The sequence below is a fragment of the Primulina eburnea genome, chromosome 12 (assembly GCF_022965805.1).
Source record: "Primulina eburnea isolate SZY01 chromosome 12, ASM2296580v1, whole genome shotgun sequence".
Lineage (NCBI taxonomy): Eukaryota > Viridiplantae > Streptophyta > Magnoliopsida > Lamiales > Gesneriaceae > Primulina > Primulina eburnea.
The window spans coordinates 3,745,416-3,810,976 of NC_133112.1; the positions used below are offsets into that span (position 1 = coordinate 3,745,416).

At 35.8% G+C, this 65,561-nt stretch overlaps 9 protein-coding genes across 14 annotated transcripts; 3 read left to right on the forward strand and 6 right to left on the reverse strand.

Annotated features, from left to right (window-relative positions):
• Positions 1-3,200: 3,200 nt before the first annotated feature.
• Positions 3,201-11,449, forward strand: LOC140806529 (uncharacterized). Of its 2 annotated transcripts, none has more exons than XM_073163084.1 (16): positions 3,201-3,513; positions 3,987-4,486; positions 4,806-5,046; positions 5,541-5,818; positions 5,986-6,144; positions 6,327-7,097; positions 7,193-7,284; positions 7,718-7,780; positions 7,869-7,957; positions 8,044-8,118; positions 8,390-9,037; positions 9,266-9,340; positions 9,503-9,573; positions 9,680-9,737; positions 10,176-10,389; positions 10,551-11,449. In XM_073163084.1, the coding sequence occupies exons 2-16, from the start codon at positions 4,074-4,076 to the stop codon at positions 11,201-11,203; spliced, it is 3,900 nt and encodes a 1,299-aa protein (XP_073019185.1). In that variant the 5' UTR covers positions 3,201-3,513; positions 3,987-4,073; the 3' UTR covers positions 11,204-11,449. The 2 variants fall into 2 exon arrangements, with proteins under 2 accessions (XP_073019185.1, XP_073019184.1); XM_073163083.1 differs by having other exon boundaries at positions 3,201-3,396.
• Positions 11,450-11,942: 493 nt separating this feature from the next.
• Positions 11,943-14,974, reverse strand: LOC140807542 (uncharacterized). 3 transcript variants are annotated; one of them, XR_012112715.1, is made up of 4 exons: positions 14,809-14,974; positions 14,324-14,456; positions 12,515-12,686; positions 11,943-12,362 (listed from the first exon to the last, which is right to left on the reverse strand). XR_012112715.1 is itself a non-coding variant. In XM_073164441.1 (4 exons), exons 2-4 carry the CDS (start codon positions 13,027-13,029, stop codon positions 12,303-12,305), a joined length of 243 nt encoding a protein of 80 aa, XP_073020542.1. In that variant the 5' UTR covers positions 13,030-13,113; positions 14,809-14,974; the 3' UTR covers positions 11,943-12,302. The 3 variants fall into 3 exon arrangements, 2 of the variants coding, with proteins under 2 accessions (XP_073020542.1, XP_073020541.1); XM_073164441.1 differs by lacking the exon at positions 14,324-14,456 and adding an exon at positions 13,019-13,113; XM_073164440.1 differs by lacking the exon at positions 14,324-14,456.
• A 4,983-nt stretch (positions 14,975-19,957) lies between these two features.
• On the forward strand, positions 19,958-22,348 carry LOC140808115 (uncharacterized). Its single transcript, XM_073165142.1, has 2 exons — positions 19,958-20,839; positions 21,951-22,348. The coding sequence occupies exons 1-2, from the start codon at positions 20,296-20,298 to the stop codon at positions 22,133-22,135; spliced, it is 729 nt and encodes a 242-aa protein (XP_073021243.1). The 5' UTR covers positions 19,958-20,295; the 3' UTR covers positions 22,136-22,348.
• A 307-nt stretch (positions 22,349-22,655) lies between these two features.
• On the reverse strand, positions 22,656-24,730 carry LOC140808284 (iron-sulfur assembly protein IscA-like 1, mitochondrial). The gene is made up of 3 exons (XM_073165364.1): positions 24,490-24,730; positions 23,639-23,756; positions 22,656-23,078 (listed from the first exon to the last, which is right to left on the reverse strand). The coding sequence occupies exons 1-3, from the start codon at positions 24,677-24,679 to the stop codon at positions 22,970-22,972; spliced, it is 417 nt and encodes a 138-aa protein (XP_073021465.1). The 5' UTR covers positions 24,680-24,730; the 3' UTR covers positions 22,656-22,969.
• A 1,539-nt stretch (positions 24,731-26,269) lies between these two features.
• On the reverse strand, positions 26,270-29,445 carry LOC140807643 (vesicle-associated membrane protein 727-like). 2 transcript variants are annotated; one of them, XM_073164586.1, is made up of 6 exons: positions 29,289-29,445; positions 28,584-28,828; positions 28,294-28,492; positions 28,076-28,196; positions 26,680-26,742; positions 26,270-26,604 (listed from the first exon to the last, which is right to left on the reverse strand). In XM_073164586.1, the coding sequence occupies exons 2-6, from the start codon at positions 28,771-28,773 to the stop codon at positions 26,476-26,478; spliced, it is 702 nt and encodes a 233-aa protein (XP_073020687.1). In that variant the 5' UTR covers positions 28,774-28,828; positions 29,289-29,445; the 3' UTR covers positions 26,270-26,475. The 2 variants fall into 2 exon arrangements, with proteins under 2 accessions (XP_073020687.1, XP_073020688.1); XM_073164587.1 differs by lacking the exon at positions 29,289-29,445 and having other exon boundaries at positions 28,584-28,861.
• A 3,709-nt stretch (positions 29,446-33,154) lies between these two features.
• On the reverse strand, positions 33,155-35,861 carry LOC140807856 (uncharacterized protein At2g38710-like). Its single transcript, XM_073164816.1, has 5 exons — positions 35,604-35,861; positions 34,821-34,940; positions 34,024-34,138; positions 33,761-33,854; positions 33,155-33,573 (listed from the first exon to the last, which is right to left on the reverse strand). The coding sequence occupies exons 1-5, from the start codon at positions 35,705-35,707 to the stop codon at positions 33,365-33,367; spliced, it is 642 nt and encodes a 213-aa protein (XP_073020917.1). The 5' UTR covers positions 35,708-35,861; the 3' UTR covers positions 33,155-33,364.
• A 2,417-nt stretch (positions 35,862-38,278) lies between these two features.
• Positions 38,279-40,111, reverse strand: LOC140807665 (transcription factor DIVARICATA-like). The gene is made up of 2 exons (XM_073164615.1): positions 39,680-40,111; positions 38,279-38,725 (listed from the first exon to the last, which is right to left on the reverse strand). The coding sequence occupies exons 1-2, from the start codon at positions 40,045-40,047 to the stop codon at positions 38,455-38,457; spliced, it is 639 nt and encodes a 212-aa protein (XP_073020716.1). The 5' UTR covers positions 40,048-40,111; the 3' UTR covers positions 38,279-38,454.
• Positions 40,112-41,808: 1,697 nt separating this feature from the next.
• Positions 41,809-44,071, reverse strand: LOC140807664 (transcription factor DIVARICATA-like). The gene is made up of 2 exons (XM_073164614.1): positions 43,515-44,071; positions 41,809-42,316 (listed from the first exon to the last, which is right to left on the reverse strand). The coding sequence occupies exons 1-2, from the start codon at positions 43,889-43,891 to the stop codon at positions 42,046-42,048; spliced, it is 648 nt and encodes a 215-aa protein (XP_073020715.1). The 5' UTR covers positions 43,892-44,071; the 3' UTR covers positions 41,809-42,045.
• Positions 44,072-48,743: 4,672 nt separating this feature from the next.
• Positions 48,744-54,508, forward strand: LOC140807265 (serine--tRNA ligase-like). Of its 2 annotated transcripts, none has more exons than XM_073164048.1 (10): positions 48,744-48,890; positions 49,516-49,679; positions 49,786-49,856; positions 50,428-50,589; positions 50,678-50,783; positions 51,171-51,364; positions 52,948-53,051; positions 53,198-53,381; positions 53,577-53,756; positions 54,004-54,508. In XM_073164048.1, the coding sequence occupies exons 2-10, from the start codon at positions 49,547-49,549 to the stop codon at positions 54,205-54,207; spliced, it is 1,338 nt and encodes a 445-aa protein (XP_073020149.1). In that variant the 5' UTR covers positions 48,744-48,890; positions 49,516-49,546; the 3' UTR covers positions 54,208-54,508. The 2 variants fall into 2 exon arrangements, with proteins under 2 accessions (XP_073020149.1, XP_073020150.1); XM_073164049.1 differs by having other exon boundaries at positions 48,748-48,890; positions 49,528-49,679.
• The last annotated feature ends 11,053 nt before the right edge of the window (positions 54,509-65,561 follow it).

Here is a 65,561-nt window from a genome sequence, read left to right on the forward strand (position 1 = left end):
ATCAAGAACAGTGTGATCTAGGAAAAAGACAGATGTTACAAATATGGACAAATAAGTGAACTATCAAGAAGTAAAATGTCGTCCCAAACACGAACTCATCTTGAAACATGGACGTACACCTACAAAGAGAACTATCAGAAAAGCTTACATTCAAGCTAATGAAAGTTTTAAGGATTGTAATGCTGAACATGTGGATCAATATGTCACATGTCGACCAACTGTCCAGAAAATAATAGAAAAAGAATAAAATGCTTTGAACCGACTCCGGATATTGAAGAACGGTTTATTACCAAGATTTTGTTCAAATATACCGATTTGATGATATTGTATCGGCCGAAAGTATATATGAAGAAGAAGTCTCGAGTCAGGAAAAATATGATGGAACAGAAACAGAAGATGAAGTGTTTTGATACGAAACATATGAAGATTTGTCTAGTTTCTTTAGCTAGGTAACTATATCACATAACATGATCCAAAAGATCATGAGGGGAAATTATAGTCTTCAGAGATATCAATTATATTATGCATGACCGTAGAAAAGTTTTTAGGCAATCATGGTCTAAGAAACAGAAATCATCGTCTAATATCTATGGTTTCGAGAAAAGAAATAAAAATCTCAATGAAACTTGTGGGAAACTGAATGAAGATGCAATCACTTACTTTTGAATAAATAAATGAGGAAGTACAAAAAATCAAAATAGAATTAGCAAAAACTATGCCATGGATTCACTTCAATGCAATTCATATAATGATAAAAGCTACTTTCAAATAAGAGTAGATTCACCCATCAACATTGATATACGAGATAAACAAATGAGTAATCTTCAAGATTCAATACTAGAACTATTTCAGGTAATCTGTATGCAGGAAAAATGTAGGGGTAATTTATACGCTCTGTCTAATATACATCATTCATAATTATTTATTATAAATGAGTTTGTTGAAATGCCAAAAATATTTGAAAAAATTGATCAGACAATTTATCCAGAGAAAATTGAGTTTCCTTTAATATAAGAAACATATATCCAGATCTGAGACAAACCAATTATATAATGAAATCAAAGTCTTTGAATGAAATCAAGAAGACTGTCTTTCTAAAGAGATAGAATCACAAGTCATAGGTTGAGAAAAACACATGTCCAGAAAGCCTAAATGTAGTGACCCGTTCCAGAATCACCTACTAATGAAGAACTAAGCATGCAAATAACTTAATTAATAATAATCAGAGATAACAGCGAAAAACTGACACCAAACGATAGTTATACAACCCAATAGAAAATCCAGAACAACTCAACTTATACTGAAATATACGGTACAACCATAACGAAATAGAATAGTACTGAAAACTAAACCAACCAGATACTCACTGTCCTCCTCCTGCTCTTCCTGAGCTGTCCAACCTGAGGCCTGTCCCGTGGGAATGGGGTGTCCAAGATAAACAAAACCGAGGACGTGAGCGATAAGAACGCCCAGTACAAAAGCATGAGTATACAAGCCTATATGAAATGCACATGCTATGATATGATACCAGGGTAGTCAAGAAACAGGAGTAACAAAGGATCTCAAAATGCTCAGTCTAGAGGCGCCAAGTGGATAGTGCCGCGCGGTACTACCTCTGGGTCACTGCATCCACTGCAAGAACAGACGTGGACCTAAAATGTCCCGGATCACCGAAGCCCTCCCGACCCGTCGGCCACTGTGTACTCTCGGTGTCCATGCGTCCACAAGACAAGACAGGGCTGAGCGGCCCCACAAGATATAGCTTATCTCGAAAGAGATACAGCTCAACAGTAAAGGCTATCTCGAAGGAGATACGGCTCAACATGAAATGCAACATGCAGTAATAAACGTGACATAATAGCATGCATCATATGACATATATCAATGCACCACATAATCATGCAACACATATAAGGATGTATACTCGACCAGGATATCTCGGATAGTACTTTCGTACCTCTATCACAGCAAGCCTAGCCTTACGCAACACCGCTAATCAGGTCTAGAACAAGCCTACGCATCAAAAGCATACCCAATGAACAATACTACCATGCTCGACTAGCAAAACCAGTACTACCAAAGGTTTAGGGTTTACCTTCGTCCGTCGACAGCCCTTTGATGTCGATTGCCTCGTAACTCAGGCGTCGCTACACTACCAATCCTGGCAGCTCTTGGCTATCGCTCGACCGACAACTAACCCTAGAAACCTTCCAAACCTCTCAACTATGAGACACAACTTCAAGAACTTGCCCTCCAAAATGAGGACTTCCGAGCACTATTTATAGGCTATGTTCGGATCCACCGAACCCACTTCGGAACGTCCGAACTCCTACGTGTCCATCAGCTCTTGACACCTCACGATCGGATCCACCGAACCTACACTTCGGAACGTCCGATCTCCCACGTGTCCATCGGCTCTTGACACCTCATGATCGGATCCATCGAACCTACACTTCGGAACGTCCGAACTCCCACTTGTCCATCGGCTCTTGACACCTCATGATCGGATCCACCGAACTCACTTCGGATCGTCCGAACTCTTCGGTGCTACCGAACCATCTTCGGTCCGTCCGATCATGACCATGGTCAAAATTACACATTAAACCTTCTTAATCACCATTAATCCGTTAATTACCCAATTTGGAATTCGGGCTACTACACTAACAGATACTAAATAGTTTTTCAATAATAATAAAGCTTAGATGTCTAGAGGAACGGAGAGAAATAGAAATAACATTTGATATCACAAGGCATAAAAATCAATTTTCTTATAATACTATATACAATTTTATAAAACTCTATAATATTTGTTTTTATTTAAAAAATAACGTGAAACTCTGTGCTATTTGTTTTCGGAGAATAATTTTCATAGAAACCTGATTTAATTGTTTTTTGTTGGTGTCACTTTTTTGATATTACGATAAAAAGAACAACCTCGGTGTTTTTTAATCTTTATTATTGCACGTAAACAAGTACATATTTTGTCATTATTTGATACACACAACACAAATATCGGGCACCAAAAATATTTAAGACATGATACACTCAACGCAAATAGCGAGCACCAAAAAAATTGTCAGAAAACCCCCTAAACTTTTGCTTCTTGCGTGTTTCCACCCCTTCAACGTGTTTCTAAAATCGTACGTGTCCCCCACCATTTTGCGATATAGAACAACTTACTCCTGTAATTTTTCTATTTTCCATTCAACGGCGCAAGTGTCGTCAGACAAGAAACAAGCAGAAGAAAATAGCAAGGCTACAGTACGCGCTTTTGCAGTCTCTCTCTAGAATTTACGATCTTCCTGTCTTCTCTCTCTTCGATCCCACCACGATAGAGGAATGCAGCTTCATTTCTTGGCAATTCTCGTAGTCGGCGTGATTGAATTGTGCTATGAGGTGCGTGATAAGTTAAAATTTCCGAGGAAAGGGGGATTTATGGATAAACCCTAGTTTTTTGCTTTGCTTGGTGTAAGGTTTTTGAGTTTTTGAATGAACTGTGGAAGTGTTTGACGGGTGTGATTTGCTTTATTTATATCTTTAATTTGAGTTTTATCTGCTTAATTTGATGAATTCTCGTCTTTCTTCATGCTTCATTTTACTTGGAAATGTTGTGTTGTTACTAGTATTTTATTGTTTTTGTATGATCTTTAATTGTGTCTGTGATTAATCAAGTTCTCTTATGAGGAGCCTGTTCAGCTCGTTTTGTTCATAGATATTCCTAATGAATGATGGTTGTCATGTGTCTTGTTGTTAAGGCGTGAAGCCTGGGGAAAATTCAGATGATAAGAGGATTTGTTTTTTTGCACCATATGCGGGAAATATTGTTGTTATTTTGTTAAAGGATTTTTTCCCACTCTGTTAGTATGTACTTCTACTGCAACTTTTTTTAAAAAAATATTACATATCATTAGATTTGATGGATAGATGGGTTAAGATTTATTTGAAACTGGCTGCTTTGATTTTTGCTGATATTGCTTGTTTGCTAGGTCTTGTGAGTTTGTAGCCGCTTAAACAGCAGACAAGTATCGCTGCAGAGAAAGGATTCTACAGATGTGGAAGATAACATTCTAATAATGGCTGGACATGCTAGATATGAATTGACATCAGCAAGCCCCGACTCCAGTTTTTCAGGGAACTACCAAAATGGTCAGAGAAGTTACTCGGGTTCCACTCTGGATAGGTCTTCAAGCTTCAGGGAAGGTGCAGAGAGTAGGATGTTTGGTTTTGGGAAGGCAACTCCTAGAGGGAGTGCTACCTCATCAGACATGCCTACACTATCTCAATGCCTGTTGTTGGATCCAGTTGTCATGGGAGATAAAAAATATGCAAATTCTGTTGAGTTAAGGAGGGTTCTTGGTTTTTCTGTTGGGAGCAGTTCCGAAGACAATTCTTTTGGTGCTACTTATCCGAAGAATTTATCTCCATTGGCTGTGGAGGAATTAAAACGACTGAGAACAAGTGTTGCAGACTCATGTGTTAAAGCCAGGTTATTGTTAGCATAATATTCCTTATCATTACAATGGATGAAGACGGATTTTTGGGTCAACGTCGTCAATGTCCATATCCTTTTTGTTGTCATATAGATGAAATGCCGTCAAATGGCAATATTTAAAACATGTGTATTTATATCTGTTCTGTCACTGTCCTGGATTTTAAGTAATTGTACATTTTTTTGCAAGAACATCAAATAAAATTTGCTGCAAGGGGTATGCTTGAAATGCATTCAATTTTACAAACTCAGACAGTTGCTTTGGTCATTATTTTCGTTATTTTTAAACTGAAATATTTTCTTTTATCTTGAGTAGTGGTAGAGCAAAGAGGTTGGATGAGCATCTGAATAAATTACACAAATATTTTGATGCTACGAACTCTAAGAAGCAGCAGCGGCCTGAGCTGATGACAAATGAACGATCAAGCTGTTCGACTTTGAAGATTGGATCCCAGATGCATCGAAATTCGTCAGAACTTGGAAATCAGAAATTAGATGATCGGCCTAAGAATGTTGTTCTTAATAAGCGCATGCGCTCATCAGTTACAGAAACCCGGGTGTGTAATAACCGTGCATACTAGTTCTTCCAGAATTTTCTAGTTTGAAGATATGTTTTTTTAACACAACACTTCAACTTGACGAATCTACTTGGCATTGCCTATTTGTCACAGAGCATATTTATCAGAGGTTAAAAACAACTTGTTTGGTGGGAAGAGTATGTCACTATATTAAATTGTTTAAACGTCTCATCTCAGAAGCTTATGCCTTTCTTCCTCTTGAGATGTACAAACTTCTAACCATAGCAATGTAAATTTTGTTTCAGTTTTTGCCTGGATTTGTGGCAGACTTTTTTGTGGGAAAACCAGCCAAAAAAAGAACAAAAAAAGAAACAAATCCAAGCAGAAAGTATTATCATGTTTTCTTCTGACATTGTTGTGCCTCATAATGTTTTTCTTATGTTTCAGCTGTCATGAATTATTTTACCGTGGACATAACTTTTTCCTGTTTTATTTAATTTGTCGAAATAGTGTAAGACTTTCCCCTTTTTCAGGCTGAATCCCGAAATAATGGAGTACCACGATCATCTTTGGTGGCAAAAGAAAGAGAGCTTGTTAAATATAATAATGCAGATCCTGATATGGCTGAAGAAAAAATAAGGAGATTGCCTACTAGTGGAGAAGGCTGGGAGAAAAGAATGAAAAGGAAACGTTCAGTTGGTGCTGTATTTTCGAGATCCATTGACAGTGATGGGGAAGTGAAACGACCAATGCATCATAAGCTTACAAGTGACTCCAGTCTGCAGGCCTCTGATTCTAATATTGGTTTCAGGTCAGTAATTGCTGGTGTGCTTATCCTGCTTGTTATTGGGCAAGCCCTGGTTTTCTCCTGTGAAATGCATATTTCTGACTTGAGGCATGACGTGCTTTAAAGAGTTCCTTTTGTATCTATTATTCGGTTTAGTGTCTCAAGTTTTTATCCTGGAAACTTGTTTCCAGGTCTGGGGCATCCAGTGGCAGTAAGAAAGTGGATTCTACGTCTCCTACTGGCTCAAATGCACGGGCGACAATTAAAAACGATCAAGAAAAATCTGCATTCTCAAAGGATTTTTCTATTGCACAAAATAAGGAGCGAACCTTTGGAAAAGGGAATTTAAAGTATGCTTGTTTCATTTTTCTAATAATTTGGAAATTATTTGGCGTACCTGTTTGTATAGCTGGTTTGTCTCTAGGAAATCCCTTATTTTTCTATCACTTGATTAGTGGATGGGTTTGGTGTTGTTTCTTTTCCTTGAACTAGATGTTTCACACTGGTATGTCTGCTGGATCATTCTTGTTAGGTTGAATAATCGTGAGGACAACACCACTAATTGCCCCAGTCCAATAGTTAAAGGAAAGGCTTCTAGGGCGCCACGAAGTGGCTCCATGATTTCAGCTAACTCTGCTTCTAACATACCTCGTGTTCCTGGAACTTTGGAGAGTTGGGAACAACCCCAGGGTTTAAGCAAGGCCCCTTCAGTTGTTGGGGTTCACAATCGCAAGCGTGCTATTCCTGCAGGATCATCTTCTCCACCTATTACTCAATGGGGTGGTCAGAGACCAAATAAGATTTCTCGAACGAGGAGGACAAATCTTATGCCTGTGAACCATGATGAAGTGCAGATACCGTTTGAAGCATGTTCTCCTCCAAGTTTTGGTCCTCGTTTAGGCACTGCAGCAACCAATGCTTCTCTTCTCTCCAAGAGTGTGTCAAATGGAAACCAAAATTCTAAAGCTAAACCTGAAAGTGTTCAGTCCCCTTCCAGATTGTCTGACAGTGAAGAATCTGGTGCTGTTGAAAACAGAAATAAAGAGAGAGGTGTTGGAAATGGAGGCATGGAGGAAAAGGCTGCTAATGCTGGTGTGAATGTGACGCCTTCTGTAATTCCTATGGAAAAGAACCAAAACATTGTCAAAAAAGAAATTGGTGATGGTGTGCGGAGGCAAGAGCTTAGTGGAAGGGTCTCACCTTTTTCTAGGGATAGGATTTCACCCCTGAGAGAGAAGGTGGATAATGTGATGCCAGTCAAGCCTCTGCGTAATGTGAGGTCTGGTTCTGACAAGAATGGAAGGTGCCAAATGATATTTATAGCACTAAAACTGACTTCATGTATAAGTTTTCTATTTTTTTACATCTCTCACGATGAATATTTCTGTGCTTTCACAGCAAGTCAGGTCGTCGTTTGAAGAAGCTCGCAGATCGCAGAGGCTTCCCTCGTTTTGGCCATTTAGCAAATGGGGGCTCACCTGATTGTAGTGGTATACCTTAAAAGAATTTTTTTGTATCTTGATTCAATTTTAGCATAGCTATTTTTTGCACCCTCATATTTTCAGTTTGAATCCAAATTTTGATGGGAATAAGTCCACATACCAATTACCAGTCTCCGTTTTCTCTGTTGTCCACTTTTTTTTGTTTTTCTTTCTCTGTGGCTTTGCAAGGGGCGTGCTGCTTGCTTATGTAAGCACTAATGCCCTTGATTTTTGGAGTTTTGTGATTGTTTGCTGTTCTCTGCACGGTTTTATGATTGTGGAGTCTCTAGAACAGGATTAGTCTGAAGCTACTTTAGATTTTAGCGACCGGGGTATTAAGTTTCAGCATCACTTACCTGCTTTTAGCTGACGAAAGAGGGAGAAACAATTTGATCTGTTGATTGAAATTCTGAATTCCTAGTTATAATGCATGACTTTTCAGGGGAATCTGAGGATGACCATGAGGACCTCTTAGAAGCTGCAAATTTGGCTTACAATTCTAGCTGTATGTGTTTTATTTTTTTTGGTTTCATGTTGACATTCATTTTCATGTATACTGGAAGTGATGTAACGTCAATTTTTTCTTGATGCAGTGAATGCATGTTCGAGCGAATTCTGGAAGACTGTTGAGCCTTTGTTTGCTTCTATGAGCGAAGAGGAAAAATCCTACTTAATACTGCAGGTTGTTACTTTACTGGTTTTGTAGATTATTATGTTTCTGGTCTTCGTTGATTCTGAATTTTTTTCTATTTTGTTTTGAACCACCAGGTGAAACTGGCTGAAGTGTCATGTGGATATCTGTCTCAAAACTGTTGTCATGGCAATAATCTTCCTGTGAAAGTGGTTTGTAGTTGTTATTTCTTATCTTATTTTATTTGCACATCCTCGTTCATGAATTTCTTCGGTGTTTTTCATTTTTCAATCGAATAATTCGGTGCATCCTCTTCAAAAGAAGATAAAAATTTGTGCTCTTGTTTTAGCACCTTTTTTGGCTTTAGCATATCTTTCATTCTAATAGATCATGCTAGATCTTGAAGAGAAAAGCTAGTCCGAGTCTATGTAATATTACGAACTTGCTTCATAGTGTTTAAAAAGCATATTATTCTTGTATCAGGATCGCTTTGGTCAAGAAGAGATTTATGCATCTGATGTCTTCTCTTGCGAAAGAAATAGACACATGAAGAATGAAATTGCGTCGAAGGACTCATTGGATAAGGAAGAATTTGTACAACAATTTCAGAATTCTTCTCTATTTCAGTGCCCAAGTGTGCCGAAAGAATATGAGATTTCTACTCCATTTTATCAAAGGGTACTATCAGCTTTAATTGTGGAAGTTGATATTGAAGAATCTGAAGAAACTGGATTTGGAAGACCAAGGAGTTCAGTTAATGATACATGTCTCTTCATTGGCAACGAAAGTAAACATATGGATATGCTCGAATTATGTGAGCCAATACTTGGTTCTCAAGTTCAGAAAAATGGGAATCAACGAACTGTATTTCCCTGTAACGGAAATACAGATTTCAATAGTCGCCCTTGTGCTAAAGATCATCTTTGTAATGGTGAGCTGTTTCAAAGGGACGGTGGATATTTGCATTCAGAGATTGAAGTCTCCGTTAGATTTACGAGGGGTGATTATGTCACACAAAAATTTCCTGCAAATAATTGTAATGTCTCTCCCATTGGTTGTGCATATGAGCAGATGTCCATTGATGAAAAGATTGTACGAGAATTGCAGAGCATCGGCCTCCTGGAATCCATTGTAAGTATTGTGGGGGAATGTGGTGATTGATGATTTTCATCTTTAAGTGAAAATGTCTGTGATAAGTTTTCTTTACCTTGTTCTGTTAAATTTCATTGACTTCTCTGTATGAATTGCACAATTCGAAAGAGATGCTGGAACTTTGAATTATATAATAGATTTTGTTATCCTGTGAACTGGCATTTTTTTCTTTTCTTTTTGCATTTCTTATTTATTTCTTTGTTGCAGCCTGACTTAGATGATAAAGAAGACGAGCCAATTAACCAGGATATTGTTCAGTTAGAGAGGGGACTTCATGAAAAGGTCATATTGCATCAGACCATTTTGATAAATTCCTATTTTTTGTGATTATGCTTGAGTTATTGCTTCCTCTTTTTTCTTAGTCATATGGATCATTATGTTGTGACATTCGATTTCCATTAGTTACTGAGCTTACATTTTTGCAATTTGTGCTCCATGCTTCAGAATGGAAAGAAGAAGATGTCCTTGGATAAAATATGCAAGGCAGTTCAAGAAGCCAAGAATGATGGAAGATGGTAAACTACTATGTATTGAACTCCTTTACGAGCATAAGGTGTCACTAATGAGATAAAATAATGTTTGAATCATGTAATCAGACCTACATTTTTGGTGGTTATGCAGTGAACCTGAGCAGGTTGCTATGGACAAACTTATTGAGTTGTCGTACAAGAAACTTTTGGTGAGTGTTAATTACTTTGAGCCTTTCCCTCGACTAAGCCTCAAAGGCCTTCAAGCTGTATTGACATTTGCTTTTTTCATTAAACTGCAATTTGTACAAGGTTTTTTAGTCATTTTACTCTTTAGAAATATATATATGTTAAAGTTGATGGAATAGCATTTGAGCCTTTCCTTTTGTATTGTTATAATTGTAAGAGACTAAAGGTACATTTTCTGGTTATTTTAGGATAACCGGTTACCATTTTTGCGTCTAATGACAGTTTTGACTTTCACTCTATTATGCTAACTGGACAAGAAATATAAAACTCGGTCTTTCATTTTGCTGTTAAGAATTGCCCGAGAATTCTCAAATGCACTTTCTGCACTAGTTCTTTTATTGTAAATTTCATAGCTTATTTCCTAGATTAAAAGAGGAATATGATTTTGCAATGATTGGCAGGCTACCAAAGGAAGCTTTGCTTCTAAACATGGGATTACCAAAGTGTCGAAACAATATGCTTTAGCTTTTGTCAAGAGGTCCCTTGCAAGATGTCGGATGTTTGAAGATTCGGGAGCTAGCTGTTTTTCCGAGCCTCCATTACGAGAAATTATCCATGCTACTCCACCTCGGTTCAATGAAACAGAGCCCCTTTCTAACCTGGGAGTTGCTAAGGGTAAGCAAGTGCTTAAATCGTGTACAACTTACCACCTGACATTTTCTTTAATGTCTGTGCTCTGCTTATATTTTTCTGAATTTTGTTTAACTTGACTAAAGATTGTTCTTTTAACACCGTTCTACGCTATGTAACAGACTATTCATTTGATTGCTATGCAGATGGTATTTCATCCGATGCATTTGCAACTTCGACTCGTCAATCTGATCAGTCATTTGCTAAAAAAGGGCCCATATCAAATAGAGGGAAGAAAAAAGAAGTATTGCTTGATGATGTTGGGGGCGCTGCCTTTAGAGTCACGCCTGCTCTTGGCAGTTTGGGTGGTGTGAAGGGTAAGAGAAGTGATAGGGACAGAGATAGAGACACTTCAACCAGAAACACCATCATCAATGCTGGGCGGTCATCTATGGCCAGCTCTAAAGGTGACCGGAAAACAAAATCGAAGCCCAAGCAGAAAACGGCTCAACTTTGTACATCAGGAAATGGGTTTGTCAATAAACTCACAGACACCACAAATCCGATCAGTACCTCAGCCAGCGGTTCTGGTGACTCAGCCAACGATATTGGCAACAGGAAACGAGACATTAGATTTAAATCGACAGGTAATGTCCCCCTAAATTCATCAAAAGAAACAAAAGTATCAGTGGAAACCAGAAACTTGCCATTGAATGATATGGAGGATCTAGGCATGGAGTCTGAGGTTGGTGTGCCACAGGATTTCAATTCTTGGTTCAGTTTCGAAGTGGAAGCGGGCCAAGAACATGATTTTATTGGTCTTCCGACCCCTATGGATGAGCTTGCAGATATATTTTGATTGTAATATTGCCTTGTACAGCTTGCGTATATACCTGGCTAGCGGTGCTTTTTTTTTTTTCGCTCGAGGCGTGGAGATTAGGGTAGGGTATGGTTGCAGCTTTTAAGATATGTCCTGGCCAAAATGGGCAGTTGTAATTAGCAATTCTTTTTCTGTACCCTGTTAGTGTTAGAATATTCCAGTTTTCCATGTATCCCAGACAATTTTCTTTGGGAATAAACGTTATAACTATTATGTGGCATCTAATTTACGGTCTCTCTCTTTTGTATTGATCATGTTTGATGAACGCATTTTGCTTGGTAGAATCTTGTATAGTACTAATTAAATCTGCCACATCGTGGAGCTAATCTTTTTGACTGTTACCATATTTTTAGAGGATGTGGACAAATGAGTGCAGTGTCAAATACGAGTTAAAAGACAGGTGACATGCATAGGCAAAAAGGAAAAACAAAAAACCCTTCATTAATGCCAAAATTTTGTTCACCTTTTTCCATTTCTCTTTAATTATTTTCTATGATTTAAATTATTCTTCTCGCTTTGATTTACAAAAAAACATTTTTTTAACATAAAGCTAAGATTTGGACTTATATTTTGCACATACATTCCGTATTCACTGGATAATAGTAATTTAATATGTTAGTCATCGAGTTTTCAATCTCAGATATGATTTTTATTATTTTTGTTGTAACAATGACAGGTATGTTGAGACAACACTCCAATTCCCAAGCCTTTTATGATCTAGCAGATATATATGATCATTATATCATATTTCACAACCATAACATTCGAGTTTTCTAACGCTCCAAGGGGTGCACTCAACAACTGTGACCTAGTGTTACATATGGTTTTTGGACAGTCCATGTTGCAGCATTTTCCTTCATAGACTGTGTTACAAGATAGATATGGCAGCCAAAATGGAACTTAGAACTCCGAAAACCTGGCATTCTCATCATAGTCACCATGTTTGAATTCAAGATTCTTTCTGCATAAATCAAGGGATAACCTGTCCGGCTTACACTGAACTGGTACGAGATCTTCCAGAGTCAGAAATATGAAACTCGAATTTGGAAGATGGAGCCCCACGCTACACACGTCCTTGTCAAATTCGGTCTGTTTCAGCATGCTCTTGTAACTTGGGATGGCTGTTCTTGGATGGTCTCTGACAATGGATAACAAAGGAAAAAAACGGAAAAAACCTATATCTTTTCAGCAAAAAGCGACTGCGCCACATATTAATTAATCTAGAAAAGAATACCACCATCCATAACTTTGAATTGAAAATGAATGTAACGGGACACTCTGGAAACTAACCGAATGATGTTGGTCCAGTTCTAGTAGCCAGAATTTCCAATCTTTCAACTCTTTTCCCGCAACTTTGGCAGATATGTTTTTCCAACCCGTATGGTGGAATTCAACATCATCCAACTTGTAACCAACACCACTACCTAGGGCCTTGACATAAGCTTCTTTCAGACACCAATATCTGCAAGATTGACAAGTTCACATTGAAAAAGTTTTCATTTTCTAGGTGTCATCCCCTTTATTACAGAAAAAGGACTCATAAGAGCAATAATTTCCCCTGCTATCCTGTCTAAATGCCCATGCGCGACAAGAATTGATGCATAGCATTGGGGTTACTGATGACTCGAACAATTTGACTTGCATCATTGCCATTAGTTATGGATTTTGGTACAACACCTAACACTAAGGCCTACAACTTAATTGTTAGCTAGACATGCTTTCACATCCCATTGTTTCACAACTGGATTCCAAATTATCTTCATATCAATTAGATTGAAAGAAACCAGGAGATACCTAATGGGCATAATTAGTTGTCAAAGGTCCATGACTGTAATTTATTTGTCCGAAGAAGTACCTCAACTTTGTATGGTTTTTAAAGATGAAGATTGCTGAACAAAATAAACAAGTTGTTGCTATTTACTACGCATGGGAAGTTTCAAATAACATAAGGATATTAAAATTGAAATGAGCATATCTGTAAGATATTTTCAGCTTCTCATCCGAAGAGCCATCAGTGATACTATGATACCATTCTAAACTAGGGAAGTATGATGAGAAGTTTTGAATGAACTCCAGAGCTGTTTCATTTATAGGAATGGAATGAGAAACGATATCCAAACCCACCAGGCATATAGGTTCTGATGCTATCGCAACGTAGTTGCCATGATGGGATGCATTAAAAAATTTGGAAACCCAATCTGTCTTTTCTTTTACAAACCTAAAAAGAATAAATAATGAAAATTTATACACACTCACGTACACTCATGTATATATATTAATGTGGCAATGAGTATGCATGATATCTTGACCATGCCTCAAACTCTTCTTTAAATCAAAATCATGATTCGCAAGTGATGAGACAAATCATAGAGCTACAAGCCTACAAGACAAGCAGACCCAACAAAGAAAAGGCTTCAGAACCATTATTTTTTAATGTACATTGTAGATCTAGACATTGATGGAAGGAACAACAAACATATCCCAAGACCCAATCTACTCACTCCAACCTGCTTGCCATCAATTAGAAGTTGATCCGCATTTCTTTCATTTTGTTTGAACCACCCAACCAAAATGAGAAAGAAAAGAGAACATGAGGTGATTTTGACAAGTGATCATCTATCGGGCCCATTACAAGCCTTGGATTCAGTGAAAAGAATTATACATATTAAGATTGAACATTTACTATCAATAATATACTCGTAAGTTGGATTTTATTTTAAGAATAAAACTCTTCAATCACAAAACAAGGAGCTAAGAGGTCTTCATTGTTGTGCAGTTTCCTCAAAACAAATCATTCTGTCGATTTCTTCTGCTTCTCACTACCTTATTTATGTAGGTGGAATTGTGGAAACCATTTTTCTTTAGATTCCTCTTCTTTAAGATGCAACTTTTGCCATTACCTAAAGACAAATATTAATTATTACGATTTATCTCATCTTACCTTATATCATGATGCTAACTTGACTACATTAGCTCAAATCTCAATGTATAATATTTTATCCTTAAACATCAATACTTTTTATCCTCATCATGCACAAAAATTGAAGCTTAGCACAAGCCACAAGTAACAATATTACTTTGATCAAGGTGTTAATATACCAAATAAGGTTTTCTCTCCACCGTGCGCCTGATGATATTTTCATCAAATGGGATCCCTAGTATTTGATGCACAAGGGCATACTGCAACAACCTCCTTACTAAAGCTCGTTTTCGATCCTTCAATTTCACAAACCTGATAAATTAAAGAATCAAGCTCACCAACTAATCCATTGACATCCTCATAACATGAAGTAATGAATCGTTCGACAATTCATACTCCACTACAAGAACTTTCTTTTGACTCTCTGAATGACAAGAACAGCAATTTTCATTTTTAAAAAAATGGACAAAAAACACAGGAAATAGGGTCATGGCCGATTTAAGATTCTAGCTCACGGAGACTGAATGTATTTCCAGAACAAACACGTCAAATTCGAAATCATGTGTCGAAGGAGCCGCATACTGTAAGCTCTTTACATAAAACAAACTAGTTGAATAAACCGATAAAATGGAAACTTGAAACACACACATGACATAAAGATTACCTGCTGATGGAGGAGTGCTCATGCTGAGGAAGAAGGAAAATCAAAGAAAACAAGTGAATGACAGAAAGGTTCCACTTCGATATGTCAACAACCCATCTCTGAACCCCCTTTGGGACTTCCATTTTCTTGAATTTTATATTCTTTCTTTTTTAAAAAAAAGAAAAAATTAAGTGTGAGGTATTCAGTCTATATTTTTTTATGATTTTTGATGATTTTTTCAAACGATAAATTTTTATGAATTCGATAAATTTTTATTGATTTTTATAGAATTTCACAGATTTATAAATAAATTTACGTGGATTCATGTAGATTTTTTTGCAAGATTTTTATTGACTTCTATAGAATCTCACAAAATTATAAATAAATTTATGTGGATTCATATAGATTTTTTTGCAAAATTTTTATAGATTTTTGTCAATTTTTTTTATAAGATTTTATAAATTTTGTACTTAATTATAACATATTATTTTTTATTAATTTTTTTGAACTAATAATTATTTGACATTTATAACATATTCAGTTTGAAATAATTTTTCAATATTTATATTAATAAATAAAATTACTTATTTAAAGTAAAATCATTTAATACTTACATGTGTATATAGGTGGGTTTGTACGCATGTTTGTAAATTTTTAAAAATATATCAATTGATTAATATGTAACCTTGTTTTAGAATTGATAATATACATGTGAAAATAATATTATTTATCATTGTGTGGATACTATTTTGTATAAAAATATCATAGCTTACATATTAATTGAAAATACTAAAAAGAATTTAAAAAATCATTGTTGTTGCGTGACTATTCAATTATTAAGAATTAAGCTGTATTTTTTGCAGTCACCTTTTATTATTAGTATTGAATATTACATTAATTTGTATAAATAATAAATTAAAAATCATAAAATCAATTCTAAAATTCAAAATTTCCTATGATATTAAAATAAAAAATTATTAAATGAACAATCAGCCAAAAAATGAAAAATTTGAAAGGAAATATGAAAATACATATAGAGACACGTTTTGAATATTTGAGAGAGTGATAGAGATAGATGAGATGAGAGAAGATAAGAATTTATGTGATGTGAAGCGACAGAGGGGGAAATAAATAGCTTGTGTACAAGTTAGAAGTTTTAAAAATCCATCCAAATCTTTGGGTTGAACCAAATACAATTTTTGACAATTTATAATTGTACGTCTGCTTTATTCAATGTGGGAAATTTATTGACTTTTAATGACTTTTGTAGATTTTAAAAATCTAGAGGTATTCAATCAAGACTTTTGCATACTCTATAGAAGTCTTGTGGTATTCAAAATAGACTTTCATGGAGTTTTAAAAAGTCAAGTTGTGGGGACCCGGACGTTAATCACGTTCTAAATCATAATTATGACTAATTAATCAATTAGTATAAACAGGGTCTAATTTTTTTTTAAAATGCAAAGCGGAAACGTTATGTAATTAAATTCAAATTACATATTAAACATAACATACAATTATTGTATGATCTACAATAATCCAAATAGGTTCAACTACAAGTCAATGCTGAATCCTAAGTTGCTTCAAAGCCTGGATCTCCACGCTATCTAATCCAGCTTCGTTCTCTTCTTGACCCTGATCCTAGCCCACCTGTTGCCATGCACACATACAAACAAGACAACAGCCGGATAACTCCGGTGAGATATAAATATCCCAGTATAAATCATGTATACATGCCATCATATAAACAATATAAAAGCATAAGATTAAATTCCCTCCAATGAGGGGGAGCTCCTTGTGCGCGGCGTAGCATAAGGTCTAGCTGCTGTTGGTTGGCTGAGTCACCATGATTTACCTCCTCTCATAATCCTGTCGGGCCGGGGGTGAGGGGCGCCTAAGGTGAGCGATTTCACCTTTTGGAGCAATATAAAAGCATAAGACAGCAAATCATATCCTATATCAAAATCATGATATGAATCAATAACAAGAATAAGTCATATTCTAAACATGTACCCTGATCCGGAACATAATTCAATATCAAGAATAAATCATATTCTAAGCATGTACCAATATCAGGAACATAATTCAACATCCATCAATATCAATCGATATAACTGTCACTCAAACTCGTGACTCTACGTTTTCGACTAGATTCAATCCTAGCCTAGGGATCCCGGTTTCCAAATGTGGTGTTCCTATATCGAATTCCGTAATAGAAGGAACTCTGATCCTATTACTCGATATAACCAAATATGGTGTTCCTATATCGAATTCCGATATAACCAATTATGGTGTTCCTATATCGATTTCCGTAATAGAGAAATTCCAATTCTATTTACTCGATATAACCAACATCCGGAGTCCTGACCTATCCGTCATAGACTGTAGCTCTATCGCTAATATCGTTATCTTGAGACATCGTGCAATGTTTCCGTGGCGATTCCACCACTATCAGGAACTTTTGTCACAAGATTACTCATCTGATACCTGCTATCTATAATCCAGAAAACAAGTACATCAATCAACTCCAAGCAAATATCAATGCAATGAAGTAAAGTATGTGATTTAGGGAAACTCGAGTCAAACCTCACTCAAGTTGTGCAATCCCAACTCAACATTAATTTATACCTTTATCTTCTCGCTCATAAGAAGAAGAAGAAGAAGTCCCGAATCTATCTCGATCCATTCCTAATCAGGTGATAACAACACCGAACAAATATAATATCAATAAACAATTCAATTCAGAACCTGTTCTGATCAATACTCAAATCAAAACACAAAATCTGATCAATGTCGAATCAAGACACAATCCAATTCATATCGACAATATCACGATATAATCGAAGTCACTACTGAATCTGATCAATATCAATTAACCGATGTTTCGACGGTATAACAATACAGTCTCAATAACTCCGTCAGTCCGAACATCACAGATATAATACCAGAATTCCTAATCAGTATCGATATCAGTCATAATCTCAATAACAACACATATCTGATATGAATTCTCAGACAAATCGATTCCAAAAATCATAACAATTACATAATCAGTCTGTTTCTCAATCTGACTTCGATTCTATGATGTCTAACATGACCAGAACATCATATACGAATCCTATTCAATTCTGACAATATCATAATTTCATATCATGTCTAAACGTAACAAAACTTACGTCCAGTTGTAGCCTACGTCGATAGGAACACAGTACTGAAGTCGGATTTAAAATCGAACGGACGGATTGAAGTAAAAAGGCGTAAGGAATTCTGAAATCCTTTCTCGTGCTTCCTTTCTCGTTTCTCCCTTACCACTTCTGAAGGAATTGATATATGTATATATATGTATATACACATCTCGTGCATGAAAGGCAAGTGGCTCGATTTCGTTTTGCATGATTCGCGCTCGAACGGTCAACTTTACCGCTCGGGCTCGGAACTTTCTGTCCAAGCACTTTCAACTTGCACCGTTGGCGCTCGGGCGGTAATATTCTACCGCTCGGGCGCCACATCTTCTGCTCGAGACACATTTCTGTTGAACATTGGCGCTCGGGCGGTCAAAAACTACCGCTCGGGCGCCACTAATTCTGTCCAAAAACTTGCACAATTTATATGATTTGCGCAATTTGGTCTTGGAATAACCCGTTTATAATTATATCTATTTAATTCAATAATCTTATACCAAATTACGATAATCCAATTCTCAGGCATTACACAAGTGATATTCAACATTGAATTTTATAGACTCTATAAAAGTCTACATGTATTCAAATTTTCCATGGACTTTTAATAACTCCATGGAATTCATTGACATACAAACATTAAAGCCTAAGGTACAACTACAAATTGTAAAAAATTGTATTTGGTTCACCCCAAAGATTTGAATGGATTTTTAAAATTTCTAACTCTCTCTCTGTCGCTTCACATCACATATCTTCATATCTTCTCTCCTCTCATCTATTTCTATTACTCTCTCAAATTTTCGAAGTGTATCTCTATATATTTTCATCTTTCTTTTTCAAATTTTTCATTTTTTGGCTGATTGTTCATTTAATAATTTTTTATTTTAATAACACGGGGAAATTTTGAATTATAATTGATTTTGTGATTTTTAATTTATGATTTATACAAATTAATGTAATATTCAATAATAATAAAAGATGATCAAAAAAATGTTGTTTAATTCTTAATAATTGAATAGTTTCGTATTAACAATGATTTTTTAAATTCATTTTCGTATTTTTAATTAATATGTAAGCTATGATATTTTTATACAAAATTATATTCACACAATAATAAATAATATTATTTTTACATTTATATTATCAATTTAAAAAATAAGATTACATGTTAATCAATTGATGTATTTTAAAAAATTTACAAACATGCATATATACCCACATATATATACATGTAAGGATTAAACGATTTAACTTTTAAATAAGTAAATTTATTTATTAATATAAATATTAAAAATAATTTCAAATTGAATATGTTATATATGTCAATTAATTATTGGTTCAAAGAAATTAATAAAAAATCACATGTTATAGTTAAGTACAAAATTTATAAAATTCTATAAAAAAAAAATCTACAAAAGTCTATAAAAATCTTGCAAAAAAGTCTACATAAATCCACATAAATCTGTGAGATTCCATAAAAGTCAATAAAAATTTATCAAATCCATAAAAGTCTATCATTTAAAAAAGTTATTAAAAGTCATCAAAACTCTGAATTGAATACACCCCACTTAATGTTTGTATATTAATGAATTTCATGAAGTTATTAAAATTCTATTGAAAATTTGAATACCTCTAGACTTTTGTAGAGTTTTAAAAAGTCAATATTGAATACCTCTAGACTTTTATAGAGTTTTAAAAAGTCAATGTTGAATACCACTCGACTTTTTAAAACTCTATGAAAGTCAATTTTGAATACCACTGGACTTCTATAGAGTATGCAAAATCTTAATTGAATACATCTAAACTTTTAAAATCTACGAAAGTCATTAAAAATCAATAATTCTCCTGCATTGAATACACCTCTCTAAGTTTGTGCGCAGTATCACTTCCGTGTTTCGTCTTATACTGAGTTAGAGCCACAGTCTAATGGGTTGTCCCGTGGACTATTTCAGTTCCAGCAAAGTTAGAGCCACAGTCTAATGGGTTGTCCCGTGGACTATTTCAGTTCCAGCAAAGAACAACAGTCTCTTCTCTTTGGTAAATGGATACACGGTAGTCTGGACTGTACGTTTACAAATTCAGAGGAAAAAATGTATTTTGTGTGTAGTTGAGAGGGCAAAGTGTAATTCGCAGTCATTTTATGGGTAGATTTGTGGAATAAATTGTCATCAACTCGAAACGAACACAAAAGTCTCCACCTTTATTCGCTCCTCTATCCGTGCGTTCGATGCTGACTCCTAATCACCCTATTCATTCCTGTTAACTCAAACCGTACATTTTCAAGAAGAAAATTTCCCCCGCACGATTCTCTATCGATTCAAGAAAAATAATGGGTGTTGGTATATCTTTCCTCATAGGCCTAAAGGCAGCAACTTTATTCATTTTCTTTGCATCTCTTAGAAATTTTGGCTTCACTTTGCTTACAATACCAATTTTGTATGCATCTTTGGTATCATTATTGGTTGCAATTGCTTCCCATCCTTCCGTAAATCTGCCGATGCTTCTAGGAAAAGGTTCAGATGGGAAGTTTCCAATTTGGTCTTTGGTTATGTTCAGTCCTTACATATATTTCGCTAGAGCATTTTCGGTTGTAAGAAGATTTACAAGTAAAGAGGATCCGTACAGTAAGATCAGTGAAGGTTTGTATGTAGGAGGTTGGCCTTGTTCGCCAGATAAGTTGCCACCCGGTAATCCGGCTATAATTGATTGCACCTGTGAATTGCCTAGGAAAATGGAGGTATCAGGGCATGCATATTTTTGCATTCCTACATGGGATACTCGGGCTCCTCGGCCGGGTGAGATTGAGTCTGCGGTGAAATGGGCTCGTCGAAAGATTGCTCAGAAAACTCCTATTTTTGTTCATTGCGCATATGGTATGATATTAAGTGTTAAAAGTTCATTTCAGTTGTTAGAAATCATGAATTGCTAGTTCATTGAGAGAGTTTTTAATGTTCAGTCAATATTGTTGTTTTCATTATATCATCCTATAATAAGCTTGTAATTGGTTTTCTCGGATATTATCGAGTGCCTGAATGGAACATTTGTGTATCAGTTTTATGAGAGTTATGAGAGGATGAGAAGATATTATGAATCAATAAATTGCTGAATATGGAAAAGCTACAATAAGAATGAGCTGGTGTACTTGCTAGGTTTTTACATCAGCTATGTAAGAACTGCAACTACTGCCTGGATATTATTGTTTTAGTCCAACCAACCAATTTTTACAGTGAATTATTGTCAAAGGATATGTATCTCTCTCTTTCTGTCTTTTTTGATGGTCCTTATAGTCAGGAAAACATGTTCTCGATTGTATAATACATGAGTAGTAGGATACTAGGATTCATGTGAATCTGTCTTTCTGACTTCTGCTGGATTTGAATATTAGCTTGTGGATTGGTTTTGCTCTTTCAGCTTTGATATCCTGATAACACAGTTCTGCCAGTGAATTGTATCTGTTTCACGTCTTCTCTTCTCCAGGATATTATGCTTATGAACATTAAAAATGAGATGCAATAAGTTTAAAGAGAGAAGGTTTTTATCGCTTATACATGGGAAAAATGGGTAGACTTGATATACTGGTTGTTTTAGGCTTTTAGAAAGCTGAGTTGTTTTGAGGACGATACCAGAGTTTCTATTCATTCAAATGAAAGATTAGGCTAGGTTTATGTTATGTTCCAGAATGACAGTGAACAGGCTTTCATTTATTCAAATTTGGCTTGCATCTTTACAGTCTCCAGTGCAGTAAGAGTCCTTTTCTCCTTTAGTTTCAGCCTGAATTAGTTATCTTTTGGTCTGAATTATGACCATTCTTGTTCAATTTTCCCTCTGTGTACAAAAGATTTATGCCTATCAAGGGTTTTTACATTTATTCCAAATGATTTCATAATGTGAGCTTTGTTGCCTTGGTGAACTAATTCTAGTCCAAAAGCTGACAACATTTGCACATTGATGAAATTTGGTGCTTACAATTTTATCATTCTTTAGGACATGGACGAAGCGTTGCAGTAATGTGTGCTCTTTTGGTGGCTCTTGGCCTAGCAGAAGATTGGAAAAGTGCCGAAAAATTAATTCGTGAAAAAAGGCCTTACATTCGTATGAATGCTCTTCACCGTGAAGCCTTGGAAGAATGGTCAGAGCATAGGTTGTCGCCATTGAAAAAAAATGGGTAGTCTGACATGAGTTCTTTGAACTTTTCTAGTACTTCTGACAATCTTCATTACACTGGTCAGGAAACCATTGTTTCTTCATTATATTAAGTTGAACTTAACTTCGCAAATGTTTATGTCGAATGCTGTTGGAAAATTTGGTGATGTTTCTTTCTCTGTGAGATGTATCTTGGAAAATGGTTCGAGTCTATTTGTGAGCTATTTACAATGGTTCTATACTTGTTTGCAATTTTTGAGCTTCAAACATGTTTAAAAAAATTAACTCAAACTCATAAACGAAAAAATGTGGCTTTTTTAATTTATTTTTTCATGAAAAAGACGATGTTTAGGGAAATGAGTATTTTCGAAAAGAAAATTGGTGTGTCTTGAAGATCGAGAGTGGTTAGTATAATCTCATATTAATAATAAATGGTGTGTATATAATGTGACATCCCAGTTTGAAAAATGAAATATGCATTGGTAACTTGGCTTAGGCGAGAATTTCTCCAAACGAACGCATGAGAACAAAATGGATCAGCGGTGATAAAATGGAAGAGCAAGTTAATGCTTTTTATTCATTATTCCGGTATAGTGATTTCTTGACACAAATCGTAAGGAGGAACAAAATATGGACATTACACAAAGTCTAAACATTCGTTTGTTTTCGCTACAACACCGATATCGGTAATTTATTCCTATCTGGAAAACCTACAAAATCCGGACTCCACAGGCCAATTCAGTTTCTTCAACTTAATTTCTAGTTGGTTTTTCTTCGTTCTAGCACGTGCGTTCGATCTCTATATATGTTCTTGATTTCTTGTGTAAATAAAGAAAATACAAGCTCAAAGTAACTTATGCTCACGAGCTGCCACCTGGTTTGGCTGCTTCAGAATTGCTCACTGTCATAAAAGACTCTCCACAGCCACACTGCCCTTTGGAGTTTGGATTAATGAATATGAACTCAGATCTGCTCAAGCGCATGTAGAGAAGTCAGAGTATGTAATTGAACACAAATATATGAGGCCGAGACCGGGGTAGGGTGCGAGTTGAGGCAATTATGTTAGCACATGCAAAATAGGTAGCATAGAGAGAATATTTCTCGCTTCCCTAAGGTTTATGGTCATCCCTGCTGTCGCTGGTATCTTAAACAGGCTTTGGGAATCGCATAACCAAACAAATTGTTGTCACCGGAAATTTATGACTCAGGGAATGTAACTTAAAATCGAAATTCTCATGTGTCCTGTAATTCACATTGTCTAGGCCAAAATTTCATTACCGCAAATCAGGGATAGAAGAAAGGATGAGTTTTTCTCTTTAATATTTTGGATTAAAATGTTACTGAAAGCACTGGAGAGAAAAGACCACCCTTACAGGAATATTTGTGGAGTTAAGGTAAATTCGGTTCCCAGAATTTAATCTTCGACCAAATAGAACGAATGAAGGATCAGATGTATGTGCAAAAAATACAAACAAAATTGCCACTGAGTTAAATTCATCAGAAAGAGTAAGTATTTAACTATCATATACCTGAGTTTATCATCCACAAAATCCATCTTGGTCCCTATGACATGCATTAGAGCCTTTGGATCAATCAATATCTTTATCCCTTTATCCTCGACCAATTCATCGAACTTCATTTTCTCATCTGTGAATTTGATAAAGTTAACAATTCAGAACAAAGCGATCAACTCAAATGAAACAACAATATGGTAGAATAATATCACTGAGGAAACTAAAATGAGATAAATTTTGGAATGTCGCATTAAAGATACACCCCTCGCGTATTTCAATATTCAAGCTTAGCTGTTACAAGAATGTATATCAACCAGTTCAGCATAGATGCAACCATACTCGGGTGATTACCGTGAATTTTTCACGCCCGTGGCAAAACTTATGAAGCCAATTATTTACAGCATAGAGAAACTTTCGAAATTTATAATATCAAACTCAATAGAATGAAATCGATAAAGCTCAATCAAGAATTAAACTGAACAATTCTGTTACTATATACCACGGTAAAACTCTTGATCGTGATGGATTGAATCGCCATCCAGCTCACTCGTCTTTACATGTAAAATTACAAAAGTGAATCCAAGTTCATCACCCCCACAAATAAACCATGAGTTCAAATTTAACCGAGCCTCACAGCATCACCGAAAAATACAAGTAAAAATGTAACTTTTCCCCTGCTCGAATGCAAATCTTAACAGATTATGAGTTATCACGCGCACGCTAAAAAATTTGAAACTAATACGATCACAATCAACCGTAGACTAACAAATTCGCACAATATCTTACCTATGAAAAAAAAATTCGAAGGCCAATCTCCTAGCGTAGGCAGAATCAATGATTAAAAAAAACAAGGAAATGGAACTTACCGGCATAATTGAGCGTGTAGGATAAGCCGTTGCAGCCGCGAGCCTTGACTCCGAGCTTGAGGTAAGAGCGATGGCGCTTCTCAAGAAGCTGCCGTATTCTAGCGGCCGCGGCGTCCGTTAGGGACAGAACTTGTTTCCGGGCGGCGGGTCCCAACTTCTCTGCGCTGGTTTTCAGAATTGAACCTGCCATTTTAATCTTGTTTTCTTCACGAGATGCTGCGAAGCCAAACAACCCTTTATCTTTTTCCTCTATTTTTTTATTAAAATAAACAAGATTCGAGCCCGTGGATCGGGTTGGACCCGAATTGACAAAAAACGAGTCGGATAAGATCCGACTAATTTTTTTTTTTTTTTTTTTTTAAAAAACAACTACTACTCATGAACAATTGATTTAAAATTTATGTATGTAACTTTTTCTTAAAATTTCAGTCTCCAAATATTTTGGCTGGATAAACTCAAATGGTGATGATTTAATATAATTAATTGCTTGTTTTACATTGTAAAAAATATATATACATGCATTTTTAATTCAAAGGATAAATCCCAAAATTTTTATTTAAAATTAACAACTATAAATCAATGTATATTTAACAAAAAAAATCGTGGATTATCAACTAACATATGGTAGGACATTAATGTAGCGGTAATATCATATGCATCTCGTAAATTATTGTCATTGGATTGCTATTTGTACGTAAAAGACCATTTAATTTTTGAATAAGTCTATTGTGAGACGGTCTTACGAATCTTTATTTGTGAGACGGATCAACCTTACCGATATTCACAATAAAAAGTAATACTCTTAACATAAAAAATAATATTTTTTATGAATGACACAAATAAGAGATCTGTATAACAAAATACGACCCATAATACCGTCTCACACAAGTTTTTGCCTTAATTTTTTTTTGTGTCTGATGCACTTATAATAGTTGGAGTTGCAAAGAAACAAGTGTTTGGTCATCGTTGTCTCTATATGTAAATAATTATGTGCTGCGGTCGAGTCGGGTAAGAATTATATGTTAAAATATTGTGTTTATTTGAAGTTTAAGGTTTGACATATCGTACAGACTTTAAATGTATAAAGACTAATGTGTATTTTTTTTTTATACGAATATTACTGAAATATTGTTGGAATTAAAGATCAACAATAACATGGGACGAGCGCAGTTTAAAATATATATTTCAAACATAAAATTATGGAATCGAGTTAAAATTCAAAGGTCAAGCAAATATTAATTAGCATGATTTGATTTCTATTTAAGTGTACGATCTAAAATTCCTTGATTATTGACACTACTAATAAAATTCAATATTGATAAATTCATGGATAATACAAAATCATAGCCTTGTTTATACAACTACTATTTTATGGCTTCAATTATACAGTATATAGTCCTTCTTGCATGTAACGAATAATAAATTTCTTGAAAATACATACGAAAATCAGTGTACATAATATATTAGATCATAATTTATACACGAAAATTATATATATATATAAATTAGAACCAGTGAAATAAATAAAAAATTTAAAAATCGTAACTCATTTAAAGAAAACAACCATAAAAAAAGGCGTACAATTCAATCCTCAAACCCCACACGCATACATTGGAAACATGGAGTGTCGACTATTACATGAAAGGTGAACTCCTTGAGTTGCTACAAAGGTCAACTTGGTTTCTTGTGGGTGAAATTTCAGACGGATACTCTAAGGTATATTCTCGAGATATAGATGACGACAGCTTAGCTAAGAGAGCCTTTGCATAATGATTGTGCGTAGTATCCAGACAACACAATGCTTGCTTGATTAACAAGATGACGATAAATGATCTGGAAGGAATATGCGTGTAATGTGCAAGAACATTAACGATGTCGTAGTGTTGCACCAACAAATATACATGAACATACCGTGCTAGTACGAGAAAAGAAACACAGATCACTCACAATATATTCATTACGTTTCAGATCCAAAGTCTGCCATGTTTAGTGAAATATGAACCAAATGATGAAGAGCAGGACGAGAACAGCTCCTCCGATCATCAGCTTCATGTGAAGATTTTGCAGCCACATTTTACGACGCAGCTGCCTTCCTTGCCTTTGGAAGCTGTCAGCCTGAAAAATATATTTCCTGAACATGTTACTATCACGTTCCAAGTATCTATGTTTTCCTAGAAGAAAAATTCTCACCTGGAACTGAAGATTTTCTGTTTTATCAACCAGTAGTTCAATCTTCTCACCACGATCCAAAACCTGAAGCCAAAAAAATAGTCGAATAATTGGAGCTATGTTAAAACCGCTTGGTGTAAAAGCTTGAGCTCGTGAGAGAAGATAATCAGTAGCTTTGTACTCTTAAGTGGGAGCCAAGAGCCGGGGATATCCAATATGTTGAGTTTCAATATCCAAGACATGCACTAACTTAAATATATGGGATTTTGCTCTATTCAAAGAGTCTTGAATCTTTGACCTCTTGGCCCTAATTAACCATATTAAGCCTGTCGGCCCAAAAGCACGTACTCGTGGGAGGCGACAATAATTCGATTTATATTTTACTAACTTCACAAACTTCAAAGGAATCATTTGGTGAACATGAATGACAGAATGAGAGAGGAAGATTTTTTAATTTAGATCCCTTGAGTTAAAAAGAACTGTGTAGTGACATTCATAAAATGCTAAAAAAAGAAGAAATAACACAACGCGCAGAATTCAATATTCTTAATCCATGATCCCTAATGACCGGAAGAATTGAGAGGTCCTTTTGGAGCCATGACTTTGTGAATTAGTCAAAGCTGAAGAGTGAAAGAGATTAACAAGACATCTTTTACACTTAAAGCTTCAAGGGTCATCTCATTTCATGAGCTTACAGCTATCTGTATCCTCCCACACACCCCCCCCCCCCCCAAAAAAAAAAAAAAAAAAACAAACAAAGAAGTCCACATCCTTTTCACTGAGTTCTTCAATACATTATGGTCTATCGGCAGTGATTCATGGAACATTATGAATGCATGATATGTTAGTAGAGAATCTTCTTCTGGCTCAAAATTCTATGTAAGCCATGCTTGCTTGCAAAGGATGAGAAGACAAACAGGTAAGTGTGAGAGATAAATTCAACAGAACGGATCAAGTGTTAGTCCAGTGTCCAGCTCACAAGACTGGGAAAATTTTCATCACATCATACATGAACACTCAGACAAAACAGAGCGGGGTTAAAGAAGAGACAAAAAGATCCTTGTAGCGGGCCGGGTTGCACAAGCAAAACTCTGTGACTCCAACACTTAATGGACCAGGAGTTTATACAAGTGGATCTTGACTAAAATATTCACTACCATTGTCAATGTAGTTTCATGTATCTCCTAACTGACAATTTAGCAACCTTAGCTAATCAGAATTTGATTTAGCAAATCAGAACCATTATAATTACAAACATGAAAAGGCCAAAGAGATGAAAAGAAAAATGGTCAAATACAACGGAAACAACCATTTTTATCGCACACAAACGTAATCTTGGCACATTTTTTTTAACACCCATGCAACATTTAACCTTAATTTACATTCTATCTAACAGTTGTATGAAATGAACGATTACCTTCTCTATGTTGTCCATCATTATCCCTTTGACCTCTGTTATTTGTGCCTTCAATTTGGATAGCTTATTGATTTCTTCAGGATGATTCATGCAATATTCCATGTGCTCTTTAAGCCTTGGCCTAGTAAAGAACACAATATAAAAATTCTTGCACATTTTTGGACATCAGAAAATTTAATTCATCATGCATTTCCACGAAAAACAAGCTATATACGCACCCAAATTCTCGGTCAAGATTATACGCAATGCTAAACCGATCCTCAAACAAATCATCATCCTCATCATCATCTGCTAGAGGGTGTTGACCATCATTCTTGATGCTGTCTCCATACCGTTGTTTGAAATCATCCTTCACTTTCTCAAGAAATACAAAAGGTACACTTCTTCCCATTGATTCATCCGCAACTACGAGGAAGACTGCAAATCAAACGAGCATTATAATTTCTCTAGATATAATTTGAGCTGAAAAGGGGCACATGAACAGTTGAGAACATTAAGGATCAAGTACCAAATCCATTTTCGAGGAGGAAATTGAACGTGTGACCATCGCACGAGTAAGTATACTTGTTGCTATTCGAAGGAAGCTTTTGCAAGCATTGAACGGCAATTGTACTGAAGTTTCCAGAATAAGGAGTGTGCTCGGCCAGAACAACGGTCCCTTTCGCAACGAAGCTGTAAATCAAACCTTTTGGACTCATTTTCCAAAAACCAATCCCACAAAACAAATTAACGCCAGGGATAAGTCCTTTCCACCTAAAATTAAAGAGATAAAAGAACTTAGGCAAACAAATGAATCAGTAATCACAAGCTCAGCCAATGCACTCCCTCTACTCGAAACCCAAGCAACGAAAAAGTGCAGAAATAACACACGAGACCTAAGACCCAAATCAGCTCCGGCATGCATCTATACAATTTCTTTAGAGCCAAAAGTAAACGTAACCCCAGTACCCTAACCACGATCAATCAAAATAATTAAATTAACAACTCAAAACCAACAAAATCAACGGCATCGCAACGAAAATCATCATGCTCGAATTGCAAGTGGACACTCAACGAGTGAAAATCGTAACGAGAACCCAGACAATAATTGCATACCTCAAGCCGAAAATGACGATAAAAAGTGGTAACTCAAAATAATCAAAGTAAAACAACAGGGTACTTATCATCATCAAATAAAAGCTAAATCAAATCCATGAAACGATTAAACTGAAACCTGTGATACGAAGCGAAATCAATAGATCCGGATCATCTTCTGGAATGATACTAATTAATTTGGGCGGATTGCGTTGCGGTTAAGAAATTGGAAATTAAGATGTATGCCAGAGGACTGTAGAAATATATAGAAATGAATTATTGCCACCTATTCCACTATTTGCATTCTATTTCTCCTTTCTTGGGTATGACCCCGATTTTTTATATAATAATAAAACAATAAAATCATAACTTAATAAATAATAATAATAATGATAATAATAAAACTTAATTGAATACATTATTTTCAGAAAAAAAATGTTATAAATAAGATTTTTAGTTTTAAAATAAATGTGATTTTCGGAATATATATAATTAACAAACAACGTATCAAAGCTGATACGTATAACTCACTTAGTAGCTTTAAGATGATTTCACGAATTTTTATCTATGAGACGGTCAACTTTATCGATATTGACAACAAAAAATAATACTCTTAACATAAAAAGTAAAAAGTAATATTTTTTCATGAAAGACTAAATAAGATATCTGTCTCACAAAATATGACTCATAAAACTATATCACGCAAATTTGTGACTACTTGGTTTTACATTTTGAAGGTCTGGAGGCGTTGATCCTTTCCCCGATAGAATCGGTTCAAGAATTCCAAAAATCGTATTTCAACACGTTTTATAATTTATACGACTTTGCGCAAATTATCAAATGAACCTGCCTGCCCCCCATTTTTGTTTTCCTCGTGGCGTTCCCTTTTTTCAGAGTTTGAATTGAATAGCAGAGTGTTGGGGAAGCTGCGATTTTTGAAGAGAAGAATCGGAACTGTCATTCAGAGGTGTGTGGCAACTACAAAAGCTCGTTGTGAGTGTCTGTAATTGGGGGGCAGCAGCAGAGGAATCAGGTCAATTGATCTTTCAACAATTTGTTCGAGTTAGTTTTATTTTTTCAGTTCGTAGATATTCTTTTTAATAGGCTTTTTTCAGCTGGTTTATGGGTCTCGGTAGTTTTTTTTTTAAAGAATTCGCTTTTGAAGGATTAATGATATTCGTAGGATCGGGGGGAAAAAGTTTGATTGGTGGAATTTTTGTCGTGCATTACGAGAAAAATACAGGCATGTGCAAACCCTCCAATGTAGGTAGCGCAGGGTCTCCTTCCACCTTTGAGTTTTCTCAATGAGTGGCTAGCTATTCTTGTGATGGACAAAGCTTTTGTGAGCTTAGAGATTAACACATCAGGTCTAGTATACTGTTTCTTTTAAGTGCAATTTTGGTATTGTTACGAATGAATACCCTTCATTCTCTATTATAATTTAAAGTTTACTCTTTTCCCTTGTTTAAAAGCTAAGTCTAAACTTATCCGATGATAGTCCACAATTCATTTCTCGAATAGTGGCACAACACATTGATGTGTAGTTATTACGTCTTATGGTAATATGCAGTGGCTAGATTTGCATATCCTAAGAAAGACTCAAACATAGAATTTTTCACGGTCATCTTATGCATACTTGACGGAAATGGATAAACAACTTAATTTTTAACGAGTCAAATGGCACTGATTATTTCGTTATATAACTTATAAACAGGACTGAGTATTTTGATTTTGAATTTAGGGAATTTATGGAATCTCGTCTTCTAGCTTTTAGAGAAAAAAATCCTCATCTGGAGGTGATCACTGAGCTTAATCGTGGTTATCATCCTCTTTTAAAGGGGTTATATAGTGAGATCTCAAACCTCTCTTTATGTCTTGTTGTATGCCTGTGAATGTTTTAGTGCGCGCACATGTGTGTTGGAAATATTCGTATGTAAAAATATACTCAGCTTGGATTAGGGTTTAGGGTTTTGTGGTAACATCTCTTTGATTTGGGAGAGTTTATTTGGTTTCTGTTATTTTTTTGTCTTTAACTTTTTTCAGCTGGGAAAAACGAAAATTTGGCTGTTTGTTATCCATTTTTAACTGATATTCTAAGTGGAAAAAGGTGAAACTACTTGGACCATTTTCCGAAATACTGATTTTGCAACATAAATTGAGAACATCGGAAAAATGGAGATTCCAAATTTGACATAAAAAAGGGGGAATGTGTTTCGACATGTTTGAGAGAAAAATAAAGAAACTTGAGTTTTTTAATTATCAAAAAATACTGGAACTATAATCGATCATCTTTATTTCTTGATCTTTATTGTAGTAACCCTTTAGTGGTTTAGAATACTCGAGACTTTTAATCAAAGAAGAATGACGAGATCAAGTTGTTCGGAATCGCTTTCTTTATCAGAAACAGTGACTTAGTGCATCACGTTATGCCGCCTAAGCAGTAATATTAATGAGGGAATGATGTGATTATTTCTTTTTTTTTTGGGGTATTATCGTGACAGAAGCCCCAAACTAACTTGGATGCTGAAGACTGATGAATCGTCCATGAATGATGATGATGGCTTCCTTTGAGCTGAAACACCAAATCATAGCGAGAAGAATTACAATTCTTCTTTAAAATCTTTTTTACTGTGAAGAATGGTTTTAGATGCAACGAGCCATACTCTTATGAGATAGAAAACAAAACTCCAGTTCCAGTAGTATTCGGACATAAGATAGACTTGACATATAACATGCAAACTGACCAACTTGCCAATTATCACCAGCTACGTTGTTTTGTGTTCTTGTTGCTGATGCAAGTGATTCGTTTATTATTTATTTGTAATACAGTAAACAAGAATGAGTGTGTAGTCTGCATTAAGAATATGACTCCAGACGAGATACACCAATGCGCGACCAGGCTAAGAAATTTGCAGGAAGAAAGGTAGTAAAACTGAGGACAAGGCATGTTACAAATAACCCAAATGTTCAAGGGACATTGACAACAACCAACACCGTGATCTGAAATGCAGCCTGGTGTTTTATTTGTGGCTATTTTTGGGGCTTCGGGAAGGGAACCTGCTGTGTTTTGAGGGAGTGTTGAATAAGTTTTATATGATCAACTAGTGTATGAAAATCCTGGAATTGTTACGAAGTCGTGAAGGCTATTCTGTTTTATGTTTCCAAGACTTGGAAATTTTCCTAGCATTCAATTGGATTTTGCGGTTCTGGTCCTTCTGACAGTGTATTTACTGAATTTTGCTCCAATTTTAATGTCTTAATTAACTCACGGACTAGCTTCTTGCTCATTTACATACATCAAAGCTTGCTTTGCGATTACTTGAAATTTGTATGATCCCGATGATTTTAAACGAGGAGATTTAGAACGCTTTTTTGACAAGGTGTTAGTACTAAATACTAACTAATAATTAGACATCAGTTCGCTTGGCTCGATCACTTCAAGTTTTCCGCAGTTGAATACATAAAATTTTCTGAATTTGGTGCTTTCGAAACGAATATTGCAAACAATACATATGCTTGTAATAAAAAATAATCAGCCTTTTACGTGGAGTTAGGCTGATTTACATGATTAGAAAAGAAGACCGACTTATGTAATTTTCAAAGAATTTCAGTTTCTTAGGTCTATATTTGGGGTAATGTGATTATAATAAAATACGACAAAAATTTATGTAAGACGAACTCACGGATCGTATCTTCTGAGACAGATATTTTATTTGGATCATCCATGAAAATGTATTATTTTTTATGCTAAGAGTATTACTTTTTATTGTGAATATCGGTAGAGTTGACCCGTATTACAGATAAAAATTCGAAAGACCGTCTCACAATAGACCTGCTCATAAAATATTGTATTTAAAATGTTGTTGGACCTTCGGTCCCGAATGAGGTGAAACATCATTTATAACTAGACATGTAAATACCATCAGAAACAACAAAATTCTTACTCCCTTACCTCATTCTTTTTCTCAAAGACATAGAAGTTGCTAAAACGTTTTAAATCAACAATTAACCCAAATATGATCATCATTGCATACAATGAGTGAGACGAATAGTTCCATTTGGGGAAATTTAAGTAAGTGGTATCTTGACAATGAAATGTATTTTATGGAATTTGGTACATTTGCAATTAGTCCCATGCAGCTTTTTGCTGAAATCAATGATACCTTCCCTTAGCAGCAGCCAAATAATTCGAGGCTTAAACAGAAGGTGGAGGAATTACCAGCAATTGCTCGGTTTTGCCTCAGAAATAGTCGGAGCGGCACCTCGAGTTGTCTTCACATAGGCAACATAGTCGCCGTATTGCATGGTAAATAGAGTGCTCTGGTAACGTGTTAGTCGAATACGCCTTCTCAGGGGTTCGGTTATGAGGCCATTGTAGCCGGCCTTCCTCATTAACGAGTTTATCGCTTCAATCTTTGTCCAGCCTAACATGATAAAAACAAGTTAAATATGGTTAGCTTGGAGCTAGACGGTATGCACTAGGCAGTAGTGAACAGTCTTCCATATGGGTGAGTGGTTCACTTAGAATTTCCAGGGTAGGGATTTACAGAGCACGAGTATTTTAGAGTCGAGTTTTGTATGAAGGGAGAAATCAAAAGGATCAGAAGTCACCTTCATGGGCAGCAACCTCAGGCAAGTAGGTAGCGCTACGTGTTGTATTGTAATCAGGATCAGTAAACTCAATAATTATCCCATGCTTCCCAACCTGCCAGGACAATGTAAATACTAGAGATTTGAGAATCAGATTTTAACGGAAAAATTTAAGGCCAGATGCACATTATCCGTATAGTTCGATACATGTCAAACCCGAAAGTTGGACATCAGGCACACATACACAAATTTCACAACAGATTAAATTTCATGAACGCTCTAACCTCCCAGTCAAGGTAGTCACGAGCAATTTCATAATTAATCAGGATGGAAACTGTACATTCCAAGTTAGGTAACTCCTTTGCTTGTATAGGGGGAAATCGCCGGTCTTTCAGGGCACTGTAAAATGTGAAAAATTTTATAAGATGCTTAATGATAAAGGAAAAGACAAACATCTGCACTACTGATGCTTCTGACTATTGCAGCAACGCTTTTGACTAAGACGATCTAAATTAGTAATAGCCGAGCACAATAAGATGTTAATCACATTAATTATTCATAATTCTGTTCCCGCAGACTGATTAGAAATTAAACACTGTGAAATGCTCCAAATTCCATTGATGACTTGAGAAAGTAATGAGTTTATACGCAAGAAACAATGTATATAAATATGTTTAAGCATAAGACTCTCAACTTCACTGGCAGGAAGGATATGTAAATTTTATCTGGCTCCATCGTAGACCAATTTCTATCGCATACTTCTCAACAGAAATAGCTTATACAAGCTGATTAGGAAGGAGACAATAAGATGCACAAAAATGCAGCGAAAGATGGAAAATCGAGAATTCAGGAATGAGCAGCATATGGAAACCGCTTCTATCATGGCACTAAGTCTTGCTAAACCTCACCCATGGATCAAAATCACAAGTGTCAATCTGTATTCATAGTGTGCATGATAGGGTCATCAGATTCAACATATGATTCAAGAAAACATATGAGAACACTAAATATGCCAAATATCCTAAACACCAAGCAAAGCAGACACGCAGTACAATGGATCAATATAGCTAACGCAAACAACCTTGTCAAAGCATAGTCCTTGAATCCATTAATTAAGCCACGAGCTTCAAGAGTTCCTATGCATCCACGTAATCGAGGCTCCCCACCATTTACTGTTTTCTTCCAAGTCACAAACAAGGGGCTGAAACCAGAGTAAACTTTGAGAGAGGTATATGTCTCACATCAAAACAATTCTGCTTGGTCGCCATGCACTTTATTTTACAGCAAAAAACCTCACAAATTGAAACTAAACCAATATTTTATTTAATTAGGAGACAAAAAGTGTAACCATCACCAGTGTATAGGCATGAAATCTTTTAGAAAAATGAAAAGTAAGATATGAATATTTAGCATCTTAACACTAAAGTATGATCAAGACACCGGTTACAATTAATTTTTTCCCAACTCCTCAACTCAATAAGGGATGGAACACCTGTTTCCGATAGTGAAAACATGATCGAAAACAATTGTTCAAGGACACTGATTGTCAAGCAAATAACAACCGTTTAATTTCACAGAAACTAAAATTATGTAAATCACGATTCCTTGACAGAAGAAAACAGAAATAAAAACAAACAAACAAATGAAATACTAAAAGCCATGCATCACAGAGAAATTTTTGTTCAATAAATTTGGACCGGATCCATAGAGTGATCGGTCACAATTTAATATAATTTTAAGAGGTAAAGCAATAAAATTATAATTTTAATCAAAATTTGATGCTCCCAATCATACCCACGAAACTTAATTCCATAAAATACCCGAAAAACAAGAAATTCAGAAACATATAATGGAATTCGCATACTGTTGACCCTCATCAAAAGCAGGGGGCGGAGCTTGTTCGCTGTTGTAGTGCGCCACCAGAGTGTCGAAGCAGTAGACCACCATCTCTCTGTTAGCCGACACCATTGTGTTCGTTCCGTCACCGATTCCACTATAAAAATCCAGAATCGGCCGATTTTGAGGATCGATTGGTAAGGTCTGAGAGGATTAGAGGAACAATGTTGGGGTGTGTGAAATGGAGTTGGACAAGGGAACGTAGCGTAGCTTGGTTTATGCTCTTTGCTTCCGACAATAACGTCGGGTCGGGTCGGGTATTTATTCAGTACATTGTTCTAATAACCAGAATTATTTAAATTTAATTATTTGGATTTAATTACAGTTGTAAAAATGCAACTAACTAAATTACTTTTTTTAAATATACAAAGTCACAAACAATAAACATTCTTTAATTTTTAAATTTGTTTTAGGAGTTCTCTACTAAAGTCTAGAAGTATGAGTTGAAACTTCGGATAAAACCAAGGAACCCTTTGAATACTTTTGATTTTATGAACAATTTTTTGGAAAAAAAAAAAAAAAAACTAATCCAAATGTATTCTAAAAGTGTTTTAATAAAATCAATTAATGTATCGAAAATCTTTTGAAATTATTTAACAATTATAAAAATAATAAATTCCCAAAAAAAAACACATGAAAAAGCAAAGAGGGACGTAAATATAATACATCATAGGTTTCTTCTTAAAAACATAAACTATGACTAAAACACAATGAAAGAAGTAAAGGAACACCAACAAATTTATCTTACTCTCAATCAAAAACATGTACATAATTTATTTACACCTGAAAATTAAAGTTTTTTGAGTTCTACTTCAAGTGTATCTGACCCTGATCCGATTTCTACATACGTATAAACGGGTAACATGCATACGGTCCCGGGTTATAACCCGAATAACCATCGAGTCCAAATCCCCCGTCCATCGAGAATAAGTTAGGTGGTGTAGCATAATTATTGACTGGATTACGAAACTTTGGATGAACTTTGCAGAAATAATCCATGCATGTCTTCTCATTATTGCAAGGGACATTCTTTTGCTTCTCTCCCCTTTCTTGACCACTTCTTTTGGTCTTATTACACTCCGATTTTTCCTTGAAGTTTTTGGGATATTTATCGTAAGATAAAAGTTCTACTCTTTTGCCTAATTTGGCGACGTCTTTTGTCAATATCATTGGATCCAATGTGCCCATGACTAGCACAAGATTGTTTTCTATGTCCATATCACACGAATTCACACCTACGTACAAAACAATAATATAAAGTAAATACTTAAAATTATAAATGAGTACTATTTTCAAGGCCATGAATTTTGAGTAGGTCTCTTGTGAGACGGTCTCACGAATATTTATCTATGAGACATGTCAATTCTACTGATATTCACAATAAAAATTAATATTTTTTCATGGATGACCCGAATAAAAGACTCGTCTCACAAAATACGATCGTGAGACCGTCTCACACAAGTTTTTGCCATGAAATTTGTTACCGGGCATTTTCAGTAATTTCTCCTTCAATTTCGTTCGGCAATGTTCACAACGACGGATATTCATAGCCAGAACTGTGACCTGCGATATTACATAGAAAATTATTTCAGATTTCAAATTTGGAGTAGGGGAAAAAAAGGGAGAGAAACTGAGTGAATTTAGAAAATCTGTACTGGATCACGAGACCCGTTTTCCATTGCAGAATAATATCAATGGTGAAAAATCATTCAATTTTAGGTGACGAGCTTTCAATTTCATTGATTTATATATACATTAATATAAAGAAACAAGTATGTGTTACCATATGATTTTTGAATCCTTCAATTAATTCTACCAAAAAATATGCGATTTTCCTTACATGTATGCTTCGTTTTATCTTAAAGATCCCAATAGATTGGTGTAATTTAATTGTCATTCCACCCTTCGTATGGAAAATTCATTACCTGTGTTTGGTAACAAATCAAGCGATCTTTATGCAAACAATAACAATTTATGGTTTAAAAAAGTGGTTTTAGTATATTATTAAATTAGTAGCATTCTATCTTTTTTTTTATTAATATTATTACATTTTCATCTACTTTGTCATTCAAATAATCATAATATTTAATTGTATGATAGTACACCGATGCACGTGTTGTGTGCTTGTACAATATTTTTATAATTTATTTGATTTATATTTAAGTGAAGATCAAAACGTAATTAAAAGAAATAATGAGAGACTATATATACTATAATTTTGATATAAGAATTTAAAAAATACATAGAAAAAAAAGACCAAAATAAAAATTGAAACTACAACTTGAAGTTTAAGAAAACAAGTTTCTACCCGTTAAGCTTCATGATACTTACGTTAAAGTTTTAACACTTTATTAATAGATATTATTATTAAAACATTTTATTAATATATATTATTATTAAAACAGACCATGACACTGAAAATTAATTACATTAAAAATGTCAAACTTAATAATATAATATAATAGTATAGATATATCAATTAAAAAATATAACAATTAAGAAAAACAACAAAAAAAATCGTATTTCTTGCCTACGACAATTATACTTCTTGTTCATTTAACTTTATGTATAATTGATCATATCACTAGCCTTAGAAAAGTATTCTAAAAAGCATTCATCTCTAACGTACTATAATGAATGAAAAAATAAAGTCGAGGTGAATAAAAAAAAAACTCCTAGAAAACCGAAACAAAAAAAAAAGCTCCTAGAAAACCGAAACAAAAAAAAAACTCCTAGAAAACCGAAACAAAAAAAAAACCCCGCTGCAGAGTTAAACAGCAATGATAAGTAAATTTTAACTAGAAGATACGGATGTTGATTTATGAAACATCATAAGGAGACGGGAAATATTGAAATTGTGCTTGATCTGGGACAGGGTAATTCAGCTGTGCGGGCACGGTTAAGCTATCGATTGTAGTTGTGATGTCGTGTATGCTCGATCTCTTTTTTACTTTTTTGTCATCAGATTGACGCAGGAAGTATTTCTGAGCATGACTAGCAACTTGGGTAGGAGTTTTTGTGACGATTAGGTTTCTTGATATGCTTCTCCAGTCGCCTTTGCCATATTTTTTGAGCCCGAGTAAAAATAGCCTGTAGAAGTTGATGTGGATGAGTACATATACGGAATGGATCACAAGCACATAATGCAACACATGGTATCAACAGGACAGACCCAAGTTCTGGATGGGTGCAAGTTAATATAATTAACGGGGTGAAACTTAAAATTTTAGAAAAAGTAAACAACAAGCATCATGATCATCATCATAGCACATTCTCGCTAGTAGTGGCTCAAGACTTCGAGCAGCCATAGTGCATAGTTGGTCGGACCATAGTTTACATTTTCCTTTCCAGAGTTTCAAGCCAACTATCTCATTTTCAGTAGCCACAAGTAAAGACAATGAATAAACTGCACCAACTAGTATACTTTAGTTTCTTTGATTTTCGTTAACTTTTATCCACTTCTACAATCAAGCTTTTCAACAACTTTACATCATTCACCTTAAAAAAACAAATCCCACAAAGCAAAATATTTAACCCAAAATCAATTATCTACACACACTTGCAAGTTGTAGATATCTCAATCTTCAAGTTACAATCTCGATGGCAGTATCTGAGAGGAAAATCTTATAAAAGCTAGTTCTGATCTTAGTTCACCCTAGGATCCTTCCAATGACTAAATCAATGTCTTTTCTCCAAGGCTTTCTTGAACCAACAGATACCATGAATCTTTCTTTTTTTCCTCTTTATCTTCCCAACATCATTCTTAAAATACAGATCGTTATAGAAGACTTTATAAACAAAAGTTCAAACTGGCTTTCCAAACTCTAAAAATCAAGATAGCTTCAAGAAATTTTCTATCCACAAATACTTCTCTAGCCACGATTGTGACATCCTATGAGCAACACTTTCCAATCTCTAACATCCTCCGCTAATAGGAGAATAAATATTAAATTCATTTAACATAAACGAACAAAGATCCACGACACTGTTAAAAAAAATACGTTCGAAAGTGATGCAAATTAATTCGGAAGGGTTAAAAAAAACCTGTGCTCGTGTTCTGTCCAAGGCGTCCCCTTCTTCCGGTCGACCTCGAGATGCCTGCTCCGAGCCGGAGACGACGCGAACGATATCTGGCCAGAATCCCTCAACCGTGACCGATCATCACAATCAACAGACACCGTTTGTTCGGGATAACTCGGAGGCTCGATCATACCGGCATGAATCTGCCCCAAATCGAACAACAGAACCTCGTAATGAACCCTCACGTCTTCCGCCGACTTCCCTGGAATACGTTGAGCGATCAACTGCCACCTGTTCTCTACATAATCAGGAATCTCCACCAGACAATTCTCGAAAATCTTGTCCTCTCTCCAATCCCATGCCACCGAGTGATTGCGGAAATTGGCGTACATCGCGAAGAAACCGTGTGGAAATTTCTTTGAATTGTGGGGTTTAAACTAGAGATTTCAATGGGAAATATATATACTGTTCATAATAAGAGTCCAGCTTTGTTTTGGACTCGGTTAGCCACGTCACTCTGGAGTCTTCTGCATCTACCATAAGTTAATAAAACAAATATTGTGGGATACGATTTGTTTAACAAGATTGAGTCGACCAGATATTATATTATATATTTCACTGTTTCAGTTTTCCAATTAATTATTTTATCGACGATAAAATATATGTCAACCACTTTTGTGAGACGGTCTCACGGGTCGTATTTGTGAGACAAATCTCGTATTTGGGTCATCTATGAAAAAATATTACTTTTTATACTAAGAGTATTATTTTTATTGTAAATATCGATAGGGCTGACCCGTCTCACAGATTAAGATCCGTGAGACGGTCTCACTTGAGACACACTCTTTAAGACAAAAACTTATGTGAGACGGTCTCACGGGTCGTATTTGTGAGACGGGTCTCTTATTTGGATTATCCATGAAAAAGTATTACTTTTTATGCTAAGAGTATTACTTTTTATTGTGAATATGGGTAGGGTTGACCCGTCTCACAGATTAAGATCCATGAGACGGTCTTACATGAGACTCACTCTTCATTTAAATTTAAGTTTTCCAATTATTTATTTTATCACTATTTATTTATAAATTATCGACGATAAAGTATATATAAAAAATCTCATAAAACTGTGTGAAAGCTCAAATTACTATTCATTTAAATTTAAACGAATAAATAAATGCTTGAAGATTCAATATTCTTATAAGATTTATATTTTATCCACTGTTTTGCGGCGTGACTAATGGTTAAAATTAAGATTCTTGGAATAATTTATTTTGGTACCTAAACATATAAATATTTTTCCTAAAAAATACCACTCTCCATGCTGCCATTAATTTTATTGATTTTGGGCAAGAATCAAAGACCATATGATCATAAAATTAATATTTTCAACAAAAAAATGATATTTGTTCGTGTGTTGAGTCAGAGATAATCTCACCAAATTAATCTATGAAACAGTCTCACAAAAGTTTTGTATAAGTGAGGAGAATAAAATAGAGCCGTACACAAAACAGCAGCCACGGGTAGGGGTGTTCATCGGTCGGTTCGGTTCGATTTTCGGTTTTTTATTTCGGTTTTAGAAATATATAATCCGATATCCGAATCATTTTTTTTCGGTTCGGTTCGATTTTCTACCAAAAAAGTTCGGTTATTTCGGTAGATTAATTCGGTTTTGATTTAATTATTTAAATTAATAATATAAATATATTGTAAAATATAATATGTTAACTTTCAATATATTTTCGTAGTATAATATTTAAATATAAGTTCTAAATTAATTAAACAATCAACTAAAAATTGTTCAAAATTGTTTTCCATTCACTAATTATCATATCAAAATATATAATATAAATAAAAATAAAAAAAAATATTAATTTAATGAAATTTCGGTTTTTTCGGTTTTTTCGATTTTGACATATATAATCCGAAACCGAACCAAATAAACTTCGTTTTTAACTTTTATATCCGAATTATAAAATTCGACTTCGGTTCGATGTTGGGTTTTTCGGTTTGAATTTTCGATTTTTTCGTTTTATTCGAAGTTTGAATACTCCTAAACCCACGGGTCTTCCATTGGGTCCAGTCCAGTGTTTCGCACCTAACTCCCAAAATAAGCGATCTCGAGTTCAAAACGAAAAATAGAAAAAAATTTAAAATATATTTCAACACCTGACGATATTATATTAAATCAAAGTTATAGTTAAATTACATTTACGTAATTATTTACATCTGAATATATCTAAGAAAGTCAACTGCATTTAACCTCCAAATCCACCGAATAATAATAATAAACCTATACAAACACCGAAACTAAAAAGCTTAAAAAAAACTTTTTACAAAATTAAAATGTTGTAATCTGCAACTCTTTCTAATAGATACAACTAATGTCTATTTTACCGAGCTGCATCTTGAAACTGGAAGGTTTGGAAGCTTCTTTGATTTGGGGCAGGGAGACTTGGCTGCGCAGGCACGGTTAAGCTATCGACTGAGGTCGTGATGTCATGAATGCTAGACCTTTTTCGTTCTTTCTTTGCTGCAGATTGACGTATATAATATTTCTGAGCGTGACTAGCAACTTGCGTCGGAGTTCTTGTGATGACTACATTTCTTGAAATGCTTCTCCAGTCACCTTTGCCAAATCTATCCAGCCCTTCTAAAAATAACCTGTAAAAGTTGATGCAGATGAGTTTATATTAAGAACGGATCACAAATTAAAGTAAAATAGACTTGAATTCTGATGCACCAAATTATGCACACACAAGGATGATCCACTGCACCGACTATTAGTAGTTTCTTTTCATCGATTTCTATCTGATTTTTTAATCAAGTTACTGCTGCCATCATTGTGTCAATATTTTTAAAAGCAAACTCCACAAACACTATTTTAAATTTTATAATCTTTCATGTACATCCATTTATCTACGTGAACTCACATTTATATCACAAAACAAAAACATCAGCTCTCATTTACATTCCATACACAGAAATCATTCATACTTTCAAAACCCTCAAGCTGCGAAAAATAAAAAGTTCAACCAAGCATGACGTTAGTGATCAAGTTACAATCTTGCAGCTTAAGCACCCAAACCGGCCAAACGTGAAATTCCTTATACATTGGCTCCTGTTTATTATTTGTCACTGCTACCAAATCCTTCCGCTAATACGCTAACTTTTAATTAGATCCATCCTTACCTAACCATTCATCTATGTTAGCATTTGTGTCACCATTAAACTCATCGTTTGAATAATTTTCATTTATACAGCCCAACAGTCTCTATCGTGAAATACCAGATAGTATGCCTTTACCACATGTAAAGCAAAGAGATGTGAATTAAATGCAACCTTGGATTCTGGTATCGATAAACAAATCTTTATTATTATCTTTCCAAATGTCTCAAATCACAAAACCCACCATATCGTTTCTGTTATTGCTGTATCATATATCTTTTTTTCTAGATCAAATAAAAGCATACGCCTTTCTTTGTTTCTAAGCATGTTCCGACATAATCTAGAATGCAAACCGCCCACATAGAGATCCTTTGGACCTGAGCCCGTATAGATTCTTCAAAATCTGAATCATTTCTTCGTGTTTGCTTAGCTGTTATATCCCAGACCTCCTGATATATCTTATAAACAAAATTTCCCATGGGAACTTTGAAAATCCCCTTATTTATAGACAAGGATTAAAATAATATGGATTTACTACAAAGTATAAAGTCATTGATTCATAAGAAACTACGAGAATTGGTTATAAGGCCAACCACCATATGACAACACTTCACAATCATAAATTTGCTAAAACCAACTGGCAAAAGACAATTGATCGGATTCATATCCATTTCACAGTTAAAGAAGAACCAACCTATGCTCTTCTTCAGTCCAGGGCGTGCCCTTCTTCCTCTCAACGTCACAATGCCTACTCCGTGTCGAACCCGACCCGAACGATATCTGACCCGCTTCCCTAGCCCGTGGCCGATCATCCGATCCAAGAGGCGCCGTTCCATCGGGATAACTCGGGGGCTCGACGAGACCTGCATCAATCTGGCCCACGTCGTGCAACAGAGCCTCGTAATGATGCATCACGTCTTCCGGTGACTTCCCCGGGATACGATTAGCGATGATCTGCCACCTGTTCTCCACCGAATCAGGAATCTCCACCAAAGAATTCTCGAAAACCTTGTCCTCTCTCCGATCCCACACCGCCAAGGAATTCAGATCCGTTTGCTGATAATTGAACATCGTTGATTGGTGAAACGACAAGGGCTGCAGAATTTGTAATCCCTCGTTTCGGGGAATCGGATTTGCAGTCGAGTTTGGTGGGATTTTGTTTAGAATTATATCTAATTGATGAAAGGAACTGAAATCGATTCTCTTTCTTCAACGTACACACACGTGTGTTTGATGTGAAGAGAATTAATTTATAGGTGTTAGCTGAGTAATCGGAGACCAACTTCCTTTTGACTTCTTTCTTCCAGCTAGAATCTTCATATTATCTGAAATTTCTTTTTTTGGATCTCAATAAATAATTATTTTTTATTTATATATATGAAATGTATAATTAGTCACTGAACATATAAGCATATTACAACATGAGAAAAATTGTAATTTTATTTATATAAGTTGATTTTTTTGGTTTTTGAAATTATCAAATATTATTTATTTGACATTAATATTCTACTATATGACTCATATGTAAAAAAAAAGAAAAAGAAAAAAGAAAAAAAAAGCTAATAGCTCGAGCTAGTGCTTGAGCCTTTATGTCATGAGGCTCGAGCTCAGTTATTTTTTCAATTATTCGAGTTTGATTCGAGATTTTATCATGAAACTTGAGCTCGATTCGTTTTAAAATTGTTAAACTCGCTAATAGCTCGAGCTTGAGCTCGACTCGTTAATAGCTCGTTTATAATGTTTAACGAGTCTGGCTCGAGCACGAGCTCGTTAGACAAGCTCTTTTTCTAGCTCGTCGATCATTTTTATCCAAAAGATCAAGTAAGATATGAGAATTTAAGGTGGCAAACTTTTCATTTTACATTCTTTCAATCACTTACCTTATACTTCAATTTCGATATGAGACAATGTAAGTCATTATTATATACTCAAGGCCTAACAAACTAGTCGAGCTCGAGCTCACGAATTGGTGCGCAATCTTACAAACCAAATCCCCTTGAGCTCGAGCTGGGTTCGATAAAATCGTCTAGCTCGAGCTAACAGACGAGATTTTTGTCGAGCTCAGCTTACGAGCAGTCTGATTCATTGATATCCCTACTCCGAGATCTCGATCCTGCATTGTATCAAAGCATTCATTGTGGGTTCTCCAAAGAAAGTTTCGTACTTTGGCTGGGAGATGTGATTTCCAGATCAGTTTCCAATTTATATATTTAGTGAATTAGAAGATAGCTCCCTATTGAACATCAATGCTAGCTTTATATCCGCTCTTTACTAATAGTGGCCCTTCACGTCACCACTCCACATCCAATTATCTGCATGAATCCTTCTACTCAACGGAATGGATAAAATCAATTAATCGTAGATCCCTCTCATTGAATATCTCTTTAACTAAGTCGGAAGATATCACTCTCCGGTGATCGCAACGAGGCTACGCTCCGGAACACACCGTGACTCTACATAATGGTTACATGGCTCAGCTAGCCTAGGATCGCCCCAGATCAATGTTTGATGTCCGGAGCCTATTCTTCTAAATGATACTCCTCCACACAAAGCCCGGATTGGCTCCAATTCGTGCATCTAAAAAAGTATCACATCGGAAGTAACGAGCTTTAAACACCTGGGAGGACAAAGAATTAGGATTCGTCGTGAGTTTCCATCTTTTCTTGGCTGAAATGGCTATGTGGTATGCTTTAATTCTTCGGAAATCTAGTCCACCACCCCTGTGAACACCATATTTTAAAGTGTGAAATTTCTGGGAGATGGGTTTTTATTGAAAAGATAATAGCAGGAAGTTGATGAAACCAAAATCTTGACGACTATATGGTTAACCAGAGTCGTATCTGTGTTGAATGAGACCTGAAACAAAAATTGAAAAATGGGCCCACTTGTTGCACTAATAAATATAAAATTCAATTTGCAAATAACAAATATACTAATAAATATATAAATATATCAAAATCAATATATTATATCAATAACAACTCGATAAATATCTTAAATAACTACATAAATACTACTCGTCTAGTTTTTTAGAGGCGAAAATATTTATCAAATCTGTGTAATCCAATTGTCAGACAATTTCTTTCTCAATCGACAATTAGTAGATTCATTTAGTCTATCTTGCGATATTGTTGATCGAAGATAATTCTTGTAAAAACTACACTTTTAGTCTTTATGATCGTAGAAACTACAAAATAAAAAATTATTTGAGTCAAAATAATAAACCATAGAATGAAAGGACAAATAAATTCCAAAAACAATGAATTTCATCTTTCAACGGTCCACATATTCAAGCTCTATTCACATTTTATTTTATTTCCATAGACTATCCACTTATTAATTACACAAGTCACACATTATCTCTCAAAAAAAAAAGTCACACATTAAATTTATATAAAACTCATAATTCAATTATAACTCATTAAAGAATTTAAAAATAATGCGATGTGTGCTTTAGTTATATATTTAATTAATATGATCTCTAATCACATTACAGATCCCATTTTGCAAGTAAATTTCATTTTCAGTGAGTATTTTTGATAGATTAATCTATAAATATAAATAAAAATGTGTATTTATAAAGAAGATTTGAAATGGAAATAAAGCATAATTCATGAAGAAAATTAATTACCTTCAAGCTTAATAGAAGTAGGAGACCATAAACTTTATTTGTTAAATAAGAACAAAAATAAGGGTTGAGATTTGAAGTAAGTTAAAGAACAAATAATATATATATATATATATATATATATATATATATATATATATATGTGTGTGTGTGTGTGTGTGTGTGTGTGTGTATATAAAGGGCCTCTTATTGGGCCGGACCCTGAGGCAACCGCTTGGTTGGCCTTATAAAAGGTACGTCTATGGTGTTAACTGAGTTTTTAAGGTCGGTCTGCCATTTTTCTTGATTGTTAGATAAATCATTATTTTTTTAGTAGTTCTTTTTGTAATCGTCTGACATATCTTTACTCGTGAGACAGTTAATCATACATATTTACAATAAAAAGTAACATATTTGGCATAAAAGTGATATTTTTTGTGAGTGACTCACGAAATTGACATGCAAGATCGTTTTATAAGAACTTTTGTGTTATTTTTTTTTAATATAACCCAAGAAAACCCGACAAACACCTCTTAAATAAAATATTGAAGACTCTAATTCTCCATTTTCTTCATTGCAAATTCCTATTCCACCAAAGAATCCATGAACATCACCTTTTCCATTTTTTTAATAGCTTCACTCCGAGATTTTTACCCTTCTTCCTCCTCTAGATGAATTTCTGGACTTCACGGAATTTTAACGGTGATGTAATTAAATAATATAAACAATTCATAAATCATGAATATTAAATTTGGGCAAATTAGCTTGCCATGGAACAAATGCAAATTAGCGTACTAATTAAATCATGTGATTGTGATTCATACGATTTGAAATCGTTCAAATTTATAATTAGAAACATGTGCTATTTTTAAAAATTAAAAAAAATACTATTTTCGGTATGTGCTATATTTAAAATTTAAAAAAATATTATTTCGGTATATATAAGCATAAAAAAGTTTAAATTCCAAATATAAAAATTTCACTATATATTTTATGTATAATATAGATAATATATAGTAAGAAATCCCAGTTAAAATCAATTATTAAAGTTTGTTTCTGAAAAAGGATATTGATTTTGCGATAGTTCGGTTATTATATAAACAAAAAAAGGAACTTCGATTTTTTTCCCATAAAAAATCGTTCTTTCATTTTTGTTTTATATAATAGCCGAACTATCGCAAAATCAATATCCTTTTTCAGAAACAAACCTTAATAATTGATTTTAAAATAATGAAACTATGTCAAAAAAATCTTGATTTTAATACCCTTAATTTAATGTTTAAGAAAATTTTTATTTATATATATGATAAATTAATTAAATCTAATGCATAAATAAACAAAAATGTATATCCATGATCCGTGGATACAATTTCTATATTATATAAATAAATAATATAAAATTTGTAATTATAAAAATTAACCATATCACATCAAGTCATTAGTTTTTACTACGTTAAAACTCCTATGAAATTATTAAAAATGTCAGATATACATAAAATTTATAAATATAACAAGAATAGATTTACATTTGCAACGAAAGTTTGAAACAACATCAAAACTTTTGTTAAACAATTTCCCAAATAAATTTCGTTGGTCGGATCTCTTATTTGACCTATCCATGAAAAATATTATTTTTTATGCTAAAAATATTACTTTTGTGAATATCGGTAGGATTGACACGTCTCAAAGATAAAGATTCATGAGACCGTCTCACACTACTCTTGAAATATTGGGGTCAAAATTATTTTAGTATAAAATATGGAGACTTAAATTATATATCTTTTCCATAAATAATTCTAAGAAATTTATATAGTAACCAATTTTGATATCTGATATCCACTATTTTTTTTTCTCAAAATACTCATCTTTTTTTTTTTAAATTTAAAACACAGTTATAAACTAAAATGTAAATATGAAATTAAAATCTAAATTATACTTTTAGTTTTGTTAACTAATAAAAAGAAAAACGTCAATTTTAATTTTGTATGTATTAAGATGATACATTTTTAGTCGTGTATATTTTATTGAATTAATTGTAGCCTTGTAACTATGTTATAATAATATTTTAGTCATTGTTCTTGAAATCATGTGATTAAATTGCTGGTATATTGTTGAAATTTGATAATTATATTTTTAAATACATGTGAATGTCACAAAGAATTTTGTTAATTGTGTAAATAAAAATTTAATAATATGATTTAAAAAATACTAAAAGTAATTATTAAAATTTAATTATATGACCATAATTATTTAATAAAAAAACAAAACTAAAATTGTGATATTAAATTTTATTTATTATTACATAAATGGTTGGGTAATACGGAATGAGAGAGGCCGAACAGGGCCCAAACCTCAAAATAAAAATGGTATAAACCCTAACTCTCGCAGTTTACTTCGTCTACGAATTCTCCGATCCACTTTCACTTGTGTTTCGATCTTCCTTTCTAATTTGTCCGCATCGCAGTAAGCGCTTCGTTTCTTTCTGTTTCTGTTTATTTTATTTGACCATTTCTCAAGATATGATGCCGAATGAGGCGTTGGCAACCTATAAATGGTAGATTTGTGTAAGCTATTTGGACTCTGAATCTGAATACGATGTGCTGTTTCTGGACGTGGGCTTCTTTGTGTTTATTCTTTCTCAATCTCTTATGAGTTATTATATTCGGAATGAGTCTCCGTTTTTGTTATGTTTTTTGTAAGTTGGAGATTTAGGTGACTTTTGATCCTGGGTTGATTCAGTGATGTGTTATGTTTCCAATGTTTATGGAAAAGGTACTGAAGTTTGAGGACCCAAGACACGGTCTTGTCGAGTCCCCTAAGAATTGCGGGCCGCATTTGTAATCTAATTTCGTTTTCAGGTTGTAAAATTTGATCGTGGTTCTGATCTATCTGGGTTGTCAACTAATATCTTGTTACCACTACCGAACTCATTTTTAGCGTCTTATCTGTGCTGTTTCACTGAGTTAACATCGATTCTACACATCACTGTAGTCTGTAGTTTTTTTCCCATTACTTATAGTTTAGCATTTCAATCTAGCAAAGATCTTAACTGCTTTCCAATTTTTTGACTGTTGTTTGAATGTTGCAGAAATATTAATAGGTAGGAGAGGTAGATAAGCATGTTGGACATTAATCTCTTTCGGGAAGAGAAAGGTGGGAACCCGGAAAAAATCAGAGAGTCTCAGCGTCGTCGTTATGCCAATGTTGGTCTCGTCGACGAGGTCATTCAACTCGACACAGCTTGGCGTGAACGTAATTATTCATATTAACTTCATAGTTCCTTGTTCGTTTTGGTTTGTGGCGATGTGCTGTTCTTCATTATGTGGATTTATGCAACTTTGATGTGATATTATTGTAGGACAATACGAGCTAGATTTGTTGAAGAAGGATTTTAACAGTATAAACAAAAAAATAGCCGGTCTCAGAATTGTGAGTACTTCTTCATATTTACTTGGTCTATATGACACTTTTTTCTCGTGTGAATTTTTTAATATTTCTCGCTTGGTATATTTCTTTCTGTCACACTCTAGCCTTGTCCAGTACAGTTTATGTCACAAAGAAAGTCCACAACATTCTGATTTTTGAAGGGACAATGCTGAACATTTAAGCCACCGTCTCAAAAATAAATTCGAAGTATTTGCATGACACACTCCTTTACATAGTTGATTAGATGCTTTTGTATAGGAATCCAACCAAATGATCCTTGGATATGTAGTGTCTCTGACACGTCAAATTTTACCTGGGTATGCCGGGGTATTTTGTAAACCTAAAAAGGCTTGTCAGTTATAAATTTATTGCATTTTCTAGAAATTTAAGTTATTAGAAACATACCGATTCCTTTGTTGTTTAAATTGAGGGGCTGTTTAGTTACCATTTATGGAGCTTGACTCGCATTACCCTTTGGATCTTATATTATTTATCAATGCTACCGAGTTTTCTGTTCTCTCTCTCATTAATATGGTTGGATTTCAGACTGAATTCTTTTGTTGGGTCCTAAAAGGCAGGTGATGATATCAGTGGAATGATTGCAAGTACAGAGGAAAACAAAAAACTTACTGCAATTAAAGAGGCGGAGGTGCAAGAGGCTTTAGCAGCAGTGCAGTCTAGACTGCAAATTATAGGAAACCTTGTACATGATTCTGTCCCCATTAGCAATGATGAGGTATGTCGTTTACTGAAATTGTTTATGTTCTGTAAATTTATGTTTTCTTTTGATGTAACATTCCTTTGAGAGATGAAATATTTTATAGGCAAATAATGCTGTTGTACGATCATGGGGAGAGAAGTGGACTGCACCAAAGCTGAAAAATCATGTTGATCTTGTAGAGCTTCTGGGAATTGCGGATATAAAAAAGGGTACAAAGTGTTATTATTATTTTGGATATCACGTATTGTGTGCTACCGTGTTATGTAACTGTATAATCGTGGGACCGTTTAAGTTGATGTCTAATTTCGTACTTTTGATCTTTCTATTTATTTTTTAGTCAATGAAATCTGTTTCTCCAGGAGACTCGAGCATTTCCACAGTTCACTTGATTGATATTATGTATGATTCTGTTTTATCGATAATAAGTTACTTACTTGGACAAATTTGATTATTATAATGCGTGAAGAGAAGGGGTTCCAATCCACATGGACAGCAGCTGATATGCCTCACCCACAATCAGATATTTTGAACTTCACAATTATTGCACATTGTTATTGCGGTAGCCTACTAATGCAACTAAATTTGGTTTACTTTAGGAGCAAATGTAGCCGGAGGCAGAGGTTTCTATCTCAAAGGGGATGGTGTGCGACTTAATCAAGCTCTGATCAATTTTGGTCTTGAATTTTTGGAAAAGAGGGGCTTTACTGCGTTACAGACTCCATTCTTCATGAGAAAAGAAATTATGGGCAAGTGTGCTCAGTTGACACAATTTGATGAAGAACTTTACAAGGTTATTCTTAAACCTATTTTATAACTCAAAAACTAACTGTTAGAGAAATTTCATGCCACACTTGGAGCTGTACTGGGCACGAGTTTTGAACTGGTAGTCCTTGCTCGTATATCACATCAGGAGAGATTCCCCCTCTATTAGATTACCGAATTAAGAACGTCGGTTGTAGCGATTCCTGCTGGAAGTGGAATCCGATTCTGAAACAGAAAGGGTCTTCCTTCGCTGAGAATGTCAATTTTATTTCTGCCTGCTAGACCTGACCTCCTTCCTAGGACAACTGCGAAATGTTTTTCTAGAATGCCCAATATATCTCGCCCCCAAAAGCGGAGACCGAAGAACCGCCAGGTTGTCGAGGACACATCTGAAGAAGAGGCTTTGCACCTGAAATAGGACTAATGCAGATCTAGAAGATGTGAAAATAAAATAGGTAGAAATTAAAACAAAAAGATCATATCCCATTCTAAAGGTACGACAATCCTCGAGTTCAATCAGGCTCAAAACTCAACACTTGTAAGATTGATACGTCACACACCAGAAAAAATTAGAATTGACCCATTATTCGGATGGATTCCCGAGTTCTTGAGGAACTTATTCCAACTGTTTCCTATCTGCTGCTCTAGTTACGTTTTACTAGAGTATTTTTAGCTGATTTTTTTTTATGTTTTCAAATGTTTAACCAAATTGAGATGAATTCCAAACAAAGTTATCAATTACTAAACAAGTATTATGAGACAACTGGTGTAGAGAATGCAATTCTTTGAAAAGACCTTTGAGTCGTTATTATAACAAATCTATAAGATGGCTGGAGACAGACCTTACTTTGTTAAGCAATTTGAAGTGGCAAAGCATGTAATTTGGAGACTATATATGAGTTTTTTTTGTCCAAAATGGTCACCTTCATTGTCACACCTCTTGTGTTGCATAGCCATATTTTGCTAAAAATCCAGTTTGCGTTTATCCATGACAACTATCATTTTACCAAATTTTCTTTGAAAAGCCACTGAAACCTCATGAAGATAACATGAAGAATAGAGTTATTGTTATTTGATGCTCCGAGGAGTCATACATATTTTTGTCTGCTGGTGCACTTGCCAACTTGGAAGTTTTTTCAATGAGCGATATGATCGATGTCAAGACTCAAGAGATAGGATTATTAGTAACGTCAAACAGGTGATGTTAGGGTACTCGCAACCATTTAAGGTCGAAAATGGACAAAGACGGTATCTTAGTTTATTCCAGAGCACCTTGAAGTTAGCGTGTGAAATGAAGTGAAATGTTTTGTTGATTTAGCATATGAATTCTCACTTTAAGAGTGTTGGTTCTTTATATTATATAATGATATTGTTAACCAGTCGAATGAACATATTCAATTTGAGAGGCTCAGATCAGTTTTGTGTTTTATTTGATAGGACTTTTTTCACACTATAATGCGATTAAATTATTTTGCTGAATCCCACATTTGGGATTTTTTTTCTTGATCTGGTGATGATATTGCTTGCAATTTTGTTTATATGCTTGATAGCTTTCTTAATGGAATTTTTTTTTTGGGTAATTAAAAATGTGCCTGATTGTTTGTTCAATAGGTAACTGGCGAGGGAGACGACAAATATCTTATTGCTACTGCTGAACAACCACTTTGTGCATATCACCTAGATGAGTGGATACATCCTTCACAACTGCCTTTGAGGTACATTATCACCAATTGAGTAACTTGGCCTGCTATAGTCTTATAGCTAGATTGTTGGGTTTAACATGTTCTTTTGCAGTCAGTTAAGATTTTATTTTGTTTAATTTTTGTTTTTTGTTTTACTTATGAATAATGTGTTCTATCAGATATGCTGGATATTCGTCATGCTTCCGTAAAGAAGCAGGTTCGCATGGTCGAGATACTCTTGGAATTTTTCGTGTTCATCAGTTTGAGAAGGTGGAACAATTCTGTATAACCAGCCCAAATGAAAATGAGTCATGGGACATGCACGAAGAAATGATAAAAAATTCCGAGGATTTCTATAAAATGGTATCTCGTTCAATTTCCCTTGTTTTTATTGATGATTGCGGCAACCATGAAAATCTACTATATATGGGTTGTAGTGAAAAATTTATGTTTTGAAGCGAACTCCTATGCATGCCTGCTAACTTAATGGTCACCATTTATTTTTCCTTATATTCACACCATGAATTAATTTCAACTGACTTTATGGATTATTATCAGCTGAAAATTCCCCATCAAGTTGTAGCCATTGTCTCTGGGGCACTAAACGACGCAGCTGCGAAAAAGTATGACTTGGAGGGTTGGTTCCCTGCATCAAATACGTACAGAGAACTGGTCTCCTGCTCAAACTGTACAGATTATCAGGCGAGAAGATTGGAAACTCGCTACGGGCAAAAAAAGGTAAAATTAGTATGCATGGAATTGTCAGCCTCTCTCTATGAATTTTACACCAAGGCCAGAGGACAAATCATTCCAGGGCATCTTTAGGATCAACCCGAAAACACCAATTTATACAAGACCTCAACACTATTAACTCTATGTCTCTCACTTGGTCGTGTGCCTATCTTATTGATTTTTTGTGGTCATTGTCTCGCAATCTTTATTCTCTCCCAAATGCTTAACTTTTCTTATACAAATACATGTGCAGGGTAACGATAAACCTAAATACGTGCACATGTTAAACTCTACCCTCACAGCAACCGAGAGGACAATGTGCTGCATCCTGGAGAACTACCAAAAGGAGAATGGGGTCGAAATACCGGATGTTTTAAGACATTACATGGGCGGCAAGACCTTCCTTCCTTTCAAGAATGACCCGGGCAAGGAGACCAAAGGGAAGAAGACCAAGTAATGAATCCCAGTTCCTTATTCTCCATGATTTAAGACGTGCCCATGAAATTTGAGTTAGCACCTTCTCTCCCTCGCTGTACAAGGTTTTTTACTTTTCCCATTGGCCGCGCCTTTTTCTATGACAACAATTCATTTATTGGCGTTGGAATATGCATTCTGTCAGATTACAACTTATGAGATTGTTGTTTACGATAATTGTTTTGATTAAAGAGTTTGTGTGGAGCCAAATGTTAATTTTGATATATAGACAAATGCAGCGTAGTAAGTTGGAATAAAATTGCAAAATGGCACGATTCACTTAATTGCTGTGTACGCAATTGTTCTTGTTACTATATATTAAACAAGAGATGGTGACTTTTTTTTTTTTAAAAAAAAGAAAAATAAAGATAAAATACTGTTTTTCTTCGCAAATTTACAGATATACTATCTAGGTATCATTATTGTTTTATTTATATGATAAACTTTGAGTTAGTCGATATTTTTGGTATGTACCGGGTAAACTTGGGCCAACACATGTAACAATTTTCCTGACGGTGAATGAATGGTTGAATTGTGGGTTAATATGATATTAGATGGCTTAATTATTATTGATAGTTGTTAAATGTCCACGGGATTCAGGTGTTCCCTACCAGAATAACTAAAGGAATCAATGCCCCTTTTATTATTTAATAATTAAAATAATCTCATTGTCGCAAAACCATATGCTACAGACCATAGGCATCAAGGATATATAAACATCTTGCATTAATATTATTTTTACATTAAAAATTCTTATCTTAACCCATAGTACCCTGATTCCTTTGTTCATATCTAATGTTATCTTTAATTAGATCTAGCAAAATATATTGAATATGTTAAATTTTATGTATTAAAATATTTTAAGTAAACATTGAGTTCAAAAGGTGCGGCGTAGATTTTTTTTTTAATCTTGAGAATCAACAGTCATTTTCTTTGATGCACTCTGAGTAAAAAAAAAAAAAAATCAACACAGTAGCCTGTAAAACATGTCGACAAGATAAATCACATTAAACAAACTTTGTGTCACATGCTTAAAGTTAGGATAACAGAGGCATGGTGAGATTCAACCTCTTACATCTTAGTATGGATTCACCAAAGCCTACCATCCAAGTTATCCTTGGACACGTAAAACTAATTAATTTCATTACAACTAAACATACACCAAGACAAAAGCACATGCTTTTTAGTTATAATTGCAAAGAAAAGAAGCATGCCTAGTGCATTTATTATTGAAATGTCTCGATCCATTTTAAAATAAGTTCGAAATTACATGTCTTGACAAAATATATTTATATATATATATATATATATATATATATATATATATATATATATATATATATAAATTAAACAACAATTAGTATACAACGATTATATTCTTGTTGCTTGTCGTACTTATTTTTAAATATTTATTTTTAAGATAAAAGAAGCTTCTTAGAAAATAAATAATTCAATAAGGAATCAATTAAGTCAACTTAGCATGTGCCTATTTATAATTAATTAAGAACCTTTTTTCCAATAAATCACAACTCGTGGTAGATGGGAGACCCGCCAGTTCATTATCGCTACAATGTTTAATCTCGATATTGGATTATTAGAAGAAAATTACAATATAGACATATGACATTTAAGCTTCGTTTTGTTTGGACAAACTACTTTAATTTTTTTTGTTTTATAAAAAATATGTTTGTTTAAAAGGTTTCTGAAAATAGTTTTTTAAAAAATGTTCTCCAAGCATATTTTCATGACAAAAACTTGTGTGAGACGGTCTCACAGGTCGTATTTTGTGAGACATATATTTTATTTGGGTCATCTATGAAAAAATATAACATTTTAATGTGAATATCAGTAGAGTTGATCATTCTCACAGATAAAGATTCGTGAGACTATCTCACAAGAGACTTACTCATTTTTCAAATAATAATTGAGAGATATTTTTGATATTTTTATAATAATAGAGAAAATTGTTCAAACATATTTTAACTATAAAAACGTTTTTATAAAATATTTGTCCAAACAGAGTCTTAATGTTTGGTTTCGCCCCTAAAAAGTTCGATTAATTCATTTTTGAACTATTCGATCTGGTAGATTTGATTTAATCCGACCCTAATGATATAAATTATTTGGTCTTTCATTTTTTTGACAATGTAATTGTTTGTCACGAAAATTTGCGGGCGTGCCAGGCACGTGTTCGTGCCAAATTTGTGAAATAATCTGACTTCGTTTACCAAGCGTTGCGGGTCTCGATTCGGCCGTAAGTTCTAACTCCTTCGAAATGGCTCAAAAACGTAAACACGAAATAAGGAATATGACAAATTTATAGAAGGAATCCATTAACAACATCAAATTTAATTACGTTGCTATGAATTTGAACGACATTATCACAAGAAAGTTGGAGGAATATGCGAAATATGAAGAAACTAAAATACTGGAAAATGAAAAATGAGCGTGCAATTGATGATAGAATTCTGCAGAGCTTTTACTGTAGATTTTTGTGTGTAGTTGTTGAGAGAGTTTTCTGATCGTCTTCATCCACTTTCGTTCCACTCTGCACGACAGTTTTCCCTTCCCCCGTCACTCCACGTTCTTCCACTTCCTTCCACGTCGGGCCGTGGCAGCGAAATGCTATCATGTTTCTTCACTGGGCCATTGGGCTTTTTCTCTGTTTGGGCTTTATCTCTTGGGCTTCCAAGACTTTGGCTAAATCACTATAAGTTGGGTAATGACCCATTTATTTGGGCTAAACAATTGCCCCCCGTAGCCAATTTGGCCCATGGGCCAATTTGGCTATGTTTTCGCACGTCCCTTTTCAAATACATAGAATTCCCTCGCACATTTCCAAGTATTTTTATTTCCTTGGAGTCCTTCTAAAATGAGTTTGAAAATGTACCCCCTTCACAATACCAGATCCTAGCTTGTTTATATTTCTACCACAAACCTTATTCCCCAACTATCTTCCTCGATCTCCGCACCAAATCCCTAAACCTCCTACGCATTCCCTTCGTTCCTTCTATTATACCCTCATCACCACACTTCTTCGCTGGAACACAGAAACAAAGCTCCCTCCTACCGCCTTTCGTTCCTTGATTTTGCCCACTGTCCGGACGCTTTTAGTCGACTGCGAACCTCAGAGTGTGGATCGATTTGGGCGCAACCGAGGTTTGTTCTCCCTTTGCGTGGTTTGGTTTCTTCGCCTCGCACCTTGCTGCCCGTGCGACTCCAGGAAGAAGGTAAGTTCTTGGGTTCATACTTTCCTTCAATATGGTGGAATTAATTGTGTGGACACCCTCTGTTTTTGTTCGAAACTTTGCACTGATACCTTTAGGTGGGCGTTATTCGGGCACTTGTGGCAATGAAATCAATATGCTGTTTAATGCTCTTTCCCGTTGATGTTAATTTTTCTTTTGAAAAGATTTCCTGATTTAAGATATGAAGTAGCTCGTGCGTATTAACTCACAGGGACAAGCAGTGATTCTTCGCTTGTGAGCACCTATCGTTTTACCCGTAGGAGCCAACCTCTTTCCCCTAATAGCAGATTTGTTACTGGGATGTCTACTTCTGGGTATGTTTATTCTTTATCTGGGTGTACTTTGATAAGTCTCCATTCATCTCACTTTGAATTTAATGCCATTTGCAGACCCTCAACGATCGTCGAGGAAGACTCGACCTCGGTGGAAATTTTTAATCATATCATTGATCCTTCCTATTTTCATATTCCCTTATCCACCGAGGCCACCAACATGCTCTTTCCTCTGCCCATCCTTGAGCCAAACGCCTTACTGCTAAATCGCACTGTTGTACCACCCTTTGAGTTTGCCAAATTTAAATCTTTACCCAGAGGAGACGCTAACTGGAATGTTTGGGTGGAGAGGTTGAAAAAATTTGATGGGGGAATGTGGCGAAAGCAAGGCCTTTACCAATTCATCCAAATGTCCACCACCGACCGTAATTTTAATCTTGACCTTCTTGAGGGTGCCATTCGGCTGTGGGCACCGCATTGTAATTCCTTTATTCTTCCATGCGGCCCTATGTCCATCACTCTTCAAGATGTTTTGCACCTCACTGGCCTTCCCATTCTAGGAAACGACTTTGCTAGCCTGGTAGATGCCCGGGACTTACCCCAGCTCCCTGAACAATATTGGAGCCCTTCCTCTTACTCTCAGATTATCAAGTCTTGGTGCGCTCTCAAGAGGACTTCTCCTACCAGCGAAGAACGTATATCCTTTATGTGGGTATTGATATGTAAGTATCTTTTTTGTCCTTCTTCTGGTAAGCCGACTATGGAATATCTGGCCCTCGCTCGGTCTCTAAGCACTGGAAATGTACACGGTCTAGGTGTGATGTTTCTGGGATCACTCTACCATTGGCTGAATGTCGCCGTGAATGATGTGCCCCTCTCTAGGCTTAACGGGGTGATGTGGTTCCTTCAGATGTGGCTGTTCTCTTATTTTCCTGAGTTAAAATCCCCACCCGGCCTTCTTTCTGAGAGGTTGTCATGGAGGGAACTAATGGCTTGTCAGAGTACTTTCACTGTTGCAGGGGTGTGTGCTTTTATGCGATCTCTGCCCTTCTCGAGAGCAGTTCACCGGCCACCATTCCTCACCATCACAGCCGAGGATTACCCGTGGATTGGGTATATGGCTACCAGTAAAGCGACAGACGTAACTTCCTTGGTTAACAATGTGCGGACTGCCACCCTACATCCTCGTTTCCTTGTACATGACGGGGTGTCCCCCCGTGATCAGAGTACCCATGTTTTTGAGTTCTACAATCCAACCTTGTACCCCTCCCAGCTAGGTTTGTGTCCAACCGTGCCCTCCAACGCTTTGTATCTGCCTCGCCCCCTGAACGAAATGTTGAAAGCAGAGTTGTCTCAAAAAAAATTCACTTCCCTATCGTTGATCGAATTATCGGAGCAATTCGAATATTTTAAGACTCCTGTTGTGGAGGCCCCCATTTCAGTCTCCGATGACTACCTTGCATGGTGGACTGCGAGATACAATTGTATTATCCCTGCAGAGTTGGACATATCAGGTATATTTTCCCCTGCTTTTGTATGATTTGCTATTCTGAGATTTTAAATATTACGTATTTGGACATGTAGATCCTCAAAGTCCTCGACCAGTCTTGGATCTGTCGGTTGCAAGGAATGATAAAAAAGGCAAGGAGGGGAAGCCCAATCCTACCCCAGTGATTCCGTCTGTTCAAGTGAAACAAGTATCTGTTCCTTCGCCGTCGAGATGGCGGACTCGATCTACCACTCATTTGTCTCGGGCAATCCAACCACTCATCTCCATTCCTCCAGCTGGCCTTGTGACGGTGGAAGAACTTGATTCCTCCTCAACCTCCAGTCCTTCCAGAGAAACCGAGTCGGATGAGCGCATCCATTTGGCCACTCCTCTGTCCTCATTAAAGCGTAGAAAAGTCCTTCCTGGGGGTCATTCTGATGATGTGGTAGAGAAATCTCCCTCGGCTGGCTCCCACTGTCAGGTAATAGCCATTCTACTCTCCCTTTCAATTCCAGTTATTGTTTGGGTCTCACCTTCTCTTTGGCTTTGTAGGATTTATCGGTACGGAGGGCGATGGTCTCTTTGGTTGAAGAGAATCAGGCATTTGACTTTAGCTTTTTAGATTTTGGGGCCTCCCCTATGGTTTCTTCTTCTCACATTCCTACTGGCTTGGAAGTAGCCACCGCCAAGGCTTCGCTGCGGCATTTTCTAAATATAAATCTTGATGCCTTAGGAGCCATGGAGAGGAGCACCATTCTGTCTGCCATGTCCATACTGCAGAGTAGCCCTGATTTTTCCTCCACATCCCCGTTGCATGACATACTGAATACTCTGCCATCTATGTTTTCTGCTTTTCAGGCTTCGAGTTCCACTTGTTCCGAGACATTGACTCAGGTAAGAAATTTCAAGGGACAGAAAGAAAGATTGGATAGCCTACTCTCCGAGAGAACAACTGCCTTATCCATTTTGCATCAAAAGACTACAGAGTTTGATGCCAAGGAGGAACTAGTGAAGAAACTAGAAACGGAACTCGCTCAACACAAAGCTGATATGGTAACTCTTCTGCACGAGAGTGAGGATGTAAAAGCCTCCTCCGATAAACTCAAGCTCGACATTCAATGTCTGGGTGATGATTTGATGAATCAGAAACAAGCCTATCAACAGTGGGAGGATGACTTGAGGGCTGCTGAACAAACTCGAGCCGAGTGCCTGTCCAAATGGGAAGAATTGCGCCAACTTGACCTTTCTTGATACTCCGTCTCATCTTTATGGCGATCTCAGTTTATGTTTGGTGTTTTTGGGAATTTTCTAGAACATTAATGTAATGTTTTCTTGACATATTACACTTTTTTGCCATGATTTGGCTTGTTCTTTTGTTTCGTGAATGTTGGTGAATGATTAGAACTCAATTTTGCTGTTAGAATATAATTTTGTTTGGACATCTGTTGCTTGGGGGCTTGTTGCAGGTATTCACATTTTGGCATAATACATTTATAAGGGAAACTCTGCCAAAATTTTTCCAAAAAGTGAACCTCATAACGACGCAAACCAACGCAAATCAACACATATTCCCAATGAACGGCCAAACCATATGGTTCCTGTTAAAGTTCAGCGAAGTTTCAAGTCCTGTACTAAATGAACTTCGTTCTGTCGTCGATTTGGCCCACTAGCACCATGACCATTTTACCTAAACTAATTACAACGGACTCCATGAGCCTAATTTATTTATTTACATGTATTTCATCACTATTTACAAATAAGTTCAACAAGGAATGGCTTAAAAGCCGATTCCTTACATATTCATATGAACTCCTTACAAATTAATTACGACAGATCTAAACAAAGTGGCCATTTAGCCTACTTAGTACTGCACTCCTTTGCATCCCGCTTCATGAACCCTTCGGCTCCGACATCTCCACCCAACTACTGGGATAATAGTGCTTTAAATACTTGCCATTGATGCATCTTCTATGTGGCCTCCCATCCAGACTGGACAACCAGTATGCGTTTCCATCTAAAACTCGATAAACTTTGAATGGCCCTTCCCAATTGGGCGACCATTTGCCGAATTCCCTGTCTTTGGATCCAAGAGGTAGGATCACCTTCCAAACCACGTCCTCTTCTTCAAATATTTTCTTGTTCACACGTTTATTGTAACTTCTGGCCACCTTGGACTTCTGCAGCATCAAAGCATTATATGTCTACATTCTCAGCTCATCCAAATCCTCAAGTTCCATGATCATAGCTTCAGTGTAACTCTTTGGTTCCAAATCATTTTGCTTCATTACTCTCAAAGAAGGGACTACCACTTCCATAGGCAACACTGCATCATGCCCATAAGTCAAGGTGAAAGGGCTTGTGCCAGTAGCACTTCTCTTTGATGTCCGATAAGCCCATAAAGTTTCTGATAACAGACGGTGCCAATCTCGGGGGTTATCTTCCATCATCTTTTTCAATATTTTGATCAATACTTGATTTGAAGCTTCAGCTTGATCATTGGACTGGGGATAATGAGGTGAAGAATTGATCAACTGGATTCCATAATCCTCGGCAAATTCCTTCATTTCTGACCCCACGAACATAGTTCCCTGGTCAGTGGTGATCGATTGCGGGATTCCAAATCTGTGAATAATATGTTCCTTCACGAATGTCACAACATCTCTCTGTTCCACCTTCTTCATAGGAAGGGCTTCGACCCACTTGGTGAAAAAATCGGTAGCCACAATTATAAAGGAATGTCCTTTTGATGAAGGAGGATAAATTTTCCCTATCAGGTCTATGGCCCACCCCTGAAAGGGCCATGGTTTTATGACGGCATGCAATTCATCAGCTGGTATTCTCTGGATATTTCCGTGTTTTTGGCACCGTTGACATCCTCTCGAATATCTTATACAGTCCTTCAGCATCGATGGCCAGTAATGGCCATGTCTGCGGATTAACCACCTCATTTTAAACCCCGACTGGTGTGCTCCACATATTCCCTCATGGACTTGCTGCATTACTCGCATGGCCTCTGGGAAACCCAAACATCGCAACAACAAACCATCATCCCCTTTCCTGTACAGTTCATCTCCCATCAAGATATAATGTAAGGTCCTTACCTTCAAACCATAATGCACCTTCTGTTCAGGATTTCTCAATGCATCTTTTATCTCATCCCTCCAATCTCCAGCGAGGTCAACATCAATATCGAAAGTATCTACTTGTATTCCACACTGTTGAATTGAAGGGTGATTTCTTTTTTGTATCAACAAGAGTTTGTGGGTGAGCTCGGGCGACATCTTTAAACCGGAAGCAATTTGAGCCAATTCATCAGCTTCCCAATTGTCTTGCCTTGGCACATGTTGGAATGTCACATCTTCAAAATCATCAAGAAGCTGTGAAGCAGCAATAAAGTAAGGGGCCAACGCCAAACTCGAACATTTATACTCCCCTGACATCTGCTTGAGAACCAACTGGGAATCTCCTATAATCAATAAATCTTTAGCGCCCAAATCTCGTAAAATCTCCAAACCAATCACTAATGCTTCATATTCAGCCTGATTATTGGTGCAAGGGAAGTCTAGGTTGAATGACAAGGCAGTCTTCACACCCGTTGGGGATGTTATCACGACTCCCACCCCTGATGCCCTCTCAGTGCTGGAGCCATCAAACTTTAATATCCAAGGCTGATCGACATATAATACTGGAATATCTACTGGTGCACTCCCTGCCGCGTCAACCATAGGGTGGTCTGCCAAAAAATCTGCAATGGCTTGGCCTTTCATGGATTTTTGGGGACAATAAATCAATGTAAATTCAGCCAAAGCCAGCGACCATTTGCCAATTCTCCCAGTCAAGATAGGCCTGTGAAGCATGTATTTGACAAGATCTGTCTGTGAAATCACATAAACTCTTGAATGAATCAGGTAATGCCGCAGTTTAGTACATGAATAATACAACGCCAAACACAACTTTTCTACGGCTGAATATCTAACTTCCACCTCTGTTAATGAACGACTCAGATAATAAATGGCCTGCTCATGATTCTCTTTATTATTTTGTGCTAAAAGACATCCAATAGAATCCTGAGCGGCCAATATGTACAATTTGAGGGGAAAACCATGTTTTGGGGGCATCAAAACAGGAGGTTTAGACAAATACTCTTTTATTTTATCAAAGGCTTCTTGGTGACATTTTTCCCATTTAAATTCTTCCGATTCTTTCAACTTTAATAATAGAGAAAATTCACGAGTTTTACCTGCCAGGTTCGAAATAAATCTTCTTAAATAATTTACCTGGCCGAGGAATCTTTGTAGCTCCTTCTTATTTTTCGGTGGCATCGCTGCCATAATAGCTTTAGCCTTATTTTTGTCCACCTCTACTCCTCGTTGGTGAACCAAAAACCCAAGGAAATTCCCAGCCTGTACACCGAAAGCACATTTCAAAGGATTCAACTTCAAGTTGTGTTGCCTCATCCTTATAAAACTCTTCTCGAGATGGCAAAGGTGATCTGCTGCTTTTCTTGATTTCACAACAATGTCGTCAATGTATACCTCCAAGCATTGACCAATCATGTCATGGAAAATGGTATTCATGGCCCTTTGGTAGGTTGCCCCTGCATTTTTTAATCCAAATGGCATAACAAGCCATTCAAACGTGCCAATCGCTCCAGGGCATCTAAAAGCTGTCTTGGATACATCCTCCTCTGCTATTTTTATTTGGTTGTATCCTGAAAATCCATCCATAAATGACATCAACTCATTTTTTGCCACTGCATCAATTAACATATCAGCTACTGGCATGACATAAATATCTTTCGGGGTGGCACAATTTAAATCTCTGAAATCTATGCAAACTCGAAGCTTCCCATTCTTTTTCATGACCGGGACTATGTTTGCCAGCCACTCCGTGTACCTTATCGGACGGATGAATTTTGCTTTAAGCAATTTTTCAATTTCTTCTTTCACCCTTGCTTCAATCGCCTTGGACATCCTTCTAGCCGGCTGTTGGTATGGTTTGAAACCATCTTTAATTGGTAGTCGATGTTCCACCAATTTACGGTCTATACCAGGCATATCCTCATATTCCCATGCGAAACAATCTTTGAATTCTGTGAGAAGTTTCACAATTCCCTTTTGCATCTCTTCCCCCAATAAATCACTGATGTACGTGGGTTTAGGGCATTCCACAGTTCCCAGATTCACCTCTTTCAAAGGGTCTTGAGTCTCCGGCTGCCGATCTTCCATTTGAGCCGGAGCTAAGACTATGTCTTCCAATTGTAACTCTATTTCCTCACTAATATCAAATCCGTCTTCAAATATTACTTCAGTTCCATCAATGTCCCATAATTCCTGAGATTGGATTTCAGTCACCAGCTGCTGCAATGTGGCTTTCCACTCGGAAGTTGCAGCCACTTCCATTTCTTCTTTAGTGAACTTAATCATCGACCACCTCGATAATAGGTCGAACCATGGGTCTAGGAGAGACCATGGCAATGGGTTTGAGAATTTTTTCAACTGCTTCCCTTACTTTCTTGGTGTCCATGTAGACTGCTCCTTGCTGCCCATTCACCTTGTAATCATGAATTCTGATAGGTCCGAAGGCTCCATCACAGTATCTAGCTTCTACTGCGTTGGAGTTTGACTGATACGGCTGTGAATCAGCCTGTACCACTTCCACTTCGTCCCCTTTCCACATCAACAATAACTGGTGCATGGATGACGGTACACAATGATTGGTGTGAATCCAATCTCTTCCTAACAAAGCGTGGAAACTAGCACTGGAATTTACCACAAAAAAGGCTGACAACGAAGATCGGGAGCCTACAGTGATGTTTGCTGGCAACACCCCAAGAGTTTTTGTAGACTCCCCGGTAAAGGCTGCCACAGAAACTTCGGTGGGAATCAAATCCTCCACCTCCTTCCCCAATTTCTGAAGAATTCTGTACGGCAAAATATTCACAGCAGACCCATTATCTATTAACACTCTAGACAATGGCTTTCCATTCACATGCGCTACGATATAGAGTGGTTTAATATGCTGAGTCATTTCATTTGTGGGTCGTTTCATCAATACTCTTTTCTCTTCATCGACAAAAACACCAACACTTTCATTCAAAATCTCAGTCTGAACAGGTTGTGTACCATTTTGATTTCCAGCGAACACTTCGGACTCGCACATCCTTTTGCGTTTGAATTCCTCTGGCAACATTAACGAGCCAGTGGCACATTCAAATGAAATCAAAATCTGCCTCACTTTGACAGTAGCCCTCTTGACTGGTTCACTGTCTTCCTCCGATAATAGATCATCATCTTCCTCCTCATTATCTTCAGTAGCCTTTCTCCCA

What these genes read in the sequence shown, in the direction of transcription:
- LOC140808115 (XM_073165142.1), top strand. Translation starts at nt 20,296, where the DNA reads ATGGGTGTTGGTATATCTTTCCTCATAGGCCTAAAGGCAGCAACTTTA. An exon ending in TTTTGTTCATTGCGCATATG is followed by an intron (nt 20,840 to 21,950) that starts GTATGATATTAA and finishes ATCATTCTTTAG; the next exon opens with GACATGGACGAAGCGTTGCA.
- LOC140807664 (XM_073164614.1), bottom strand. Translation starts at nt 43,891, where the DNA reads ATGTTCAATTATCAGCAAACGGATCTGAATTCCTTGGCGGTGTGGGAT. An exon ending in TGGACTGAAGAAGAGCATAG is followed by an intron (nt 42,317 to 43,514) that starts GTTGGTTCTTCT and finishes CAACTTTTACAG; the next exon opens with GTTATTTTTAGAAGGGCTGG.
- LOC140806529 (XM_073163084.1), top strand. Translation starts at nt 4,074, where the DNA reads ATGGCTGGACATGCTAGATATGAATTGACATCAGCAAGCCCCGACTCC. An exon ending in GGGCTCACCTGATTGTAGTG is followed by an intron (nt 7,285 to 7,717) that starts GTATACCTTAAA and finishes ATGACTTTTCAG; the next exon opens with GGGAATCTGAGGATGACCAT. An exon ending in ATAATCTTCCTGTGAAAGTG is followed by an intron (nt 8,119 to 8,389) that starts GTTTGTAGTTGT and finishes TTCTTGTATCAG; the next exon opens with GATCGCTTTGGTCAAGAAGA.
- LOC140807265 (XM_073164048.1), top strand. Translation starts at nt 49,547, where the DNA reads ATGTTGGACATTAATCTCTTTCGGGAAGAGAAAGGTGGGAACCCGGAA. An exon ending in TTGATGAAGAACTTTACAAG is followed by an intron (nt 51,365 to 52,947) that starts GTTATTCTTAAA and finishes TTTGTTCAATAG; the next exon opens with GTAACTGGCGAGGGAGACGA. An exon ending in CTCGCTACGGGCAAAAAAAG is followed by an intron (nt 53,757 to 54,003) that starts GTAAAATTAGTA and finishes ATACATGTGCAG; the next exon opens with GGTAACGATAAACCTAAATA.
- LOC140807643 (XM_073164586.1), bottom strand. Translation starts at nt 28,773, where the DNA reads ATGAGTCCAAAAGGTTTGATTTACAGCTTCGTTGCGAAAGGGACCGTT. An exon ending in TGATGGACAACATAGAGAAG is followed by an intron (nt 26,743 to 28,075) that starts GTAATCGTTCAT and finishes TTTTGGCTTCAG; the next exon opens with GTTTTGGATCGTGGTGAGAA. An exon ending in CAGAAAATCTTCAGTTCCAG is followed by an intron (nt 26,605 to 26,679) that starts GTGAGAATTTTT and finishes TATATTTTTCAG; the next exon opens with GCTGACAGCTTCCAAAGGCA.
- LOC140808284 (XM_073165364.1), bottom strand. Translation starts at nt 24,679, where the DNA reads ATGGCAGGTTCAATTCTGAAAACCAGCGCAGAGAAGTTGGGACCCGCC. An exon ending in CTACACGCTCAATTATGCCG is followed by an intron (nt 23,757 to 24,489) that starts GTAAGTTCCATT and finishes TCAAATTCACAG; the next exon opens with ATGAGAAAATGAAGTTCGAT. An exon ending in TTTGTGGATGATAAACTCAG is followed by an intron (nt 23,079 to 23,638) that starts GTATATGATAGT and finishes GCGCTTGAGCAG; the next exon opens with ATCTGAGTTCATATTCATTA.
- LOC140807665 (XM_073164615.1), bottom strand. Translation starts at nt 40,047, where the DNA reads ATGTACGCCAATTTCCGCAATCACTCGGTGGCATGGGATTGGAGAGAG. An exon ending in TGGACAGAACACGAGCACAG is followed by an intron (nt 38,726 to 39,679) that starts GTTTTTTTTAAC and finishes CAACTTCTACAG; the next exon opens with GCTATTTTTACTCGGGCTCA.
- LOC140807542 (XM_073164440.1), bottom strand. Translation starts at nt 14,930, where the DNA reads ATGGAAGTCCCAAAGGGGGTTCAGAGATGGGTTGTTGACATATCGAAG. An exon ending in GAGCACTCCTCCATCAGCAG is followed by an intron (nt 12,687 to 14,808) that starts GTAATCTTTATG and finishes TCAATCTTGCAG; the next exon opens with ATATTGGTGTCTGAAAGAAG. An exon ending in AACTGGACCAACATCATTCG is followed by an intron (nt 12,363 to 12,514) that starts GTTAGTTTCCAG and finishes ATCCATTGTCAG; the next exon opens with AGACCATCCAAGAACAGCCA.
- LOC140807856 (XM_073164816.1), bottom strand. Translation starts at nt 35,707, where the DNA reads ATGGTGTCGGCTAACAGAGAGATGGTGGTCTACTGCTTCGACACTCTG. An exon ending in AAGGACTATGCTTTGACAAG is followed by an intron (nt 34,139 to 34,820) that starts GTTGTTTGCGTT and finishes CACATTTTACAG; the next exon opens with TGCCCTGAAAGACCGGCGAT. An exon ending in GTGACTACCTTGACTGGGAG is followed by an intron (nt 33,855 to 34,023) that starts GTTAGAGCGTTC and finishes TTGTCCTGGCAG; the next exon opens with GTTGGGAAGCATGGGATAAT.